This window comes from Bufo gargarizans, chromosome 11, assembly GCF_014858855.1.
Source record: "Bufo gargarizans isolate SCDJY-AF-19 chromosome 11, ASM1485885v1, whole genome shotgun sequence".
Classification (NCBI taxonomy): domain Eukaryota; kingdom Metazoa; phylum Chordata; class Amphibia; order Anura; family Bufonidae; genus Bufo; species Bufo gargarizans.
Window position 1 is genome coordinate 86,460,857 of NC_058090.1, and position 72,089 is coordinate 86,532,945.

General features: G+C 46.0%; 1 protein-coding gene across 2 annotated transcripts; it reads left to right on the top strand.

Moving 5' to 3' along the window:
* Nucleotides 1-6,551: 6,551 nt before the first annotated feature.
* BMF (Bcl2 modifying factor) lies at nucleotides 6,552-52,866 on the top strand. 2 transcript variants are annotated; one of them, XM_044272188.1, is made up of 4 exons: nucleotides 6,552-6,691; nucleotides 25,629-25,924; nucleotides 28,840-28,994; nucleotides 45,951-52,866. In XM_044272188.1, the coding sequence occupies exons 1-4, from the start codon at nucleotides 6,651-6,653 to the stop codon at nucleotides 46,047-46,049; spliced, it is 591 nt and encodes a 196-aa protein (XP_044128123.1). In that variant the 5' UTR covers nucleotides 6,552-6,650; the 3' UTR covers nucleotides 46,050-52,866. The 2 variants fall into 2 exon arrangements, with proteins under 2 accessions (XP_044128123.1, XP_044128124.1); XM_044272189.1 differs by having other exon boundaries at nucleotides 25,632-25,924.
* Nucleotides 52,867-72,089: the final 19,223 nt, after the last annotated feature.

The following is a 72,089-nucleotide window of genomic DNA, read 5'->3' on the forward strand; positions in this document are numbered from 1 at the left end:
TATCTTCAGGATCTTCCCAAGTTTTTATTTAACTTGGACAACCCGTCTAAGTGTGAGACAGAGATTTTTTAAAACAATTTGAAAAACCCTAACTTGTCCAATGAGAAAATTACATTTCTGTTATCAGTATTGGAGATGATGATTTTGGAAAAATGATTTTAGATTTGGGTCAGATTTTTACTTGCCGCAACAGATGACTTCAGTGGGGTTCTGTAGCTCCAACTTCTGCAAATATATTCATGTCCTCACTTCAGGAAAAAATATGTCAAAACCTTTGCTTCAATATTAGAACCCTTAGGACAATAAGAACATGTAGTACAGAAATCGTAAAAAATGAATAATAAATTTGCCAATCACGGGTATAAAAAATAAATTAAATAATAAATATCAAAACCCGGTTATGAGTTATAAAAAAACAAGACTAGAAATGACGCTGGGATTACTAAAGGTAATACCAGTGATAACCGATGTCATGATGCCATCTCAAAATGTTAGGACCCCCTGAAAAAGGAGCCTAAATATGGTCCTATTTTTTTTTTTTTTGTGACTCTCCAAGGTTTATACACCATAAAGGGAGATTGTTGGTTAATGAACTAATGTGGGCCGATTTAAAGGGGCTGTCCATCCAAGGAGCCAAGAACCCCAATGGTCGGAAGGTGTGCACCATTTAAAAAAAATCCCCCAAAAATTCCTGAAGCATGATCGAGCGTCCTATGAAATACTGTATATACCTATGGGGCAATGATGATATCTGGGAGATCATTGTGCTGTTGATATTACTGATGCTGGATCAGTTTGCATGTTTTACTGTCATCATCTATATGTACATTCGTTTTTTGGCTGGTTGTTATCTCTGAGAGTTGTCCCCATCGCGGCCTGCTATTCGCTGCTCCTCCCGATGTTTTGATCTGAGCGACGGGGTGATGCAGCGGCGGCCGTGCAGGGATCCAAAGCGACGAGTAGGTAAGTACAATCCATACAAGGGGCTGGGCATTGTGGGGGATATTTTAGATATCAGATAACCCAGGGGCGTACATAGAAATCACTGGGCCCCAAAGCAAAAATCTGAATTGGGCCCCTTAACCCCGCCCACTACCTGTCATGGCCCCTCCCACTTCCTGACCTGGCTCCTCCCATGCCACACCCCCATTAAATAAATTTATACATGACCTACTGAAACTGTTAGGGATAAACATTTTTATTTTATTATTAACCAACTTTGTTGCAGCAACGTATAAAATGTACATGTATTTTCCAATAAGGATTTGTTCTGTTTGTTTGCGTTTTGATAGTGAAAAAAAATTCTAAATTGAGAAAAAAAAAATCTGTTTAACTTTTTTGTCGTCATATTTGGACCCCTATAATTTTTTGGTAATTATGTATACGGAATTATATGGGGCGGAGATTGCGCAAGAAGAGTTGGCTGAGCTTGAGAAGAAAAGCAGCCGCATAGCCGCATGTCATGAGTGGGCAGGGCCAAATAGTGTGGGCGGGGCCTTCTCTGCGCTCCGGGCCCCCCAGTGCCGTGGGCCCAATAGCAATGGCGTGGTCTGCCTCTATGGGCGGTACGCCACTGGGATAACCCCTTCAACCCCTTTTACACTGGCCAATTATTTAGCCGATACTCGCTAACGAACATTCTGATTTTAAGCATGTTTAAAAGTCAGCGCTTGCCGGCGGCAGATTGTCGCCGGCAAACTAATGTACAGCATGGCAAAGCGTGGTGGCATAGCGATCGTTTCTCCCCATCCTGCAGAGGACATCACTGCGTGTAATAGTAGCGGTCTCCTCCACTAGCGAGCAGGCGATTGCCGGGAGGGAAGACAATCGTCTACCGCAACAGCCTTTCTAATACAGGCTTTTACGCCTAAGATATCTGTGTCTGTAATGCTCTGCTCTGACATACTGTAGTTTTGAAATCTTTTTTAAATTTTTTTCTGTAGTTGGAATTTACTATTCATTATTAACTGCTTTATTACTTTTATTGGATTTTTGGTAGGTATACCTAAAATACTAAAATATGCACAACAGCATGTTTGCCAAATTGTAACATAGTACATAAGGCCGAAAAAAGACATTTGTCCATCCAGTTCGGCCTGTCATCCTGCAAGTTGATCCAGAGGAAGGCAAAAAAAAACCTGTGAGGTAGAAGCCAATTTTCCCCACTTAAGGGGGAAAAAATTCCTTCCCGACTCCAATCAGGCAATCAGAATAACTCCCTGGATCAGCTAGTAGCTATAGCCTGTAATATTATTACACTCCAGAAATACATCCAGGCCCCGCTAGAATTCCTATATTGTACACACCATCACCACCTCCTCAGGCAGAGAGCTCCATAGTCTCACTGCTCTTACCGTAAAGAATCCTCTTCTATGTTTGTGTACAAACCTTCTTTCCTCCAGACGCAGAGGATGTCCCCTCGTCACCGTCCTGGGGATAAATAGATGATGGGAGAGATCTCTGTACTGACCCCTGATATATTTATACATAGTAATTAGATCTCCCCTCAGTCGTCTTTTTTCTAACGTGAATAACCCTAATGCTGATAATCTTTCAGGGTACTGTAGTTGCCCCATTCCAGTTATTACTTTAGTTGCCCTCCTCTGGACCCTCTCCAGCTCTGCTATGTCTGCCTTGTTCACAGGAGCCCAGAACTGTACACAGTACTCCATGTGTGGTCTGACCAGTGATTTGTAAAGTGGCAGGACTATGTTCTTATCACAGGGCATCTATGCCCCTTCTGATGCAACCCATTATCTTATTGACCTTTACAGCAGCTGCCTGACACTGTTTTTTGCAGCTTAGTTTGCTGTTTCTTAAAATTCCTAAGTCCTTTTCCATGTCAGTGTTACTTAGTGTTTTACCATTTAGTATGTACGGGTGACTTGCATTATTCCTTCCCATGTGCATAACCTTACATTTGTCAGTGTTAAACCTCATCTGCCACTTCTCTGCCCAAGCCTCCAATCTATCCAGATCCCTCTGTAGTAGTATACTGTCCTCATCAGTGTAAATTACTTTACACAGTTTAGTGTCATCTGCGAAAATTGATACTTTACTATGCAAGCCTTCTACAAGATCATTAATAAATATATTGAAGAGAATAGGGCCCAATACTGACCCCTGAGGTACCCCACTAGTGACTGTGACCCAATCTGAGTGTGTACCGTTAATAACCACCCTCTGTTTTCTATCCCTCAGCCAGTTACCTACCCACATACAGACATTTTCTCCCAGTCCGAGCATTCTCATTTTATATACTAACCTTTTATGTGGTACAGTGTCAAATGCTTTGGAGAAGTCCAGATATACGACATCCATTGATTCGCTGCTGTCAAGTCTAGAAAATACTGCCTCATAGAAAGTGATTAAATTAGTTGGACATGATCGATCCCTCATGAAGCCATGCTGATATGGCGTTATTTGCTTATTTTTATTAAGATACTCGAAGATATCATCTCTTAGAAAACCTTCAAACAGTTTACCCACAACAGATGTTAAACTTACTGGCCTATAGTTTCCAGGCTCTGTTTTTGGACCCTTTTTGAATATTGGCACCACATTTGCCATGCGCCAATCCTGTGGGACATTTCCTGTCAGTATAGAGTCCGCAAATATCAGAAATAAGGGTCTGGCTATGACATTACTTAATTCCCTTAGGATACGGGGGTGTATGCCATCTGGTCCTGGTGATTTGTCTATTTTAATCTTTTTAAGTCGCTGATGTACTTCTTCCTGGGTCAGGCAGGACACTTTTAATGTGGAATTTATTTTTACATTCTGCATTTCATCTGAAAAAAATAATAGCTTTGCTTTCTCCTCGTTGCTCTCTGCGACTCCCCCCTCATTACTCTATAAAGGGCCGACACCTTCAGATTTATACTTTTTACCATTTATATAATTGAAGAACATTTTAGGGTTAGTTTTGCTCTCTTTGGCAATCAATCTCTCGGTCTGTAGTTTGGCGGCTTTTATTTATTTAAGTTTTTATTGAACACACCATGTAAACATTCACAGTGCAGGTGGAAAAAGTATGTGAACCCTTGGATTTAATAACTGGTTGAACCTCCTTTGGCAGCAATAACTTCAACCAAACGTTTCCTGTAGTTGCAGATCAGACGTGCACAACGGTCGGGAGTAATTCTTGACCATTCCTCTTTACAGAACTGTTTCAGTTCAGCAATATTCTTGGGATGTCTGGTGTGAATCGCTTTCTTGAGGTCATGCCACAGCATCTCAATCGGGTTGAGGTCCGGACTCTGACTGGGCCACTCCAGAAGGTGTATTGTCTTCTGTTTAAGCCATTTTGTTGTTGATTTATTTCTATGCTTTGGGTCGTTGTCCTGTTGCAACACCCATCTTCTGTTGAGCTTCAGCTGGTGGACAGATGGCCTTTTCTCCTGCAAAATGTCTTGATAAACTTGGGAATTCATTTTTCCTTCGATGATAGCAATCCGTCCAGGCCCTGACGCAGCAAAGCAGCCCCAAACCATGATGCCCCCACCACCATACTTCACAGTTGGGATGAGGTTTTGATGTTGGTGTGCTGTGCCTCTTTTTCTCCACACTTTAGTGTTGTGTGTTTCTTCCAAACAACTCAACTTTGGTTTCATCTGTCCACAGAATATTTTGCCAGTACTGCTGTGGAACATCCAGGTGCTCTTGTGCAAACTGTAAACGTACAGCAATGTTTTTTTGGACAGCAGTGGCTTCCTCTGTGGTATCCTCCCATGAAATCCATTCTTGTTTAGTGTTTTACGTATCGTAGATTCGCTAACAGGGATGTCAGCATATGCCAGAGACTTTTGTAAGTCTTTAGCTGACACTCTAGGATTCTTCTTCACCTCATTGAGCAGTCTGCGCTGTGCTCTTGCAGTCATCTTTACAGGACAGGCCACTCCTAGGGAGAGTAGCAGCAGTGCTGAACTTTCTCCATTTATAGACAGTTTGTCTTACCATGGACTGATGAACAGCAAGGCTTTTGGAGATACTTTTATAACCTTTTCCAGCTTCATGCAAGTCAACAATTCTTAATCGTAGGTCTTCTGAGAGCTCTTTTGTGCGAGGCATCATTCACATCAGGCAATGCTTCTTGTGAAAAGCAAACCCAGAACTGGTGTGTGTTTTTTATAGGGCAGGGCAGCTGTAACCAACACCTCCAATCTCATCTCATTGATTGGACTCCAGTTGGCTGACACTTCACTCCAATTAGGCTCTTGGAGATGTCATTAGTCTAGGGGTTCACATACTTTTTCCACCTGCACTGTGAATGTTTACATGTGTGTTCAATAAAAACATGGTAACATGTAATTCTTTGTGTGTTATTAGTTTAGGCAGACTGTGATTGTCTATTGTTGTGACTTAGATGAAGATCAGATCACATTTTATGACCAATTTGTGCAGAAATCCATATAATTCCAAAGGGTTCACATACTTTTTCTTGCAATTGTATATACACCCTGATCCCATGTAATAGAAGCTCAGGAGTAGAGATGAGCGAAGTTATCAAAAATTCAATTCGGCTGCTTCGCTGAACTTCGACAAGAAATTCAATTTGCAATGATCACGCCGCCCCCAGTCATTGAACCCTTCAGATGCCGCATTCATCGCTGATCACGGCATCTGACACTAACATTGAGGCCTTTCAGGGGTTAATCAGAGGTAAAAAAAAACAACAAAACAAAAAACATACTGACCTCAACCGTCACAGCCATCTTGATTGAAGAAACCATGTGAAATCTTGCGCGGTAACGTGATGACGTGGTGACCGCGCTCGGTGGGAGCGGTGACGTCATGAACACTACAGTACCCAATACGTAAGTTTTGCTCAAACCCAATAATTTCAGAGGCACTGCCCAACCCTCCTATCTGTATGGGATTGTCCCGACTTCTTCTGTGCGGATGGGGTTGAAGGATTGGGCATGTTGATTGTCTGCGACCAGAGATATCCTGCAGCAGCTCGCTCTCCACATGTATACCCAGCCAAGCATGCATGTGTATAGGTGAGTCTATAGGAAAAGCTGCCGGCCAAACACTGGCGGCTGACAGCTAGCTGGCTTAAATCGAGCCTGGGCATTGCGCCAGTCTAACTGTGCTACTGATAGCCGTCCGCTTTGCAGGTTAACCCTTCAGTTGCTGGATGTTTGCCCCTGGACTGTCAGGTTATGACATGGGTGGACCTGTTGCTTCTTCACACTGCTGTCCCCGATGAAGTCCTGAGATTGATAAAGCGGAGCTGGCTCTGATTGTAAGCGAACCGATGTAGCAGAGCTGACATTGCCGTGAGTTAACGTATAGCTTCAGGCAAACCATCTCATTGTTATGAGTTTACAAACCCCCCCAGCTCTGCTACATCTGCCTTAACGTCCAGGAGTGAGCGGGAAGGGAAGTGACCCTCTAAGCAGTGACAGGGAGGGTATGGAGGAGGCCAGTATCCTCAGATTACTGCACAGTGGGGAGGACATCAGGGCTGTGAAGCACATTGTTATTGGATAAGGCTGGCTACATACACAATGTACAGGACACAGTGACTGGAGGGAAGGCGGCCAGTATCCAGGACACAGGGGGGGAGAAGTGACTGCTCCTCCTGCCAATCACAGCCTGTCCCTCCCCGGCAGCAGACACCGCTCGGTGCACTTACATGCACTTTAATGAACACAATCCTCAGCCTCCAGGAGGGAGACTCTCAGGAGTGAGTACTCGGGGCAGCTTTTATTCTTTACACCTGTATAGGCATTAAGGGGGGGTGTCCTCTGTGAGGACAGCTGGTAGATGGGGCACGCTCTTCACTATGGCACTGTTGTGACTAGGGTAAGGTGAGAGTATAATGGGATGATGGGGCTGATGGTGGTGTGACCGGTGCTGAGCCCTCGCCTTCTGCTTCTCTATCAGCTCTGTTAGCTTGCTGTGATTTGTAGTGCTCCAGGCTGTTTTATCACTCACAGTTTCTCCAGTAAGGACACTGTCACCAGAGGAGCTTGTTAGAGACGTTGACCACTGGTTGGATTTTACTTACTCTATGGATGGGACCAATGGCTGAGCATGTCTTATTAAATGTGACGCCCCAGAAAATACTCAAATATTCTGCAGCACCCGAATCTGAATACTGTTGTAATTGCATGTAATTAGACATGTAGTATAACCAGTGGGTTATTCCATAAACTCTATCTGTATAGCGACACCTGCTGTTAGCTCTTTACCTTGTTTCTCTGTCCACCTCACAGAGGTGGTCGCACATGCTTAGTTGCATCCTTCAACTGGCACCAGTCCTGTTTACTGTGACTGTGACAGGTATAGGGAGAGATCTGCAGCAGAAAGGAAACGCCTCCCCCCCTGAGCTGTTATAGGGAGAGATCTGCAGCAGAAAGGACATGCCACCCTGAGCTGTTATAGGGAGAGATCTGCAGAAGAAAGGACATGCCCCCCTGAGCTGTTATAGGGGGAGATCTGCAGTAGAAAGGAAACTCCCCCCCTGAGCTGTTATAGGGAGGGATCTGCAGCAGAAAGGACATGCCCCCCTGAGCTGTTATAGGGAGAGACCTGCAGCAGAAAGGACATGCCCCCCTGAGCTGTGATAGGGAGAGAGCTGAGCAGAAAGGATACACTTCCTCAGTTATGAGAGAGCTGCAGCAGAAAGGACTAACCCCTGAGCTGTAAAAGGGAGAGCTGTAGCATAAAGCACACACTCCCTGAGTTGTGATATGGCTGTAGCAAAAAGGAAACATCCCCTGAGCTGTGATAGGGAGAGAGCTGCAGCAGAAAGAACATGCCCCATGAGCTGTGATAGGAAGTTGCAGCACGAAGGACACACTCCCTGAGCTGTGATAGGGAGAGAGCTGCAGCAGAAAGGACACACCCCTGAGAAAAGACACTCCCCTTCAGCTGTCAGATTGATATAAACCTAGCAGAGCAATGATTGGGGAGATCTCTGGATCCATGTGAGGTCCAGGGCTGGTTCTAGCTGTGTTAGAAAGAGACTGTCATGTACTGTATGATGTGTCAGTTTCATTTTTTTTTTTGCAATCATCATGGGATAACCCCTTTAAGTGATGTCATCACCCTGGAAATGATGATGTCATCAGTCCCATGCCAAAGCATTCTCAGTCCCCTCCGCTGGTTTGTCATGCCTGGGTAAGCCACGCTGGTCAAATCTCTTCCAGATAGGAATTACTGTGAGCAATCGTACAATTGTGCCAATAACGGTGAGATATTTCGCAGTCTCGTGTGACGATGTCCTTTGATCTTTGATCAGCTAAACTTTTATAGTTGGGTTTTGATGTGGTCTGTTCAGACAGAGCCTGTTAGATGAAGCATAATATACTGGGTAAGTAGTGTCAGCAGAAGCGACCCGCCGCTTAGGGTTGACTCGGGATAAACAAGCAGCAGATGTCAGGCTTGAATCAGCTGCATCCACTCTGCGTCCGGCAGCTGTTCACCCCACATCTGTTTTACGGCTTCTGGCAGCTGATACGCCGTATACCCAATGCAGGCAGTGACCGGGGATTATATGACCAACCAGCGCGCACAGTAGGCACCTAAAAAGTCATCAGAGCGAGCAGTAAACCTGGTGCTGTACTCTATGGGGTAAGTGCATCTGTCAAGAGATGGCATCAGTGGGGCACTGTCATTCTAAAAAACGTTCAGGACTTTTTTAGTTACAAGGTGGCGCTGCTGGGGCCAAATGTGATAGTCAAGCCAGGGTTCAATGCCAGAAGCTGAATTAAAGGTAGGGTGCTGTGGGACCCAGTCATTTCTAGCTACGCCATTGCTTACCTTGTTAGAGCCGGGCATTTGACAGATGGTTCTTGTTTGGGTGTTGGAAAAGGAGTAAAAACTGCTTTTTAATGGACTAATGGCATTAGAACTTGGTATGTAACATATTAGGTTGGGTATAGTCAAAGAGCCTAAGGATATCAATCTGGAATGTGTAATGCTTCTTTTCACCTGTGGAGGAGCTGCAGGGAAATTAAACACCCTGTGTTCAGCTTACTATGAAGAGAATGTTCCAGTGAGGATATCCTTTTTTTAAAAGTTATTCTTGTTGAACTATGTCCTTGCACTTTGTATTGAGACTGAAACGCCAAGTTTTTTTTTCTTGCAAAGTCGAAGCAAGTGTGAAAGAAGACCAAGTTGACGACCAGCAGTGGAGTTTATCTCCTGTTTTTGTTAGCGATCAGCTGCTCCCACAAGCGTGTTCTGCTCTCAGTTTCCAAACATGACTCAGCAGCGCTAGGCTGACGTGTTGACTCCCACAAAGCCCTCCCACAACTACTTTCACAACATTGTTTAGGTTCTTGGCGAGCATTGTGATCGGGGAGGTAAAGAGGCAAAAATAAAAACATTACGGGAAAAGAGATCTGCAAAATGGAACTAGGAAGTAGATAAAAGACAAAGCAACCACTAAGGGTGTATTCACACAGCTAAATGTGAGGCATAATATGCTTCAAAAACAGCTCCCCGGAAACACAGCGCTGTTCATACTGCGCATATTTTTACGTCATTGTCACAGTTCATGTGCAGAATCGAAAAACACACTAAAAAGACGCTAGTTAACTTCTCTTGTGAATTCAGATTTGTAAACTCGTAGTCTGGCTGAAATATGGATGTATTCTGTGTCCTTAAAGGGGTTGTCCAGGATTGTAATATTATCTTTAAGATAGGCCATCAATATATAATCAGATGGGGTCAGACACCCTGCTACCCACTGATAAACTGTATTAGAGTGGCTCTGGCCCTGGAAGTTGGCATCGGAACTAAACATCTCCATCCATTGTGTAGTGGACGGAGCTGGTAACTGCAGCACTGCCCCCATTCACTCCAGTGGGAACAGTGCTGCAGTTACTGTTCTGTCCACTACACAATGGATGGAGCTGTGTACTTCCGGCATTAAAGGGGTTCTCCGGGCTTAACCTATTTTTGGCTATGAAAAGCTAACCTGTGGAGGAAAGATTATTGCTCACATACCTACCTTCCACAGTGCAGCCGTTCTTGAGATCTGCCTCCCGGTCACGTGGTCCCTCCAGCTGGCTTTTCTGTGCTTCCGGGCAAAGTCTGTCTCCTAGTCTTCCGCTCTTCTCTTCCTGCCTTGAGCAGGAGACGGATCGTCTTCTTCCTACGGCCTCCGTCTTCTTCCCCAACGCAGGCGCAGTATGCACAATTACAGTGCGCATGCGCCGGTATCTCTGCTCCGGCTCCGTACACACATGCACTGCACATGCGGTGGTATCTCCTCCGGCTCGTACTTACAGGTTTAGGCCTCATGCACACGACCGCTGCTTTGGTCGACCGTTGTTTTCGTCCGCAAAAAGGCGGACCCATTCACTTCAATGGGGCCGCAAAAGATGCGGACAGCACTCCGTGTGCTGTCCGCATCTTTTGCTCTGTTCCGTAGCCCCGCAAAAAAATATAACATGTCCTATTCTTGTCCGTTTTGCGGACAAGAATAGGCATTTCTACAATGGGCCGCCCTTTCTGTTCTGCAAATTGCAGAAGGCACATGGGCAGCTTCTGTTTTTTGCGGATCCGAGGTTTGTGGACCGCAAAAAACGGAACGGTCGTGTGCATGTAGCCTTACAGTGAGGGAAGCGTCAGAAACTGCTTCCTATTGGGATTGTCTTACGCTATTCAAATTACTAATATAATTCTAGCAGGATTCCTTTGTGAGTGTAGTAATATGGCCACAGGAGGTATAGTAGGCGCGGTTATTGCAGACAGGGACCGCCTATCACTCATCTCCGTGCAGTGCAGCCAAGCTTGAGTATGAATAAGAGTACTTTCACACTAGTGTTTTTGTTTTCCATCACAGGTTTTATCCTAATACATTCTGAATGGAGAGCAGTCCGTTCAGGATGCATCAGTTCAGTCCCTCTTACGTTTTTTGGACGGAGAAAATACCGCAGCATCCTGCAGTTTTCTCTTCGGCTAAAAATACTGAACACTTGCCGGAACACCGGATCCGGCATTAATTTACATTGAAGTGTATAAGTGCCGGATCCAGCATTAAGTATTCCGGCAAAACGGATCCGGCTTTCCAATCTGCGCATGCGCAGACCTTTAAAAATGTAAAAAAAATAATAATACCGGATCCGTTTTTTCCGGATGGCATCCCGATCCGTCTGACAAATGCCATCGGTTTGCGTCCGGATTGCCGGATCCAGCAGGCAGTTCCGGCGACGGAATCCTCTGCCGCAAGTGTGAAAGTAGCCTAAAGTTAGGAAAGAACTAAGCAGGAAACTGAAGAATGTAAACAGCTCTGCCTCAAAGAAGCCAATACATTCTAGGCCTTACACAGGAGAGTCTGAAGAACAAACAGGGGAAGAAAAGCGCAAAAATGAAAAACAAGTATTGGGGGCATCTGTCTGCATGTAGAGGGGTGTCAGGAGCACAAAAACAGAATTTTGATTTTGGAACCGGACAACACCTTTAAGTGTCAGTGCTAGAGCAACGATCACTCTCGGAACCACTACTGTTTACTTACAGAGAAATCTGGGTCACAAGACAATGAAGGTTTCCATTGAATGACTGCAAGCAGAGATCTTGAAAACCATGTTACACAGACTTTATGAGGAAATGATGTTACTTTTCATGATACAATAATAAAGCTTTGCTTGTTACTTAGTGTATTTGTCAGACAATAACTTTCCATGCTAAGGCCTCATGCACACCACCGTTGTTGTGTTCCGTTCCGCAAAATGGGGTTCCGTTGTTCCGTGATCCGTTTTTGTTTCCGTGTGTCTTCCTTTATTTTTGGAGGACCACCAGACATGAAGAAAAGTAAAAAAAAGTCAAGTTTGCCATGCAAATGATAGGAAAAAAACGGACGCGGACGCGTGGACACGGATGACAATCTTGTGTGCCTCCGCGTTTTTTCACGGTCCCATTGACTTGAATGGATCCGCAAACCGTTTTCCTTGAAAAAAATAGGACAGGTTATATTTTTTGGACGGACTGGAACCATGGATCACGGACGCGGATGACAAACGATGCATCAGCCGAGTTTTCAACGGACCCATTGAAAGTCAATTGGTCCACAGAAAATCATGAAAAACGGAACAACGGACAAGGAATGAAACATCGGTCGTGTGCATGAGGCCTTATTCACACAGTCCGTGTTTTCCATCAGTGATTGTGAGCCAAAACCAGGGGTGGAATAAGGCCTCATGCACACGGCCGTTGTTTTGGTCCGCATCCGAGCCACAGTTTTAGCGGCTCGGAAGCGGACCAATTCACTTCAATGGGGCCGCAAAAGATGCGGAGAGCACTCCGTGTGATGTCCGCATCCGTTGCTCCGTTCCGTGGTCCGCAAAAAAAATATAACCTGTCCCATTCTTGTCCGTGCTTTGCGGACAAGAATAGGCAGTTATATTAAAGGCTGTCCGTGCTTTGCGGACAAGAATAGGCATTTCTACAATGGGCCGCCCTTTCTGTTCTGCAAATTGCAGAAGGCACACGGGCAGCTTCCGTTTTTTGCGGATCCGCGGTTTGTGGACCGCAAAAAACGGAACGGTCGTGTGCATTATTTTGTTTCCGTGTCCGTTCAGTTTTTTTGCGGATTGGATGAGGACCCATTAATTTCAATTGGTCCGCAAAAAAAATGCGGACAGCACACCGTGTGCTGTTTGCATCCGTATGTCCGTTCTGTAGCCCCACAAAAAATGTACAGCATGTCATATTCTTATCCGTTTTACGGACAAGGATAGGCATTGTTACAATGGATCCGCAAAAAAAAAAACTGATGCAGTACATATGCCAAAAGGACGGCATCCGTATTTTTGGTGGATCAGTGTTTTGCGGACCGCAAGCACATATGGTTGTGTAAATGTAGCCTAAGGCCTAAGGTCAGTGTTTGATCAGTGCATTCCATCAAGCTCCAGAAAAACTCCAGCAATCTTCTAAAATAAATCCATCTTTATTTAAATGTTTATATAGGTAACTGTCACAGCTGGTGGCTGTTGAAGTATGGAACTGAGCATGTACGACCACCTCAGCAAGGTGGACAGAGAAGTAAAGAAAAGAAAAAACTGCATTTAGCGCAAATGTTGTGATTGCAATAACTTTTTAATAGTATTCATGTCCAAATGCTGGTGGCAAAAATGTTGAATATTATTTGTGGGACAACCCCTTTAAGTTACGCATCTGCCTTAGTTAATTGAAACAAAGGAGTCTTTAACCCTTCCTACAGACAGGATATACATATATAATGTGGCATTTCCTGGTGACTTCTGTAGAGAAATGAGGGGTTATGGGGCCATCGTTATGGGAAGTTTACTTTAGATGCTCATTAGTACCCTATAAAATACGTTGCCGCTCCTCGGAGCCCTACTGGAGTTCACATGCAGCAATTAAGAAGTACATTAAAGATACAGTAGCTAAGAAATAATATTTCATTAGGTTCCTCTGTATCTGTGTCATAAAAGGTTTATTATAGTGGTATTTACTATGATTACACATCCTTCGTCATCTTTGACTGTCTTATCTCTGTCCTGCCAGGGTTATTGACATGAGTTAGTCACTTCTCAATAACCTTAGGACTGTGATGGCCGACCTCCGGCACTCCAGCTGTGGTAAAACTATGACTCCCAAGATGGACCCTTAGGGCTCTTTCACACTTGCGTTCTTTTCTTCCGGCATAGAGTTCCGTCGTCGGGGCTCTATGCCGGAAGAATCCTGATCAGTTTTATCCTAATGCATTCTGAATGGAGAGAAATCCGTTCAGGATGCATCAGGATGTCTTCAGTTCAGGAACGGAACGTTTTTTGGCCGGAGAAAATACCGCAGCATGCTGCGCTTTTTGCTCCGGCCAAAAATCCTGAAGACTTGCCGCAAGGCCGGATCCGGAATTAATGCCCATTGAAAGGCATTGATCCGGATCCGGCCTTAAGCTAAACGTCGTTTCGGCGCATTGCCGGATCCGACGTTTAGCTTTTTCTGAATGGTTACCATGGCTGCCGGGACGCTAAAGTCCTGGCAGCCATGGTAAAGTGTAGTGGGGAGCGGGGGAGCAGTATACTTACCGTCCGTGCGGCTCCCGGGGCGCTCCAGAGTGATGTCAGGGCGCCCCAGGCGTATGGATGACGTGATCACATGGCACATCATCCATGCGCATGGGGCGCTCTGACGTCATTCTGGAGCGCCCGGGGAGCCGCACGGACTGTAAGTATACTGCTCCCCACTACTACTATGGCAACCAGGACTTTAATCGCGTCCTGGCTGCCATAGTAACACTGAAAGCATTTTGAAGACGGATCCGTCTTCAAATGCTTTCAGTTCACTTGCGTTTTTCCAGATCTGGCGTAATTCCGGCAAGTGGAGTACACACCGGATCCGGACATCGCAAGTGTGAAAGAGGCCTAACTTGGCTGTTCTCAGAACTCCATAGAAATGAATGGAGCATGCTGGGAGTCGTAGTTTTACTACAGCTGGAGTGCCTAAAGCCACTGATTCTGGAGGGAGTGGCTGACCATCTAACGTTGTATGATGGTGTCCTGACATTCCACCGGCAACAGATGTTGGCGGAGATAAGGATTGGGCAGCTGGATTTCAACATGTCTGATCCTTATCTTCTCATCAGAAGACATAACCTGCCGTCAGAGGTGTCTGACAGGGGCGTAGTCTAGTAATATAAATTAGATAGATTTTGGACCATTTTACTGACTTCAGTGAGGCATCCTGACTCTTCCACAACAGCAGATGCCAAGGGGAGATAAGGATTGGGCAGCTGGATTTCAACATGTCTTATCCTTATGTTCTTAGAAGAGATAACCTGCCGTCAGAGGTGTCTGACAGGGGCGTAGTCTAGTAATATAAATTAGATAAATGTTGGACCATTTTACTGACTTCAGTGATTCTTCCACAACAGCAGATGCTGGGGGGAGATAAGGATTGGGCAGCTGGATTTCAACATGTCTGATCCTTATGTTCTTAGAAGAGATAACCTGCCGTCAGAGGTGTCTGACAGGGGCGTAGTCTAGTAATATGTTGGGGAAGATAAGGATTGGGCAGTTGGATTTCAGCTGGCTGATCCTTTCGTTCTTGGGGAGATAAGACTTTTTTTTTTGGGGGGGGGGGGGGGGTTCAGGAGTAGTGATTGCTGTCTGTTTGCTGACCAGCCCTAGAGTGTTGGCCAGTCACAGTTCCCCCATAATAGAATTCACATACTAAAATACTTTGATATTGATGCCATACTTCCAGCAACAGTGCCCCCTTATCAGTGTCATGCAATAGTGCCCAATGAGTACCAGCTCCATGCAGGGGCGGATTAAGTGCATGATAGGCCCGGGGCTGTCTACCAAACTTGGCCCCCCCCCCCCCCCCCCCTTCTCCTCCATTTTAGTTTTTTGGTTTTTTTTGTATGAAGAGGCTGCGGTGCATTATGGGCGCCACAGTCTCTTCTTAGGCCATATGACATCTTCAGACTAAAAAAAAATACCCCAAATTGGGTCGTAAACTGAAAAATGTAGTCACCGAATTTAAAATACATATAATTGTAATAAAAAAGACATGGAGGAGAATACAGCACCACATACCTCTTACATCCAGTGACATCTCCTGTCATGTAGACCTTCTCTTTCCTCTTCTCCTCCATTTGACCCAGACCGCCATGGCAAATTCTTTCAGCCACATCTCATCTCTACAGTTTGTAACACAGACACATTAGATTTCTCAATTTTTCCATCAACCTCCTCATCCTGGTGTCCCCACAGCGTCATCCTGCCACCCCCAATACTGTGCCCGTTGTGCTTCCCAATGCCCCAGGAACTATACTGCTGAAAAAATATTGACCCTTATAGACATAATTGGGGTAATTTATCAAACTGGTGTAAAGTAGAACTGGATTTCCAAAAGAGCCGTCAAATATGAAAGGTGGAATAGCAACACCCCCATATAGTAATTTCCACCACACTGCCCCCACATAGTAATCCCCCCATAGTAATTTGCCCCCACACAGTAATTTCCCCCAAACTGCCCCCATATAGTAGTTTGCCCCCCACACAGTACTTTGCTCTACACTGCCCCACATAGTAATTTCCACCACACTGCCCCCACATAGTAATTTGCCCCCACACAATAGTTTTCCCCACATAGTAATTTGCCCCCACATAGAAATTACCCCACACTGTCCCCACATAGTAATTTGCCCCCACACTGCCCCATATCGTAATTTGTCCCCACACTGCCCCCACATAGTAATTTGCCCCCACACTGCCCCATATAGTAATTTTTCCCCACATAGCAATTTCCCCACACACGATAGTTTCCCCCACACTACCCCCATATAGAAATTTGCCCCCACACCGCCCCCACATAGCAATTTGCCCCCACATAGCAATTTGCCCCCACACTGCCCCACATAGCAATTTGCCCCCACACAGCCCCCACATAGCAATTTGCCCCACATAGCAATTTCCCCCCACTGCCCCCACATAGCAATTTTCCCCCACACAGCCCCCACATAGCAATTTGCCCCCACACTGCCCCCACATAGCAATTTGCCCCCACACTGCCCCCACATAGCAATTTGCCCCCACACTGCCCCCACATAGCAATTTGCCCCCACACTGCCCCCACATAGCAATTTGCCCCCACACTGCCCCCACATAGCAATTTGCCCCCACACTGCCCCCACATAGCAATTTGCCCCCACACTGCCCCCACATAGCAATTTGCCCCCACACTGCCCCCACATAGCAATTTGCCCCCACACTGCCCCCACATAGCAATTTGCCCCCACACTGCCCCCACATAGCAATTTGCCCCCACACTGCCCCCACATAGCAATTTGCCCCCACACTGCCCCCACATAGCAATTTGCCCCCACACTGCCCCCATATAGAAATTTGCCCCCACACTGCCCCCATATAGAAATTTGCCCCCACACCGCCCCCACATAGCAATTTGCCCCCACATAGCAATTTGCCCCCACACTGCCCCACATAGCAATTTGCCCCCACACAGCCCCCACATAGCAATTTGCCCCACATAGCAATTTCCCCCACACTGCCCCCACATAGCAATTTGCCCCCACACTGCCCCCACATAGCAATTTGCCCCCACACTGCCCCCACATAGCAATTTGCCCCCACACTGCCCCCACATAGCAATTTGCCCCCACACTGCCCCCACATAGCAATTTGCCCCCACACTGCCCCCACATAGCAATTTGCCCCCACACTGCCCCCACATAGCAATTTGCCCCCACACAGCAATTTGCCCCCACACTGCCCCCACATAGCAATTTGCCCCCACACTGCCCCCACATAGCAATTTGCCCCCACACAGCAATTTGCCCCCACACTGCCCCCACATAGCAATTTGCCCCCACACTGCCCCCACATAGCAATTTGCCCCCACACTGCCCCCACATAGCAATTTGCCCCCACACTGCCCCCACATAGCAATTTGCCCCCACACTGCCCCCACATAGCAATTTGCCCCCACACTGCCCCCACATAGCAATTTGCCCCCACACAGCAATTTGCCCCCACACTGCCCCCACATAGCAATTTGCCCCCACACTGTCCCCACATAGCAATTTGCCCCCACACTGCCCCCACATAGCAATTTGCCCCCACACTGCCCCCACATAGCAATTTGCCCCCACACAGCAATTTGCCCCCACACTGCCCCCACATAGCAATTTGCCCCCACACTGCCCCCACATAGCAATTTGCCCCCACACTGCCCCCACATAGCAATTTGCCCCCACACTGCCCCCACATAGCAATTTGCCCCCACACTGCCCCCACATAGCAATTTGCCCCCACACTGCCCCCACATAGCAATTTGCCCCCACACAGCAATTTGCCCCCACACTGCCCCCACATAGCAATTTGCCCCCACACTGTCCCCACATAGCAATTTGCCCCCACACTGCCCCCACATAGCAATTTGCCCCCACACTGCCCCCACATTGCAATTTGCCCCCACATAGTAATTAGCCCCCACATAGTATTCCCTCCCATAATAATTTGGCCCCATACAGCCCCCACATTCCCCCCCCCCCCCCAATGTACTCGATTTTACTTCCCTAATATGTCCTCCTGTGTGGCCCCCCCCCCCCCAAAGTAGGCACATGAAATAAAAAATTAAAAAAATGAACAAAAAAAATGAAAAGATAAATACTCACCTACTGTATGTCCAGGGCCAGGCGCTTGCTCGCAGAGTCAGGCGCGTCACAGTGCTGCGTCCCGGCACAGGCGCGCGATGACGTCATCACGCACGCCTGCGCCGGGATTTCTCTACCGCATAGGCCTCAGGCCTTCAAGGCCTGAAGCCTATGGCGGTGATCGCGGACGGGACAGGGAGCTATGCGCTCCCGTGCCCCGCAGCAGTATGTGGGCGTTCGGGTCAGCGTTGGGCCCCCCAGCGGTGCTGGGCCCGGGGCTGCCGACCCGAACGTCCCTATTGTAATCCGCCACTGGCTCCATGGTATCTCAGTGCCAACCACAATACCCGTAGACTACCAGTTCCAGTGCCTCAGTCATAGACACACATTTATGTTTCTACCACCTTTGTATATACAATTACCCAATGGGGCAAATGTATCAGCTTTGTTGCCCTAAACAACGTTGGTGACCTACTATTAGGTTATCATACCCTAACCTCTTCTTTATGAAAAGAAAAACACCAAGCCCCACACATGCTTCCTAAAAACAAGCCTATTACCTTACCATATAAATATGAAACAACCTACATATTATATTCCCTGTCAAATTGCTACTATTAGTGCCCCAATTTTACACGTTGCCTTCTTCACTGGTTCCAACATTCATAAGTAAGTCACAGAAGCTCCCATAATAGTATTTGCCAGCTGCATGTGTGCCCTCTTAGAGGGGCAGTAATCTTAAAAATAAATGATAAAAGTACGTTTTTCAGTCTGCAGAATTTTTTTGCTGCTCCTTGGGGGTGGAGCTTAGTATTTCTGCTGTCTTATTGGGGAAGGGCAGTGGAGGAAGGCTCCTTCTGTATAGCCAACCTATATTGAAACATAGGAAGGAAAATGTCTGATCTCCTGGGACCCATATGTGGGACTTCTCAGTATACAGTCACAGTTTTCAAGATATATAGATAAAGTTGTTTTTTTTGTGTATGTTTCTGTATGTTTTCTACAGTTACTGTTACTTTAAGGGCTTTAACCACAAATGTTCCATAAATGGCTCAGTTGCTCTTCTGAAAGCAACCAGATCCTGAATATGGTGAGAAGAATGGAAACACAAAGAACATTAGAAAGTTGCAGAATTTTCCATTGCACAATTTGTAGGCTTCACAGAATGTACACATAACTGGAAAAACCCTATTGTACTTTTCTCAGGTAAACCCCCTCCAATGATAAGGATGCCAGAGGTTATGTTCAGGTTATAGCGCTTATCTATTCAGTGTTGGACGTTCAAGTCAATAAGCTTCTATAAATTAGTAATTAGATTTTTCTTATCTACGGGTATTTTATTCTTTATTGTTAAATGACCGGTTCCAGACATTTCTATTGATCCAGGCACAAAGAACAAGGTATGGACATGCATCATAGGGTCTACAGTATTATAATTTTCCTCATGCACTCGGTCCCACATAAGCTACACACTCCAATTACATTGCCAGGTGTGCACCAGATAGTCTGAGAAGTGGTGTGGCCATCTTGGATTGCAGAAGAGGAGCCTGAGAATTAAAGGGGTTGTCTCATCTGAGACAATGGGGGCATATATAAGGATATATACCACCACTGGATCCGCACCTATATCGAGAACGGAGCAGGCAAAGCAGTGGTTGGAGGACTCCGGTCCGGCCACCACCAAGTGCTCTCCCCATAGAAGTAAATGGGACCACACCGTGCGTGTCCGGCCACCGCTCGGTTATTTTCGGCGGACCCATATAAATGAATGGAGGGCGGCTGCGCATGACATGTACTGCTGTGCAAACGGATATAAAATATATAAAATTAGCTGACAACTGACAAGTGGCTGAAGCGGGAGCCTCCCTACTCTATCCTATCTGCAGTAAATCAAACTGATTATTAAATGGTAACTGTTGTTTCAATAAACATTGTACAAATCAAAAGAACAGGAGAATATAAGAAACTTTGTAATATATCCTATCATGGTCTCCAATTATCAGCATTTTTCTTCCCCTCTCCATGGACATCTATAGGCAGCATGTATGCTCCAGTCTTTTTAAATAAACTCATTTTCGCCTCTGTCTCTCTTACTGCATCTCACATTCTCACTCCTTCTCATCTTCCCCTCTCCATAGATTTCTGCGGGTTGGATATCATCTGATCCTTCAGTGAGGTTGTCTCCAAGATGGACTTTAGGAAGGGGAGGGAGAAAAAAGGCATTTTCTCTGATAAGATATATTACAATGTTTCTTCTATTCAGCTGTACTATTGCTAGTTTGTCGAAGCAACAGTGACCATTTAAGTCCCTCTCCCCTTGGCAATGCCAAAGATGGAGCCATCTCTGTGTTCTCTGCAGGAATTCTTCATGAATGTTTTTGTCAGGATCCTGCAGAAAGTGCGCAAACGGTGGGGGTAACTATATTTCTTGTTAATTTTTAGTATTCATTACTAGGTTTAGTGCTCCTTTAAGAAAGAGACCAATTCTGTTCCGATTTTTATTTTATGATGTTAAGAAATATTCATCATATACAAGCGACTGTCTGAACCCGCATGCTCCGGCAGACAGTGAGTCACGTGGCTCAGCCAGTCGCCCGCCTGATATTGCACAGAGCTGGCACATTTGGCTCCAGCTACAATAAATTACTCCACACCTTTCACAATCTGACATAAACTTCTACAAACTTCAGTATTTGATAACTTCCCTTCCTAGAAAAAAAACAGCCCTCGGAGTATGGAGTATAGGCAAAATTCAGTTTTTACCCAGAATAAGGGTAACTTTGCAGATACTTTACAACTCCAGTTACAACTGGAGTTTTCCTTTAAATAGACCATATTTCATGACATGTATAATAGGAACCTGCATGAAAAGCCATTGCTTGCTAGTTTTTGAAAAATTCAGATCAGTGGAGCACCTCCACCGATCAGCTGTTTCGGGCAGCCGCTATGGATCTGTAAGCAGAGTGCTCCATACACAGTGTAGTGGCCGTGCAGGGTACTGCAGCTCAGCTCCCATTATGGTGGCAGAAACTACACAGTAGGAGCCTTCTGATTTTGCTCTGTAAACTGGACAGTTGCCCAAACAAGCTAATTGGTGGAGGTGCTGGGTGTCAGACCCCGATTGATCTGATATTGATTAGCCATCCTGAGAATAGGTCTTCAATATCTGTAGCCCTGAGAACCCCTTGGTCCTATATAAGAGCAGTATACAACCGCTATAGGTAGCCCAAAAAGTACAAAAACTATTATGAAAACTAGAAGAATACGCTGGCTGCTGTATGTGTAGCCTGTCAATCACTGTCCTGAGGGGCGGCGGAAAAGCTTTCCTTATGAATACATCCTAGTGGCGTACCGGTGATAGAGGCAGACCTTGTCACTGCTATGAGGCCTGGGGGGAGGGTGGGCCCACTGTGAACTGCTCCTTCCATTCACTGTAAATTCACTGCATTGCCCCCACTACGATGAGCTCAGTGAGATTCTACAGCTTTCACTGGTTTCACTAGTAACTGTATACATTCCTATGCAGTGAGCTCCCCCTAGTGGTGGCTGCAGGGAGTCAGTTTTATAATATACTGTGTGAAAGAAAGCAGATATATCTATGACTTTATGCGTGTTGTGTGGTATAAATGCATTGAGAAATATGGTGTTCATAATAAGCGCCATATTTATGAAAGTGGGATAAAGTGGGTGAGTTTTTTAATTAAATTTTTTACAAAAAATGTCTTCCTCTATAAAAAAGAAACTATAAGTTCTTCATAAATCTGTTGAGATGCACTTTATGTTCCACGTCAAGGGGCCCATACTACATTTTGCTATGGAGTCCTATGTGATATGTCCTCTCTCCTGTCAGACTCATAACTAGGTGTCCAGTGTATTTTTTGGTGCCATTTTGGCTACCGGTAGTATGGGCCTGTAGTTGTAATTCTACAAATCATATCTACATCCCAATATTTCTCCATTTCAGTGGCAAATCCGAATGAAAACAAAGTGCCAAAAAGAATTCTCACCTTTCAGAAGTACCATGTGTGATCTCTTTTTGACATAAAGCTCAGAAAGAAGTAAAGGCAGATTACAATCTAGAGTTCACTTCCTCTTGTTACTGATGTAAATGTACAGGGCCGGTCATGTGAGGAAGAACACCGGCCTGCAGCAAGATAAGCATCCGAGTTTCGGCACGTTACAATCATACTGGATTACTAGGTACTGTATGCGTGGGTAGTATTAAATCTAAATATACCCAGGACTGTTTGTTTGGAGCATTGTAGACTTTATTGAAGCTGAATGCGTGGAGATAGTAATATGATGAGGCTGACTCTGCAGTCTTTGTATACAGTAAGTGATAATACTCCCTAATTTTCCAGTAAAAAAATATGTAGTTATTATAGACGTTGGGATCCGTGTGTGAACAGGGTTCGGTGATGACAGATTTCACTTTTTGAGCCCCTTTCTCTGTTCAGCCTTGAGATTCTCTAGCAGCAGGCACAACCCATCAGTAGTATGTCAGAGCCATTTGGGCTCTGTGCAGTGAGACCCTGAGGAGCCAGTGCAGAGGATAGGCCTGATGAGATGATGTGTCATGGTGTACGCCCTCAGGCTGTTGCTCCCTTGGCATAGGTGCAGTGAAAAGGAGGTATAAGGAATCAGGCCAGAATTAGTAAATAAAATTCTCTCTTTTTCTCTCTAGTTGTATACAGTGCCAATTATCTCCCCAGATGATGCCCGGCAAAGTAACTGCCACAGCACCTCTGGTATGCTATCTCGCTGATCTCTCTCCCCTGAATTTATGGCTAACAGAAATAAGCTGGCACTTGTGGCTGTAGGTGTCCGCTGTGAAATGCAGGCTTTTGGAGTTTGCCTGAACTGAACTATGGTGATGGGTGTCTTAACATGTTTCCCCTCACCTACAACTGGGGTTGCTGGTCACTCTGCTGACTGTAAATGCTGTAGCTTTGAAGAATATCTAACCCTAAACCTTGCAGTCTCCCTAGAGTAGTGTTCCTCACAGATGGAGCTGGATCTCTGGTCCCTGAGACCCTATGGAGCAGATGGTCATGCTCCATCACTCCTCACTTGCTATTATAGCGCTGCCCTTTCTTGACAGGAAGTAGGACCAGCCCACTCCTACCAAGAGGGGAGGAATGGGATGGTTAACCCCATCCCTACTGTCAACCATACCTCACCTGCTGGTGTACAGTGCAAACATTGCACAGGATGGCAAAACGTAACATAACATTGCATTAAAACACGGTACTGGGGTACTGCATTTGTACGTCCCATCCACCATCTTGAAAATCATTTTGATGGATACTTGGGTAATTACTTAAAGGAGCTGTCCGGCCAATTCAATATTTTTAAAAATAAGGTCAAAACGGTGGAAAATAATGAAGCGAATCATAATCACCTTACCGATGCCCTGCTTCTCCCATTCCAGTGCTTCCTGACCCAGCTGCTTTCTACTTCCCGGCCCCTCTTGACATGCAAAAATTGCCCGATTCCGCCAGTTGTAGCTAACACAAGTCACTGCTGTGGTCATCGATCGGCTGAGCAGTCTTTTCTTATGTGTCAAGGGGTCTAGAAAGCAGAGACTGGTGGGCACTGTCTTTGCAGGTCAATAATGGGACCATTGTGCAGGTACCATGGGATGATTAATAGCAGTGAGCCTGAGGCTTTTTGGATTTCTTTTCCTGTTCCCCCGATAGCATTTCCACATATGTTCCCCTGAAGGCGATCTTGTTGCTGGAGGAACCAGGTTCTAATCATTGAAACTGTGTTTACACTGGATACATCCCATAAAAACTAGACTCTAATATACACAAATGTCTCAAAGCGCCTTCGTTAATTAATTTGTATGTTAAATGTGAAAACAAATTATATTTTACTTCTGTGCTAAATGACTCTAATGTCCTCCTAACAACACTATCTTCTGTGACATTGGGTGGACCCCAATGACCATCCACATCAATGTGCTCACGTATACACTCATTAATAGCGTCATTCAAGCAGTTAGGATACAGAGCTGGCAACTCTCCCGATTTTGCCCAAAATAGACTGTTAAGGGGGTGGGGCTTAAATGTCCCCAATTTTACCTCTACATGTTGGTAAGTATGAGGGTATAAATACTCATGTCAAACCAACAGAATTCCAAAAATTACATTTTGTTATGTAGACCTTCAGGCCCAAACCTGCTCATAATATCTGGACGAGAGCATAATTTAATGTGTATGGGGGTGTCCGAACTCTCCCCCGACAGCAGATGTCGAAGGAAAGAGGGGTTGGACATGTTAGATTTTAATCTGCACAATCCTTTGATCTTACGGGAGACATGCCTCTCCCATTAAGAACATGTGTGTATGGGTGGGAGAGTCAGAAAGAGTAACTCGGTCAAATGATTGAGGTGTATGGTCATCTTAACACATGGAGATAGTCAGGATTACTCATCAATATCAGATCATTGGGAGTCTGACAACCAACACCCCATCAATAAGATATGTCATAAATGCTTGATAACTGTGGGCTGCACCACTGGGACCCTCAACTACTGGGAGAATGCTGTTTGCTTGATTTTCTTCTGTATCTCTCATAAACCTCTACCCCGTGGCCTACTTTCAATAGAGGCAGATCACGCGACTGCTACAAAGCCCAGGAGCCCAGGACTGAACTAGTTCTTCTCTTCGGAGGTGAAAACACTGTATTTTTAAGCAGCGACCACTAGGGGGAGCTCGATGCAAAGAGATTATTGCAGCTTCGGTGGTAATTGTATACATTCTATGCGCTGAGCTCCCCCTAGGGATGGCTGCAGGCAGCCAGCTTTGTAATAGAGAAGAAGCAGGGGATTTATTAATGTATTTATCCCAATTGTCTATTGTGAATAGGTTAAAGGCAACTTTTTTATATTTAGATTAGAGATCTGGGGCATTACGCTTTGCCTTCTGTACTGTCTGAGAGTGACCCATACTAAGGGCAGGGGGGCCATACTAAGTCTTGCTATGGGGTCCTATGAGAGCTGTGTATGCCTCTACTTCTTATTCGTATATTATCAGGACTGTGGATGTCAGGGTTCCTGAGATCTCCGTTCTCCAGAATGAGAGGTCCCAGTGCTGGGGTTCCATTATTTTAAGGAGTCCCATATACAATACAATTGCCTTGGGAAGATATTTTTCCCAGTTCAGGTCTTATCCACCTGCTTAATTCTGAGGATCAGTGGAGGCTCACTGTTGGGATGAAGTGATCAGAAATGGAAATGCCATCGCTTCTAGTGGTAGACAACCTCTTTACTGTATACAGCCCCATGTGTCCATGGCAGGCCACAGACGTTCTGTAACCCAGTCTGAATATTGTGCAATATTGTGCAACTGAATTTTTATAATGTTTACGCAGATGTTGGTGTCCCGAGGTTATCTAGTGGTGGCAGAGTTCTTGCAATCTTGTTCTTGATCTTGTCCTTCCATTAAATTGTTAGTGTTAATATGCCAATGTTATAGCCTGCTGGTTGAAATAGTAATGTATATATGTTTCATTTCTCCAGCAGGATGGAGCATAGATGGAGTTCAGATGAGCTGGATGATGATGTGTTTTATCCAGATGATTTTGAGTTCTCCAGGGAACCTTTAACGTCATCAACTTCAATGTTCAGTCCGAGCCCTCCGTACAATTGTCTCCTGGGCCGGTTCCATCTCTTCACTGTATCTCACTGCTGTGGTCCAGGATGCAGGATTACAGAGTCCAAAGACAAAGCTACTCAGACCTTAGAGCCGTCTTCTCTTAATGGTGATGTCATGTTACCATGTGGCGTTTCAGAATCTCCACAGAGACTTTTCTATGGTAAGAGACATATCGTCTTGGGTATGTGCCCATCGTGTCAGCGACAAGTTGTACCGTTGTTTAATAGTTTCCTTTTCACTGTACTGGACCTGTTGTATGAGGGTCTAAACATCAACCAATGGACCCATTTGACTTGTAATGGGTTTCCAGGCAAAGTGGATGTGTTTACCAACTATGATGTTCCATTACAAATCCAAAAAGAAGACCACTTCTGCAGTGGGGGCAAAAGCAATCTTAAATTTCTTTGTACTCATGCTTTTTATTGGTTTTACATGAACAATACAATAGAAACTTCTCCACAAAGCAGATTGTCTGATCATGTCTGATCGGTTTACTGATCTTGACACGATCCTTGGAGATTTGGAGATTTGTACGAAAATGGCTTTGACCAATTACGTTCACTGTGGGTCAAAAGTAATAAGAGAGGCCAACCAGTTAGGAGATCAGATATAGAGGAAGCAGATACTTTATAGTAAAATTAATGAACAGGAATGGAGACTTCAAAGGGGTTGTCCACATTGGGGGGCCTTTTCGTCAGACCCTCCCACATCGCTGGACCGGTAGAGGGAAGCACACTTACCTGCTCCTCGCTGCTAGGTTTCGGCTCCTTGGGTCCCACACCACTGCTGCCAGGCTCTGGAACCCGAGGATAAGCTTCATATTTGGCAGGGGTCACGCGCCTGCTGTAGCTAATGACTGGGTGCAGCAGTGATGTGTCTCCCATGCATCACATCACTAGGTCATATGATGCATCATGTCATTGGCTGCAGCAGGCACCTGACCCCATCTGTGCAGGACACGGACAGGCAGGAACTGCAAGTTCTATAAGGACAGCCAATGTGCTGGAACCAGGAGGCAGGGAACAGATACCACTGGGTGGGATAATTAAATAAAAAAAATCCTAGATAACCCCTTTAATCAATATTTATGAGGAGCCATATTGAAAATCTCATACCTCAGGGGTGTTACTTCATACCCAAGGCTTACAGCACAAATTAAACTGAATGCTGTGCTTTTCTTCTGGCTTATGATATCATACAACACTAACCCCAGATTGGACAATCTAATTCTTGTTGTTATCTGAACCCCTTGTCCAGCATTTGAGGGTAAAGAGTAGCTGTATAACCCTCTAGCTGTTTCCCTTCATTATCATGTTGGTCCTCAGGCCCTTAGCAGCTGCTTATCTTCTTCTTTGGCATTTATGCATAAGCCAACACCTCTAACAATTGTAGGCTTTAACATCTCAAGCATAATTGCATGGTAGATACTGCTGTATGGAGATCTATGACAAATCTCGTGTGCAGACGCATTGTTAGGTTGTTTCTTTTTTATAGTGTTCAGATATTAGGTTTTAGAAGAACATTTCCTAAGTATTGTTCATAGGGCTCTGACATTCAAGGTTGATAGCATCCAAAACAGGAAAAGCAGAGATTCCTGATGTCCTCAACCTCTAACCTGATATTAAGCACTAACTGACCTGAGATCCTACTTTCTGGTTTGTGACCATCACAATTTCCTGATAAACAATTGGGGTCTAGATTATTTGTATCTTTGTATTGCATTTTTTTTATTTCTAATGACTGTGTAATGTCTGTGAGTCTATATTTCCGAAACAAGTCTGTAAAATGATCATTGGCACAGGCTGCCCACGTAACGTAGAGATGGAAAATAATCTGGTTCTTATTAAAGACATTGGACTTGTGCCAAGATCAGTGCTAGTTTTGGTTCTCTACTGTGTAGAAAAACTTGTTTCCCATATGTACATCACTTTGTAAGATACAAAGCATATGGAAGCCACTTACTGATAGGTTAATTTTCCCATGCATTAGAGAATAGATAGGACATCCCTGAGTCAATCCATGTCAAAGCACTCATAATGGTCATGGATCTCCTTTCATAGTCTTTCAGCCTTTTTCTGCAGCAAGCTTTGCCTTTGCCTGTAGGAAGCTGATGGTCTCCTATTTCCAACATAAAAAGGGACATTTTAAAGGGGTTTTCAAAATTCTGATATTGATGACCTAGGTCCAACTCCCAGCGCCCCTGTTGATCAGCTGTCATACGAGCACTGCTTCTTCTTCAAGATTACACTGCGCGTTGTCCCACTTGCAGCGGCAGCAACATGGTGTAATTACAAGTGCTTCAGGTGAACAGAACAAGCACTTGCAATTACACTGTGCCGCTGAGACTTCCGCGATGACATGGAGTGTCCTCTTGAAGAGGAAGTAGCCCTCACACAAGTGCTGCCTTCCTCATCAAACAGCTGATCGACGGGGGTGCTGGTAGTTGTACCCCCATCGATCAGATATTAATAGTTCATCAATATGTACTGGCTGCACAACCCCTTTAAACACTCAGACAACCCATTTAATGTTAACAGTAGAGGCACAATATCTTTGAATGCCTGCTATCCAGGCACCCAACATTACAGCAACTTGGCGCTCTCCTCATGGAGAAACTTTGTCCCCTCATACCCATGCCACAGACCTCTCACTCCCCAACTAGTTCCTGCTCTGCACTGATGATGGGCAAAAACCCTGAAACAGTTGGCGGACGGTTTTCTTTTCCATATGGAGAAGATTCTAGGTTGAGCTCATACCTTTAGTAATGTTGAAGGCCTCTTAAAAGGCTAGACATTGACTCACAAGGAAGCTACTCTCAATAGGTGGCACTTGAAAGACAGTTTTCCTTGGTCGTGGAGGAGAGCTATTTTGCAGCTTAAAGAGGTTGTCCAACTCCATATTGTTTTTTGCTTGTTAGATTAGGCAGCCATGGTTTGCTGTAAATTTGTGTGGTTTTACACTGATGAATACCGCTTGGATGTTTGTGTTGCTTATATCTCTGTGCATTTATGGTTAATATAAGCTTATGTCTTTCTTACATAGTTGGACTTTAATAGTGGTGTCTCTGTGTTGTAGGAAATGCAGGATATCTCTTACACCCACCTACAAACTTAACCCTGCGGTTTGGAAGTGAGACAGGTCATCTGAGGCAGGAGCAGAATTCTGAGCGCAGGATTGCTCGAAAGTTACAGTGCATTGGAGATCAGTTCCACAGACTTCATCTACAGAGGGTAAAATCAAATGTTTCTTTAAATTAGTAGTCTTGGCATAGATCGGTGAACATAAAAATACCACTACTAATATTGCATACTGATGAAGGTGAGTTGAACATGCTGTGATGTCACCTCGTAGTTATCTACGATGGCTTCTTGTAAACAGACCTTCCAAAATTTAATCCTAAATTGCAGGAGGTTCAGGTCCCATTTTGTTTGAATATTATATGCACCCTGGTCAATTATGGTTACGATTCGGTAGTGGCTGTAATGATAATTGACCACTGTGTTTGGCCAAGTATGACTGATGTTGCTGCCATAAACATGATTATATCCATAAATGCAGCTTGGATCTTCTGCTTGGACAATGCAGCAGTACCTTGCTTGTCCTGCGGTCGAAGGGGTCTCCACTAGTATTTTGTACATACCTAAAGCAGAAGAAGTAGAGGGAATGGGCTCGAGTAGATTTTACTTGTGCTCATACTGCAAGTGAAGAAGCTCTTGCCATGTAGTTTTTGCAATTCAAATAAAAATGTTCTTTAAGAAAAGTTATAGAACAGGTTTAGCAAAGGCAAAATTGCACAATATTTTACATGGAACATGTTAAAAAAGAAAAACGAAACAATTTTCTGCATCTTCAAACAAGAGAAGAGCAAAGGGCACAGAACTTCCTCTAGAGAATAGATTTTTGCATGTAGATTTATTGATCAGAAAATGTCTAAAGGTCTTAGAAGAACCTCAGATAAGTTCTACCTCTAATGAGAAACAGAGGCCAGACAGGATGAGTTTTTGACATTTTTTGGCAATGTATGCCAACTGGCCATACATTATTGGACAATACTTAAAAAATTAAAGCCCTTATGCCATGATTAATGTACAAAATGAAAATCAGACATCCTATAGTACATGACAATCTCTTTCTAACAAAGCTAGAACCAGCCCTGTACTTCACATGGATCCAGAGATCTCACACTATGGTTATGTGAATGGGGCCTTATTCTATATCTTGATTCATCATTCGTCCTCGCTTCCCTCTAGGCATCTACAGCATTTTATAAAGTCTTGTCCAGGTAAGGACTCACACGTTTAACCACCTAACTGTTTTGCCAGAGTCCAGCTCCAGCAGTGGGAGAAGTAGCTAAGCGGAGGGGAGAGGGCTGCTTTAGATGCTGCTACCTCCTAACATGCACTGGTCTTGTTTGAAAACAGACATTCCAAGCTTTCAGACAATACCAGAATGCGTTCAGTACAGAGGAAGATATCACTGATAGAAATCAGGATGCAGTAAATGCAGCTGAAAGTGCGATTATTCTTGACTTGATTTCTAACAGTGATTTCTCCTTTGTTGCTTGGACTTTAGCTGTCAGCTTTCAAACAAGACCAGTTGCATGTTTCTAGCTGCTACCATTCAGGAGATCACCATCTAAAGCAGCCCTCCCGCTCCAGTTAGCTACTTTTCCCACTGCGGGAGCTGGACTCCGGTAAAACAGTTAGGTGGTTAAAGGGGTTTTCTAGGAATTAAGATGGCCCATCAAAGTCTACCTGTGCAAAACCCCACAATCAAACATTGATGGGCTATGCTGAGGATAGGCTGTCAGTGTTACATGGGTTTTCCAGGACTTTATTATTGGTGATCTATCCTTTGTATAGGTCATCAGTATCAGATCTATTGTTGCCACCGGCCTATCTGGTATTTGTAGCAGGAGGCCGTCAGTATTTTATCCACTTGATCGCGCAGGTATCCTCTTCTTTCTTCAGGACCTGCAATGATGTCACCACGTGGTGAGCGCGGTGACATCATCGCAGGTCCTTTTGCAGGTCCTGAAGAAAGAAGAGGATGCCTGCGCGATAAAGTGGATGAGGTGAGTTTTTTAAATTATTTTCAACCCCTCGTTGGCCATTTTATTTAGCATTCTATCTTAAAGGGATTCTGTCACCTCCCCTAACCCAAAAAACGATTTTAAAGCAGCCATGAAGCACAGCTTACCTTGATTAGGCTGTGCTCTTTTATCTTGTAATCCGTCCAGCAGTTTCTGCAAAAAACTACTTTTATTGATATGCAAATGAGTCCTGAATGTGCCCAGAGGGGCGTTTTGTTCCTCTTACAGTGCCCAGCCCGCCTTCCTTGCACTGTCTAACCGCCCCCAGCCTGCCACAGCCTCTCCTCCCTCTCCTCCCCCTCCCTCACGCCGAACGAACTCTCGCACAGGCGCAGTACCCACTGAGGGCTGCGCCTGTGCGATCATCAGGAGACTGAGGGCAGGAGCTTCATCCTCGTCACTGGGCATGCGCCGAGCCCAGTGACGTCCGATGCTCGCTCTTCCCTCAGTCAGCAGGGAAGAGCGAGCATCGGACGTCACTGGGCTCGGCGCATGCCCAGAGACGTCATGTAACCAATGAACGTGACATCACTGGTCTAGGAAGAGGCCTCATCCACCATCTGATATTTATGGCCTACCCTTGTTTCTATGATAGTGGTGGGTCCCCTCTCCTATGAGACCCCTGTGCATCTGATAGTGATGGGTCCCTTTGCCTATGAGACCCCTGTGCATCTGATAGTGGTGGGTCCCTTTGCCTATGAGACCCCTGTGCAGCTGATGGCGGTGGGTCCCCTGCCTATGAGACCCCTGTGCAGCTGATAGCAGTGGGTCCCCTCGCCTATGAGACCCCTGTGCAGCTGATAGTGGTGGGTCCTCTCGCCTATGAGACCCCTGTGCAGCTGATGGCGGTGGGTCCCCTCGCCTATGAGACCCCTGTGCAGCTGATGGCGGTAGGTCCCCTCGCCTATGGGACCCCTGTGCAGCTGATAGCAGTGGGTCCCCTCGCCTATGAGACCCCTGTGCAGCTGATAGTGGTGGGTCCCCTCGCCTATGAGACCCCTGTGCAGCTGATAGTGGTGGGTCCCCTCGCCTATGAGACCCCTGTGCAGCTGATGGCGGTGGGTCCCCTCGCCTATGAGACTCCTGTGCTGCTAATGGCGGTGGGTCCCCTCGCCTATGGGACCCCTGTGCAGCTGATGGCGGTGGGTCCCCTCGCCTATGAGACCCCTGTGCAGCTGATCGTGGTGGGTCCCCTCGCCTAGGAGACCCCTGGGCAGCTGATGGCGGTGGGTCCCCTCGCCTATGAGACCCCTGAGCAGCTGATAGTGGTGGGTCCCCTCGCCTATGAGACCCCTGTGCAGCTGATGGTGGTGGGTCCCCTCACCTATGAGACCCCTGTTCAGCTGATGGTGGTGGGTCCCCTCGCCTATGAGACCCCTGTGCAGCTGATAGTGGTGGGTCCCCTCGCCTATGAGACCCCTGTGCAGCTGATAGTGGTGGGTCCCCTCGCCTATGTGACCCCTGTGAAGCTGATGGCGGTGGGTCCCCTCGCCTATGTGACCCCTGTGAAGCTGATGGCGGTGGGTCCCCTCGCCTATGAGACCCCTGTGCAGCTGATGGTGGTGGATCCCCTCGCCTATGAGACCCCTGTGCAGCTGATAGCGGTGGGTCCCCTCGCCTATGAGACCCCTGTGCAGCTGATGGCGGTGGGTCCCCTCGCCTATGAGACCCCTGTGCTGTTGATGGTGGTGGGTCCCCTCGCCTATGAGACCCCTGTTCAGCTGATGGTGGTGGGTCCCCTCGCCTATGAGACCCCTGTGCAGCTGATGGTGGTGGGTCCCCTCGCCTATGAGACCCCTGTGCAGCTGATAGTGGTGGGTCCCCTCGCCTATGAGACCCCTGTGCAGCTGATAGTGGTGGGTCCCCTCGCCTATGAGACCCCTGTGCAGCTGATGGTGGTGGGTCCCCTCGCCTATGAGACCCCTGTGCAGCTGATGGCGGTGGGTCCCCTCGCCTATGAGACTCCTGTGCTGCTAATGGCGGTGGGTCCCCTCGCCTATGGGACCCCTGTGCAGCTGATGGCGGTGGGTCCCCTCGCCTATGAGACCCCTGTGCAGCTGATGGTGGTGGGTCCCCTCGCCTAGGAGACCCCTGGGCAGCTGATGGCGGTGGGTCCCCTCGCCTATGAGACCCCTGAGCAGCTGATAGTGGTGGGTCCCCTCGCCTATGAGACCCCTGTGCAGCTGATGGTGGTGGGTCCCCTCACCTATGAGACCCCTGTTCAGCTGATGGTGGTGGGTCCCCTCGCCTATGAGACCCCTGTGCAGCTGATAGTGGTGGGTCCCCTCGCCTATGAGACCCCTGTGCAGCTGATAGTGGTGGGTCCCCTCGCCTATGTGACCCCTGTGAAGCTGATGGCGGTGGGTCCCCTCGCCTATGTGACCCCTGTGAAGCTGATGGCGGTGGGTCCCCTCGCCTATGAGACCCCTGTGCAGCTGATGGTGGTGGATCCCCTCGCCTATGAGACCCCTGTGCAGCTGATGGTGGTGGGTCCCCTCACCTATGAGACCCCTGTTCAGCTGATAGTGGTGGGTCCCCTCGCCTATGAGACCCCTGTGCAGCTGATAGTGGTGGGTCCCCTCGCCTATGAGACCCCTGTGCAGCTGATAGTGGTGGGTCCCCTCGCCTATGAGACCCCTGTGCAGCTGATGGCGGTGGGTCCCCTCGCCTATGAGACTCCTGTGCTGCTAATGGCGGTGGGTCCCCTCGCCTATGGGACCCCTGTGCAGCTGATGGCGGTGGGTCCCCTCGCCTATGAGACCCCTGTGCAGCTGATGGTGGTGGGTCCCCTCGCCTAGGAGACCCCTGGGCAGCTGATGGCGGTGGGTCCCCTCGCCTATGAGACCCCTGAGCAGCTGATAGTGGTGGGTCCCCTCGCCTATGAGACCCCTGTGCAGCTGATGGTGGTGGGTCCCCTCACCTATGAGACCCCTGTTCAGCTGATGGTGGTGGGTCCCCTCGCCTATGAGACCCCTGTGCAGCTGATAGTGGTGGGTCCCCTCGCCTATGAGACCCCTGTGCAGCTGATAGTGGTGGGTCCCCTCGCCTATGTGACCCCTGTGAAGCTGATGGCGGTGGGTCCCCTCGCCTATGTGACCCCTGTGAAGCTGATGGCGGTGGGTCCCCTCGCCTATGAGACCCCTGTGCAGCTGATGGGGGTGGATCCCCTCGCCTATGAGACCCCTGTGCAGCTGATAGCGGTGGGTCCCCTCGCCTATGAGACCCCTGTGCAGCTGATGGCGGTGGGTCCCCTCGCCTATGAGACCCCTGTGCTGTTGATGGTGGTGGGTCCCCTCGCCTATGAGACCCCTGTTCAGCTGATGGTGGTGGGTCCCCTCGCCTATGAGACCCCTGTGCAGCTGATGGTGGTGGGTCCCCTCGCCTATGAGACCCCTGTGCAGCTGATGGCGGTGGGTCCCCTCGCCTATGAGACCCCTGTTCAGCTGATGGTGGTGGGTCCCCTCACCTATGAGACCCCTGTGCAGCTGATGGTGGTGGGTCCCCTCGCCTATGAGACCCCTGTGCAGCTGATGGCGGTGGGTCCCCTCGCCTATGAGACCCCTGTGCAGCTGATGGCGGTGGGTCCCCTCGCCTATGAGACCCCTGTGCAGCTGATGGCGGTGGGTCCCCTCGCCTATGAGACCCCTGTGCAGCTGATGGCGGTGGGTCCCCTCGCCTATGAGACCCCTGTGCAGCTGATGGCGGTGGGTCCCCTGCCTATGAGACCCCTGTGCAGCTGATGGTGGTGGGTCCCCTCACCTATAGGACCCCTGTGCAGCTGATGGCGGTGGGTCCCCTCGCCTATGAGACCCCTGTGCAGCTGATGGCGGTGGGTCCCCTCGCCTAGGAGACCCCTGTGCATCTGATAGTGGTGGGTCCCCTCGCCTATGAGACCCCTGTGCAGCTGATAGTGGTGGGTCCCCTCGCCTATGAGACCCCTGTGCAGCTGATGGCGGTGGGTCCCCTCGCCTATGAGACCCCTGTGCAGCTGATGGCGGTGGGTCCCCTCGCCTATGAGACCCCTGTGTAGCTGATAGTGGTGGGTCCCCTCGCCTATGAGACCCCTTTGCAGATGATGGCGGTGGGTCTCCTGGCCTATGAGACCCCTGTGCAGCTGATGGCGGTGGGTCCCCTCGCCTATGAGACCCCTGTGCAGCTGATGGCGGTGGGTCCCCTCGCCTATGAGACCCCTGTGCAGCTGATGGCGGTGGGTCCCCTCGCCTATGAGACCCCTGTGCAGCTGATGGCGGTGGGTCCCCTCGCCTATGAGACCCCTGTGCAGCTGATGGCGGTGGGTCCCCTCGCCTATGAGACCCCTGTGCAGCTGATGGTGGTGGGTCCCCTCGCCTATGAGACCCCTGTGCAGCTGATGACGGTGGGTCCCCTTGCCTATGGGACCCCTGTGCAGCTGATGGTGGTGGGTCCCCTCGCCTATGAGACCCCTGTGCAGCTGATGGCGGTGGGTCCCCTCGCCTATGAGACCCCTGTGTAGCTGATAGTGGTGGGTCCCCTCGCCTATGAGACCCCTGTGCAGCTGATGGCGGTGGGTCCCCTCGCCTATGAGACCCCTGTGCAGCTGATGGCGGTGGGTCCCCTCACCTATAGGACCCCTGTGCAGCTGATGACGGTGGGTCCTCTCGCCTATGAGACCCCTGTGCAGCTGATGGCGGTGGGTCCCCTCGCCTATGAGACCCCTGTGCAGCTGATGGTGGTGGGTCCCCTCGCCTATGAGACCCCTGTGCAGCTGATGGTGGTGGGTCCCCTCGCCTATGAGACCCCTGTGCAGCTGATAGTGGTGGGTCCCCTCGCCTATAGGACCCCTGTGCAGCTGATGACGGTGGGTCCCCTTGCCTATGGGACCCATGTGCAGCTGGTGGTGGTGGGTCCCCTCGCCTATGAGACCCCTGTGCAGCTGATGGCGGTGGGTCCCCTCGCCTATGAGACCCCTGTGTAGCTGATAGTGGTGGGTCCCCTCGCCTATGAGACCCCTTTGCAGATGATGGCGGTGGGTCCCCTGGCCTATGAGACCCCTGTGCAGCTGATGGCGGTGGGTCCCCTCGCCTATGAGACCCCTGTGCAGCTGATGGCGGTGGGTCCCCTCGCCTATGAGACCCCTGTGCAGCTGATGGCGGTGGGTCCCCTCGCCTATGAGACCCCTGTGCAGCTGATGGCGGTGGGTCCCCTCGCCTATGAGACCCCTGTGCAGCTGATGGCGGTGGGTCCCCTCGCCTATGAGACCCCTGTGCAGCTGATGGCGGTGGGTCCCCTCGCCTATGAGACCCCTGTGCAGCTGATGGTGGTGGGTCCCCTCGCCTATGAGACCCCTGTGCAGCTGATGGTGGTGGGTCCCCTCGCCTATCAGAAGACCCCTGTGCAGCTGATAGTGGTGGGTCCCCTCGCCTATGAGACCCCTGTGCAGCTGATGGCGGTGGGTCCCCTCGCCTATGAGACCCCTGTGCAGCTGATGGCGGTGGGTCCGCTCGCCTATGAGACCCCTGTGCAGCTGATGGCGGTGGGTCCCCTCACCTATAGGACCCCTGTGCAGCTGATGACGGTGGGTCCTCTCGCCTATGAGACCCCTGTGCAGCTGATGGTGGTGGGTCCCCTCGCCTATGAGACCCCTGTGCAGCTGATGGTGGTGGGTCCCCTCGCCTATGAGACCCCTGTGCAGCTGATGGTGGTGGGTCCCCTCGCCTATGAGACCCCTGTGCAGCTGATAGTGGTGGGTCCCCTCGCCTATGAGACCCCTGTGCAGCTGATGGCGGTGGGTCCCCTCGCCTATGAGACCCCTATGCAGCTGATGGCGGTGGGTCCCCTCACCTATAGGACCCCTGTGCAGCTGATGACGGTGGGTCCCCTCGCCTATGAGACCCCTGTGCAGCTGATGGCGGTGGGTCCCCTCGCCTAGGAGACCCCTGTGCATCTGATAGCAGTGGGTCCCCTCGCCTATGAGACCCCTGTGCAGCTGATAGCGGTGGGTCCCCTCGCCTATGAGACCCCTGTGCAGCTGATGGCGGTGGGTCCCCTCGCCTATGAGACCCCTGTGCAGCTGATAGTGGTGGGTCCCCTCGCCTATGAGACCCCTGTGCAGCTGATGGCGGTGGGTCCCCTCACCTATAGGACCCCTGTGCAGCTGATGGCGGTGGGTCCCCTCACCTATAGGACCCCTGTGCAGCTGATGACGGTGGGTCCCCTCGCCTATGAGACCCCTGTGCAGCTGATGGTGGTGGGTTCCCTCGCCTATGAGACCCCTGTGCAGCTGATGGTGGTGGGTCCCCTCGCCTATGGGACCCCTGTGCAGCTGATGGCGGTGGGTCCCCTCGCCTATGAGACCCCTGTGCAGCTGATGGCGGTGGGTCCCCTCACCTATAGGACCCCTGTGCAGCTGATGGCGGTGGGTCCCCTCGCCTATGAGACCCCTGTGCAGCTGATGGCGGTGGGTCCCCTCGCCTATGGGACCCCTGTGCAGCTGATGACGGTGGGTCCTCTCGCCTATGAGACCCCTGTGCAGCTGATGGTGGTGGGTCCCCTCGCCTATGAGACCCCTGTGCAGCTGATGGTGGTGGGTCCCCTCGCCTATGAGACCCCTGTGCAGCTGATGGTGGTGGGTCCCCTCGCCTATGAGACCCCTGTGCAGCTGATAGTGGTGGGTCCCCTCGCCTATGAGACCCCTGTGCAGCTGATGGCGGTGGGTCCCCTCGCCTATGAGACCCCTATGCAGCTGATGGCGGTGGGTCCCCTCACCTATAGGACCCCTGTGCAGCTGATGACGGTGGGTCCCCTCGCCTATGAGACCCCTGTGCAGCTGATGGCGGTGGGTCCCCTCGCCTAGGAGACCCCTGTGCATCTGATAGCAGTGGGTCCCCTCGCCTATGAGACCCCTGTGCAGCTGATAGCGGTGGGTCCCCTCGCCTATGAGACCCCTGTGCAGCTGATGGCGGTGGGTCCCCTCGCCTATGAGACCCCTGTGCAGCTGATAGTGGTGGGTCCCCTCGCCTATGAGACCCCTGTGCAGCTGATGGCGGTGGGTCCCCTCACCTATAGGACCCCTGTGCAGCTGATGGCGGTGGGTCCCCTCACCTATAGGACCCCTGTGCAGCTGATGACGGTGGGTCCCCTCGCCTATGAGACCCCTGTGCAGCTGATGGTGGTGGGTTCCCTCGCCTATGAGACCCCTGTGCAGCTGATGGTGGTGGGTCCCCTCGCCTATGGGACCCCTGTGCAGCTGATGGCGGTGGGTCCCCTCGCCTATGAGACCCCTGTGCAGCTGATGGCGGTGGGTCCCCTCACCTATAGGACCCCTGTGCAGCTGATGGCGGTGGGTCCCCTCGCCTATGAGACCCCTGTGCAGCTGATGGCGGTGGGTCCCCTCACCTATAGGACCCCTGTGCAGCTGATGACGGTGGGTCCCCTCGCCTATGGGACCCCTGTGCAGCTGATGGTGGTGGGTCCCCTCGCCTATGAGACCCCTGTGCAGCTGATGACGGTGGGTCCCCTCGCCTATGAGACCCCTGTGCAGCTGATGACGGTGGGTCCCCTCGCCTATGAGACCCCTGTGCAGCTGATGACGGTGGGTCCCCTCGCCTATGAGACCCCTGTGCAGCTGATGACAGTGGGTCCCCTCGCCTATGAGACCCCTGTGCAGCTGATGACAGTGGGTCCCCTCACCTATAGGACCCCTGTGTAGCGGCACCTATGGTATTCTCACTCTTGGTCTGAGTGTTACCTACACTAACACAGATACATTCACTATACTTGTAGACTTTTTTTGCACAAGATCCTGCCGGTCACATATGTTTAGGTGATTCGCCATCTTCCACTCTTTAGAGGGTCTGTAGTGAGTGGTGGGGGGAGGAGGAGGCGCTGCGTGAGGGAGACAGCGGACAGCAGGGCTGTGTGTGTCTTCTGGCTGCCGTCCCCTCCCTGTTTATATCGCTTTCTATATTTAGCTTCTGAGTCATGAGATATGTCACTACCCACAATGCACCTCCAGCACCCGACTTCTGACTTTTTATGCATTTCCAGCAGGCTTAGCCTAAGGGCATTGAATTGGTTTCATTGCCTCCTTTGTTTGGTTGAACATTTTGTGCTCGGTCTCTTGTGTAAACGCTCGCAGCACGTCAAGAAAAGGAGGACCCAGGATCTCAGCTGTGAATCCAACACTTAAAGGGGTTCTCCAGTCTTATATATATTTTTTTTTTTTAAAAGGTAGTCTTAATGTTTCCAAGGTTTCTGCTCGCCATCAGTGAACAGAAAGAGTCTGCTTTATATTCTGAGATTGGAAACGGCTTTAGTCTTCTTGGGGTCCTTTTGGGCTTTAATGAGACCCGACCAACGATAAGACCAGTCCATGCTGGCAGTCAGTGAACGGAAAGTATCTTGTTTATATTTGGAGACTGAAATCCTATGCTGTCTTAGTACTTCTTAGGCTGGTTTCACACGGGCGTTGCGGGAAAAGATGCGGGTGCGTTGCGAGAAAATGCGAAATTTTATGTAATGCGTTTTGCACGCGCGTGAGAAAAATCGGCATGTTTGGTACCCAAACCCGAACTTCTTCACAGAAGTTCGGGTTTGGGTTAGGTGTTCTGTAGATTGTATTATTTTCCCTTATAAAATGGTTATAAGGGAAAATAATAGCATTCTTAATACAGAATGCATAGTACAATAGCGCTGGAGGGGTTAAAAAATAATTATAATAATTTAACTCACCTTAATCCTTTTATTCGTGCAGCCCGGCTTCTCTTCTGGTAAAGGACCTGTGGTGACGTCACTGCGCTCATCACATGGTCCATCACATGATCTTTTTTTACCATGGTGATGGATCATGTGACGGGCCATGTGATGAACGAAGTGACGTCATCAAAGGTCCTATTACTCACAGAACAAGACAGAAGAGATGCCGGGCTGCGCGAACAAGTGGATTAAGGTGAGTTAAATTATTATTTATTTATTTTTTAACCCCTCCAGCGCTATTGTACTATGCATTCTGTATTCAGAATGCTATTATTTTCCCTTATAACCATGTTATAAGGGAAAATAATAAAGATCAGGTCCCTATCCCGATCCTCTCCTAACAACCGTGCGTGAAAATCGCACCGCATCCGCACTTGCTTGCGAACCTTTGCGATTTTCACGCAGCCCCATTCACTTCTATGGGGCCTGCGTTGCGTGAAAAACGCACATTATAGAGCATGCTGCGATTTTCATGCAACGCACAAGAGATGCATGAAAATTACCGCTCATGTGAACAGCCCCATAGAAATGAATGGGTCCGGATTCAGTTCGGGAGCAATGCGTTCAACTCACGCATCGCACCCGCGCGGGAAAACTCGCCGGTGTGAAAGGGGCCTTAAAAGGATTGGCCACTTTAAAAGAATCCAGGCTAAATGGGCAAGGCTGTGCTCCAGTAATGAGAGATATACCTTTCAGCCCACCAGGACTGCTTGTCACAAGTTCCCCGGCGACCTGTCCGCCATCTCCATGGAAATCAAAACAGCAGCTGACGTAGTTCAATCATATGATTAGACCACGCAGCTGCCACTATTTTGGTTCCCATGTACATGGCAGACACAGAGGCGGGATGTTTACTTAGCACCGGGGCACCGGGGACAAGCCGTTAGGCAGACTTCACATCAACGTTATTTTTTTTTGATCTGTCAAAAGGAGTCTGTCTGCTCCCCAGATGGCGGAAAAGACAAAAAATCTACAGGCAGCTAGTAGAGTATGTCAGCTCTGTACACAAAGGAGGCGTGCTGGGCTTGAAATTAAGGCGGGCTGGGCACTGCAGGGGGGGCGTTACTGGGCTCTAGAGGAGAGGAATAATGCCCCTCTGGGCACCTTGAAGGTTCATTAGCATAACCCCCCAAAAAATCTATTTTCTATGTAAATGACAACATGAAAAAAACAAAGAAGACACTTGCTGGAATGAAGGTACTTTATTGAACATTGCAATGGTAACAACTTAATATGCTAAAACCTGATGACAGATTCCCTTTAATTACATGTTCAGGAGCTGTCAGGAGTTCAGAAATAAGACCTATAAATCAATCAGTCAGATGTGAGCCAAAAAGCAGCCTGCAGATGCACTGAAAGCGAAAGCTGTAGAGGAAAAGCTGTTGAACATTTTTAATAAAAACCGATTAAAAAAATGATTTTTACTCCAAAATGAGTAAAATTCATTTGATTATGATGATATCGTTTTCTGTTTACAGGGAAAATACTAAATCTCGTGTGTGTTTTCGGTGCATAATGACAAGTCTAAAGGTCTTATCTGATAACCGGTGGATTTCCTGTATGGTGTGAACATGACGAAGCAGATTTATGTTTTGACCTTTGACTATTTCCTAATACTTCTCCCAACAACTAGTGGTTTACATAAGAGCGCAGGAGTACATAGGGTATACAAACATACTGAGAGTACTACAATCTCATATATAGTTATTGTATTACATTGTTATGTATTGTTTGCTTCTGGACGTAGTTCCCAGCAAGGAAGGTATGGCAAAGGCTGGCAAGGAGCAGGGTTGACCACTCTGTTCCTCTCCTTTTGGTAGGAGTGGGCTGGTCCTGCTTCTTGCCAGAGAGAGGAAGCACACTGCAGAGCTCCTGATTCTCCAGAGGAAACTACTGCAGTTGTTCCTCAGGTCAATGTCACAACCAGACAGCTGAGAAGCTCTGACAGAAGCCTTTCAGAACCTCCTCCTTGAGTTTCTTTGTTGTGATGTTCAGTTCCTCATCTCGTTAGCCTCTCTCAGCTGTCATGTGGTTGGACTGATTGCATCCCTTTAAATTCCGCCCCATAATGCATTACTGGGCGGCTTATACTACTTCCTGGAGTGTGTGTGCATGCTGATCTTGTTTTCCAGTCTGCTACAAAGTTAAGTGCTGAACATTTATCTGGTTTTTTCTGTTTGCTGGATCCCAGGTGACCCTGACTCCCTCCGTGTCTGGTGTAGGGAGCCGGTGGTCGTGTCCCCTCACTATTGTAGGGTGTTCGGGGGTTATATAGTCGAGGTACCTGGATATGCAACCATCCACCTCTGGGATCGTTGCATAGGCTGAGCAGCCAGGGAAAGTCTCAGGTCTTGTGCAGGGGTCTCTCTTATGGTTCCTTAGCTTTGGATCCAGTGAGTCATATATGCATGTTGCTTTGTCTTGTTTCCTGTACACCGTCCGTGACAGTCAAGTCTTGAGACACTAGACAGCAGAGTGAACCGCTACCACCAGGGTAGGTTAGATGGCCACTACCAGCTAAGCACAAAAATTGTCACCATCCAACCTGCCTCCATAGTCCCACTGGTGCCAGAGAAAAAAAGCACTTGTTAACTGCTGCTAATGAATGTATGTGTAGTTCTACGTTGCACTTAGTAAAGAGACTTTTATACGTTGACTTCTGGACTCATTCTTCATTATTGCATTTCCCCAAGGAGCAACTGCCTGAGGGAGTACACAACACTTCATCGGGGCCACCACCACTCCCATCCTCTGCACCGGCTCCTCAGGGGCTCGCTGCACATTATAGGCTTGTCTGAATATATCACTTTAAAGGGTTTTCCAGGAATTTTATACTGATGACTTATCCTCTCGATAGGTCATCAGAATCTGATCGGAAGGGGACCCCCGCCAATCAGCTGTTTTGAGAAGGCAGAAGCGCTCCTGTGAGTGTTGCAGCCTTCTCTTAGCTGTCCAAGCACAGCGCCGTACATTGTATAGTGGTTGTGCTTGGTATTGTACTCTTCTATGGCGCTAGGTCACGTGACACAAGAACATGTTGTTACTCGGCCTAGGGAAAGCAGAGAGAAGGCCACAGCGCTCACAGGAGCCTTCTCAAACAGCTGATCGCCAGGGGTCCCGGGTGTCGTACCCCCACTGATCAGATATTAAAAACTCGGAAAAGTATTAAAAACTCATTATAGGTCGCAGGGAGTGTTTGTTAAAGGGGTTGCCTCATCTGAGATATTGGTGGCATCTCTAGGATATGCCACCAATGGCAGATAGGTCCAGGTCCCAGTGGTGGTTCCAAAAGGGACCCCTGGAGCAAGCGGAGAGCAGCCGCGCATGCTTAGCCAGACTCGATTCATCCAAGCTTGGGTATGTAATCTTAGATATGTGTTTCCATCCATTGATTACAGCGGAGACTTTATTTTTGTGTACAACGCTGGTATATAAAAAGTCTGTGTCCATATCCCGCATGGACTGTCAGAATATATAAAGGCATTGTATTATGAGGGTGACGCCGGTGTCAGGGGGAGGGGGACGGTTATGTTTTCATACTGTGGAAAACCCGGTTTTGCTGGCTCAGCAGTGCGGTTTGAGTTAAAGATTAACCCCGTGACCCGCAGAGTGTAAAATCACTTACAGATGGATCACAGCTCAGCCTCCAGCCTGCGACTTTCAGAAAGGTCTGCAGCTGCACATCCCAGATAGTCACTGATTTATCTCATAAAAGGGTCTAGTACTTGGCACAACGTTAAATAGGCGAGGAAGGTAAAAGCTTTTTCAATGAGCTGCTGATGGTTTCCTTTCCTTAACATGTATTTGGGGCACATTTTAACTCTCTGAGGCCTCTTTTCACACGGCGGACCTATAGGGAGTATGGTTACACAAGGAGTCCCTATATCAGCATACTATGGGACCATAAGAATTTACCGCTATATGGTGCCTTCATATGACACTGTATTACAGTGCTTCTAGGGGACTGCATATTAAGACATCCAATTGTATGTGGCAGGATTTTCTTTCTGCTGGTCTTATGGAACTGCATACGCTGTAAAGGGGTTGTCCCATGAAAAATACTATACATTTTAAACCAACACCTGGCTCTGAATACTTTTATAATTGCATGTAATAAAAATTTAGTAAAACCAATGAGGTATTCAATAAAATGTATTTGTATGGCGCCACCTGCTGTTTGCTCTTTTCTTTATTTCTCTGTCCACCTCAATAACATCTCTAAGGTGGTCGCACATGCTCACTTCAATCCTTCTACTGTATTACGCTGCAGTTATTCTGTAGGTGGCCTAACAGGGACAGAACTGCAGCAGAAAGAAGATGGCCACCGAGTCGTGATAGGGAGAGAGCTGCAGCAGAAAGGGCATATCCCCTGAGCTGCTAGCTTGAAATAAATCTAGCACAGCTATTGGAGCAATGAATGGAGAGATCGCTGCATCCATGTGAGGTACAGTCCTGGTCCTAGCTTTGTTAGAAAGAGATCATCATGCACTATATGATGTCTGATTTTCATTTTTTAAATTAAAGCCACGAAGCTGACAAACACTATGGTCCTAAATTGTGCTGGTGAACAACATAAACACCACTCACCTGTCCATGATCCTCTCTTATGTTCCTGTCCGCTTCTGGTCCCTGCAGGACCAGGACGTGGCTTGGTCCCGTTATCTCTGCGGCCAATCACAGGCCTCAGCGGTTGCATCGGCTTGAAGGATATATCACAGCTGTAACACGTGCACATTGAGGCCACAGCAGAAGGCGGCCTGGGAGAGTGAGGTGTGCTCTGCAGAAACTGAAGGAGCTACCCAGCAGAGAAAGCCTGGACCTGGATGTGGACTGAGATAGCCATTAAGTGTCCGGGCTCCGGAAACACATCAGTCGTTACCACCTCATGTTGACTTATGTTCAAGCCCTGTTACCTCTCCGACAGATAATGGAGAAGTGTGTTGAGGTCTGCTGACCAGTAATGTTGAGATCTTTGGTTTCCTCCATTTTCCGCAAATCCTGAACTTCCACAAGAGTCAGCATTGCTGAGCCTGCCTAGTCACAACCTCAGAAATGGAGCCCTATGGATTTAACATATACCCAGAGATAGTTTTTTTGATGCCACATATAATGTAAACAGGGCTCAGACACAATGTGCACAGAGCCTAATACAGTTGTATACATGAGACCTATGGCTATGTTCATATTGGGTTTCTCCTTTTGATTCTCCTAAGCATAATTACCATTTTCCAATGAGCTGGACTCTTCCATAATCCTTCCAGAATAAACTTCACATTGAATGATCTTATTATAAATAAAACAGAGACCACTACATAAAATTCACAGATTCTATGGTGGTTCATCAATGTGGAAAATGCTCACACAGAAATTATAAAGCTTTAATTCATGTATGGAATATCTTTTAGAATTAAGCATTTGCTAGTCAGCAGTAGAGTGAGACTGTAATGGTCATTATTAAGAAAAAAAAGATTATTTTCGACTACATAAACAAGACAAAAATTGGCTTTGGATCCATGATACAATTTCCGAAACTCACAGAGATTTCCTGCCATGGATCTGTAGAGCGAGACATTTCTGGTCAAGCAAGTTGCAGAATTTTAAGTCTGATGACATAAGTTATAGTACCCATACAGATTAATCTAAATTGACAGATGTTCAAGCTGACTATACATGGTCTATACACCAGACGATGGTCAACAGGTCTTTCTGGAAACGTTCTTTCAAACAAAGATCTTCCTTGAATGAATAATATTTCATCCTACTGTTATATCAGTGGCCTGTGCCGCCATCATTCTGCTTCCTGCCATGCTGCCTACCCTTCTACTGCCACTGATGTCATGGCGGTCTAGACCCGTTGGCCCTCTTCTGCCCACCAGCAGAGGGTCCAGCTGCTGGAATCCCATGGCAGAGTCAAAATCCAGGGAAGGGGTGAAAAGCAGAGGGATACTGCAAAGGTCACAAATCCAGAGGGCAAAGCAGAATGCTAAATTCTTGAAGGCCAACTTGGTCAAATCCAGATAGTAATGGAGTAAGCAAAAGGTTAGAGGAATTTTAATGAAGGGCAACTGATCCTCAGGCAACTGTCAGGAGATACTACCCTTTTTATATAGACAAGATCTGGTAGAGCGGCATTGAAGTGAGGAGAGGTGTATAACAGGTGTGCACTGATTGCAAATCAAGAGCTTACGGCGTATAGTTCAGACCTATATGAATTACATGTTCTTTATATTTAGTAGAAAATGTCATAAAGTTGAGCTTCAAAGTGCCCATTTCTGCAGGATGGTTTCTATACAAGATTTTAACTTTCTATAACTTTTTTTCTACGGTTTAACTGATCGCTCTTCTCTTTCACCTTGTACAGATTCAACAAAACAGAAACCAAATCTGGTTCCAGTTATTGGTCTTTTTTCGTAACTTGGTCATCCATCGTGAGAGGAACAGAGGTGGCTTCCAGAGGTGAACATCACCTACGAGTCAAAATCTACTCTGCTCTGGTATCACTGGACAATTCTGTGTTGGATACAGAAGAGGATGTTCCAGCATCATCAGGGATTTCTGGTCAAACACTGTTGGGACAACAACTTGTGTTGATATCTGTGGAATTGAACAGCATTATGGGTAATTGAACCAGGCTGACATGTTTTGTTTCTGCAGGTGAGCCTTGAAGGTTTTACACAACCAAACCTAAATCTAGTAGAAGAGAAGATGTGCTTTTATTCAGCAGGTACAAGAGACAAGGAAAGATCAGGACCTACCTCCAAATATAATAAACTTACCCTCTTTGGCCATCATCAAATCTTCTCACGAGTGGAACGCAGGTAGAGCCAAAAAACATGTCCGTTATCAAATATCTGATGTTTTTATGGAGGAAAGAGAACAAAAACTGATGAAGAAGTGCATACATATAATTGTCTTTATATCTTATACATCTTCCTGCAGTATCTCACATAGAAGATATTCTTTCTGGGTAACAGTTTAAAGCATCTTAAGAGGCTGATCCGTGATGTGATATTCACATACAACCAGATAAAACCGTGTAAAAATCATTTATTAGATGTCAAGAGTATTACACAACAACCCATTACAAAATGGAGGTCCAGCTTAGGTTTGGATAATCCTTCATTCCTCTGGGCTATGTGATTGTTCACAAGAGGACAGAGAGTCATACCACCATTGGATCGTGGTGGAGAAGAACAGAAAGTTCCAGGTGATGAGGCATGAATCCGTAACAGTGAGGCGCCCTATTTTGATTTTTGCTATGGGGCTCCATACGCTATATGAAGAGCCCTGGAACGTGTGTATGTGGTTTTCACCTTATTAGTACAAGATATTTTATGTCAGTTGACTTTTATTGTGTGTCATGCTTTAAAGGGGACGTCCAGCCCCATGATATTTTTTTTCGAAAGAGCTCACAATGCTATAAAACAACATAAGAAGTAATACTCACCTTATTGATACCCTGTTACCCATGTTATGGCTTTCCAATTCTTAGTTCACGGGATAACATGACACAACGTGTGATCGCTGCAGCCAATCCTTAGCTGTAGCACTGACGGGTTGACACCCTTGAGATCAGTGCTGAGGCCGGTGGTTGGCTACAGTGGTCATCACTGGAACTGAGTGAGCAGAAACTGGTGGGAAGTATCGGCAATGGAGCTGCAGGTGATTGGGAAAGTGAGTATTGCTCCTTTTGTAACATTACAATCTCTTTGTAAAAAGATTTATGGACAACCTCATTGATTGACATTAAAAGCAAAGAGAGCAATACTGTTGACCTCATGAAAGGGTATGTCCACTTTTATAAGGTTTCTACACATATCTTAACTTGAGTTGCCGGTCTGAGGTCAAGACGGTAACCGAAAGTACTTTGTTTCTACAGCTCCAATATTGCTGTGGAAATACATGGCTAAGCTTTGAATTTCTGCTGCAGAAATGTGGTTTTAATGCCAAGGATTTAACTGCATATTGGCCCCATTTAATGGAGCTTGTCCATGTGTTGGTACCCATCATGTTTCTGCGTGATTTCAGTGCAATGTCGCTTCTTGAGATAGTTTCTAAATCCACAAGGAACAATCCACAGCAAAGTGGATTCCTAATGAGGAACATTGAGTGGCGGCATAGACATGGTGGATGTATCCTAAAATAAAATTCTACTGGTTGCCACTGGAAAGAGACAGCGGTTTATCTCCAGTGTCAGACATTTGAATTCTTAGCTAGGTCCTAGCTGTGTAATTGTCATGTAAACTCCTACAATGTCAACGCTGTCTGGTAGCAAGGAGCCAGCAGAATACTGAATTTCACCTTCCCCTATCAATTAAAGAGGTGTTCCGATCTGGGAGTTTTATGACATATTCATAAGATATGCCATAAATGTCTGATAGAAGTGGGTCCAACTGGTGGGATCGGCTCCTATCACAAGAAAGAATGGAGAGCAAGTCCCACGCATGACCACAATCCTTCCACCTCAATGGGGCATGTAACTTCCAAAAATGGCCAAGTGTGCTGGCTCGCCCAGAGTGGTTGAATGGACAAGACACCATGCATGAACCTCATTCTTGAGATAGGAGCAGATTGACCTGTCGGAGAATCATGGCATATCCTATCACTATGCCATAAAAGTCCCATATGGGAATACCCCTTTAATTCATAAGGGACGGCACTTTCTTACACAGTGCTCTGTGAGAAGATTTTGCTACCTTGATAATAGGTTGCATGTATAAACCCACTTATCATACAGCTTCATGGTTGTATACTAGTGTATTTACATGTGCCTGTTTTATGGTATTTTTTGCTGTAATTTTGTGATAATCCAAGCAAAAAAAATGTCAAGAAGCCGATACATGAAATACACCCTCTGGTTTTAGAACCACTGGGTAAGTTCTTATGAAGACCACTTCCAGAGGGCAATTGATAAGCCCATATGGACGGTGTATTTGTAATATATTACTTGTACTTTATTGTGTTGAATGAGAGAATTAGGAGAATATTCTCCTGAGTCAAAGGGGTTTTCCAGGACCTAAGGATAGGTTATCGGCATCAGATCAGTGGGGGTCTGACTCTCAGCAACCCCATTGATTAGCTTTCCTCACAAGCTCTGGTGTCTCAACCAGACACTGGAACTACACAGCTCTGCACGCTGCGTAGTGGCTGCACTTGGTGACAACAGTACTTCTCCCATTCTAGTGAATGCCCCCCCTATCCTAAAGAGAGGTCATCAATAAGTTAGTCCTGGAAAATCCCTTTAATCTGTCCACAATCATTATGTCTATGGTACCAACTGATCAGGTACGATTAATCAAAGCCAATCTATTCAAATGTGTGTTATCTGCTCTTTTTTAGACATTTCCTTAAAGAGATTGTTTCATAACTGTCCTTGATGGTATCTCAGTAGAATATTTCCACTCATGAGATCCAGGTGCTAGCAGAAAATAGCAGCAGCACTAGACCAGCACCATCCACTTCATCTCCTGTCACGTGGATGGCCATTGACCATAACACTTTCTTACCACCATTTTCTAGCAACTCACTCCTGGTTTTGGCTTCGAAAACTTCATCAGGAAATCTGACCTCAACCATTAAATTTGATAAGATAATGTTGGCTTATAATAAGTATGTGGTTTGGAATATTCAGAGCAATTTTAAAAAAAAAGTGTAAAAAAGGTGTTCAATCAATGGTCTTTCTAGTGAGCAAATGTAAAACCTAACATCTCTGTGAAGCTCTATGTTCTGGCTCATAGATGGGGTTATCAAGCATGGAGACTCCCTCTCTATGACGTCCATATAATCTACTAGGGCATAGGAACAGAGGTTGTCCTCATGGGGCAACCATTTTAATGTGTGTCAATCATTCTTATTTTATTGTGTTTTTTGTATAAGCCAGTAGCACGTGTGAAAACATGAATCTTTTATATATTAGTGGAAACTGGCATCTTCGTCACCTTTTAGCAGCCTGTAGTTCATCATTCCCTGCCTGGCAGCTCTCTGTAAATGCTCAAAAACCATCTCAGTCATCAAAAAATCCATCTAGTGTCAAATAGTAAGTAGATGGTGAAGGTTCCTGCTCACTGTTTTAGAAAAGGAGCATGAGGGAGAGTGATGGTAGCACGTGGGAGACTTCTGACTAGCTCGAAGTACAAAAAAGCTTGCCTATTCAGAACGCATGGCAAGAAAAAAAAACAGGAAGAAAAAATACCCAAAATACATTAAATAACAGCATTAACGGCTGCACTACATGCAACATCTAGAAAAGCCTACGGTAGAGAAGGAATGGAAGGTTGGCTACTCATGCTTGGGTCTCTCCATTCTTGTTTATGGGAGTTATGGAAACCGTCATTAAGGGATTCCCATTCTTGATATATTCTTGATATGAAGTCCCAGAGGTGGGACCCACATCTGTGTCTGAGATGGGATTACCCCTTTAACCAATTTTTTTTTTTTTTTCACAACAAAACAAACTAAAAATAAGTTCAAATTGTATAAAGGCAATGTTAATCAGCTTATTCAATCCCGTTCAACGAAATATTGCCTCTTATGTAATTAATAAGGTCTATGGCCATACCGTCATTGAAATCAATGGGTCCGCACAGTGATTTGTAGTGCACACGGCCGGCATCCGTGTTTTACTGATGTGTAAAAATAAAAACAGCTACAGTCATGTGAATGCCCCCTAAGGGTGAGCGGTTTGAATATTTTTTTCCCCCTGATTTTAATTTCTATGTTTGGATGGCTGGGTACTTTATAGGTGGACATTTGGGACTGAAAATGTAGTGTATTTTATCCCAGCTCAGATGGATTCATACATTTTGAACCCTTTCATTATGGGTGGTTGTATCATATGATCCCCAGTCTGACCACCAGTCCAGACCTAGCTATTCTGTGTAGGCAGGAGATCAGTCTCTCCTGTGTCGCTGACTTCCTGTAGGCAACAGAATTCCATCATCTTCAAATTCCTCCTGGAAGCTCTTAGATCTCTCCTCTCCCCATCTCTGCCCTCCAAATTTCTCTGTATGTCCCTCCATGTATAGAGTGCCTCTGAAGATATCATTTCTGCCTTAACTAAGGCACCAGATGTGCAGTAACCTAGTAACACGGCTTGTAAGGCTGAAAAAAGACGTCCATCCAGTTCAGTCTGTTATCTGGCAAAGTTAATCCTGAGGAAAGCAAAAACCCCGACTCCAATCAGGCAATCAGAATAAATCCCTGGATCAACGACCCCTCTCTAGTAGCTATAGCCTGTAATATTATTACACTCCAGAAATACATCCAGGCCCCTCTTGAATTCCTTTATTGTACTCACCATCACCACCTCCTCAGGCAGAGAGCTCCATAGTCTCACTGCTCGGGCAAGCATTGCAGTCTTTGGTTCTGTCATCACGTTCATTGTTCACACGGCCGTTCTGCAAATTCCCGTTTAAAGGCACTCTTCCATTACTTTTTTAACCACATATTAACAACCTTTATGTGAATATTCAAGGTGGACTGGTTTTCTGGATATAATTTTTGGAAATCACTACATACTGTATATTCTACTTATTGTCCTGGCTCTTCGACTTCCTCCTTCCTCTTTTAGGACTTTCTCAGTCAGACCATTCACTGCGACCAGAGAGGGAAGGGGATGAGTGACTCAATTACAGCATCACAAAATACACTGAAACGTGCAATAATCTTCTGTGAACATCTTTATCTAGGCTTATGAATAGAGCTGTTATGTTGTTATCCCAATCCTTCTGACTTACTATTATACTAACAGATAGCATTTTCCTCCTCACAGCAGCAGTAAACTAAACAATGGGATCCCTAGCTATGTAGGAGTTTTATTTCTCTGTGCTGACTGCTAAAGAAGGACAATGTTTTGTATTTCATTTACAATAGTAAAGTGCTGTTGAAATGAAAAACAGCCAAAAATTATTTTAAAACAATGTTTTCTATGATATTCAGATGAAAAAATTAACCCTTTCTGACGTAAGTGTCTGTTTAAGTGAATTAGATTACAATGCAATACCAGGTATAGCCACAATGCAATGTATGGCGCTATGCCTGGTATACAGCGAAGAGTGCCTTCCCGCCAGCTGATTTGCATGGGTGCTGGGAGTCAGACCCCGGCTGATCTGATATTGATAGCCTATCCTAAAGATAGATCATCGATATTGAAGCCCCCTAAATATCCACCCCTAAACATTTTCGTTTCTAAAGCTAAATAGGTCAAAATTTTGGCACAGATTCATTCTTAAAGGGGTTGGCCACTATCTCAGTACTTTACACAACATTGTTGGAGGCAGGGTAATATAATATCCCCCCCCCCCTGTGGGCTCCAGCCCCCATTGTGCCCCCCTAATTTCAGGATGGCCGGCGGCAGCGCTGCTGATCCCCCTTCCGCCCTGATCTGTTTCAGGATGGTCGAGCGGTTAGCAGAGTGTCAGCTATAATATACAGCTCACACTCTGCTTGAAACGTCCGACATTGGTGTTGGCACCGATGTCGGCCCTTTAACCCCTTCCATGCTGCAGTCCATGGGGACCGCTGTATGGAAGGGGTTAAGAGATGGAGGGAGCTCCCTCTCCCATCGGGCTGCTGCTGTTCTGTGGCAGCGGCCCGATGCTTGATGGGTTAACAGAGGGAGGGAGCTCCCTCCCCCATTGGGCGTTGCTGTGGCAGCATCCCGGTGGATACAATGGCAACCGGACGCCTTCACAGGCATCTGGCTTGCCTTGGTATAGCTGATCAGGCTCCTACTAAAGGCACTACTGTGAGTGACAATGCACTGCAGTACACTATACAGTGTACTGCAGTGTATTGTAAACCATCAGACCCACTGAATCTTCAGGAACCAAGTGGGTCTGGGTAAAAAAAAAATGAAAAAAAAGTTAAAAAAACAAACCGTCACCTCATCCCGGAAATAAATGACCCCCTACATGAGACAAATCGCCCATAAAATGAAAAAAAATATGGCCTTCAGAAAATGGAGACACATTTTCTAAAATGCTTTTCATTGTGTAAAGCCAAAATAAATAGACAAATTAGGTATTGCTGCGTCCGTAACGACCTGCTCTTTAAAAATATCACACACTCTTCCAGCAAAAGGTAAATGGCGTAAATAATAAAATAAAAAGTGTGCCAAAACAACCAATTTTATTGGTCTATTTGCCCAATAAAGTGTAATGATCAAAAAAATATATGTACCCCAAATTTTGACCAATGAAAATGTCAACTCTTTGCACAAAAAATGAGCCCCTGCACAAGACAATCGGCAGAAAAATTTAAAAAATATGTCCTTCAGAAAATTGAGACACAAAAACATGATTTTTTTTCAAAAATGCTTTATTATGTAAAACTGAAACAAACAAAGAAAGTAGACATATTTGATATCATCATGTCCGTAACAACCTGCTCTATAAAGATAGCATATGAGCTGACACTGTAAAAAACAAAAAATAAAAACAGCCATTTTTGGTTACCTTGCCTAACAAAAAGCATAATATAAAATGATCAAAAAGTCATATGTACCCCAAAATAGTACCAATAAAACCATCATCTCATCCTGCAAAAAATGAGCCCCTACATAAGACAATCACCCCCCAAAAAATAAAAAAATATGTCTTTCAGAAAAAGAATACACTAAAACATGACATTTTTTTCCCAAAATGCTTTCATTTGCTAGCCCGTCAGGTGAATGGCGTAAAACAATAAAATAAAAACTGTGTCAAAACAATCATTTTTTTTGGTCACCTTGACCCATAAAAAGTAATATTGAATGATCCAAAAATCATATGTACCCAAAAATGGTACCAATAAAAACATCAACTCTTCCCGCCAAAAAATGACCCCCATGCACAAGATGATTGGCAAAAAAAAAAAAAAAAGTATAGCTTTCAGAAAATGGTGACACATAAAAAATAAGATTTGTTCTGTTTGGCCAGGGATGTCATGTGACCACTCCTCTGAAGAGGCTTGCTGTGATGCATGCTGGGATTTTTACTTTCACTTTGAAGTTGCTCCGCCCACACAGCCTCTCATCAATGGGAGCATGCTATGCTGAACACATTAGAAAAATAATATGTACACAGTATATCTTTAATGATATAAATACCTCGTGGCTTTAGTTATTATCTGGGACCCTTTATTTTTTTTAACCCTTTAATATATTTTAAAATGGTTGGAGCTTAGTTTTTTTTAATTTTATCCTCAAACCTTCACATGATTTACTTTGGCTGTTGGTGAGTCCCTCTTAATGTACACATAAGGCCTCATGCACACGACCGTATGTCTTTTGTGGTCTGCACATTACCATTCGTGTTGCATGGGCCCATTGAATTCGAAGCGTCCATGGTCCACATGTTGTGGTCAAGTAAAGGACATGTTCTATCCTTTTGCAAATCGGATAAGGTCATGGTCATCAGGTATAAGACTGTGTCTCCATTGTAGAGTTTGTCACGTTTTACAGAAAATATAGCAAAGTTTTTTTCCCATCAAGATGATGGACACCTCAGCAACTTCTTCTTTGTACCAAAATTGATAGATAATACATTAACTTTTTATTTTTATTTTTTACCATACTGACTCCTGTACATAAATGCTGTATATAGACCCTGCCGCCATGTCCATATAATGTATATATCGCTAATGACTAATGGTAGCCAGGTTTGTTGAATTCATATAAAGATTACAATATTACTATTGATAGTTCAGCACATATTCCCTGTTTTCCGCGCCAAGCTAGATGCATTTCAATCAGAGCATGGGGCGTATCCCTTCTGTGAAACAAACAAAGAAAGTAGACATATTTGAAAAAAAAAATGTTTGCAGAATGGCTGTGCTTCTTTGTACAATCATAATTGTGAAGGAGCAGATCTTTTTTGGCGTCTTCAATGTTTCTTTCAGCCACATTATTCCCCTGTTCGCTGCACAGCTAAGCATTCACTCAGAAGCATGGGGCGTATCCCTTCTGTGAAACAAACAAGAAAGTAGACATATTGGAAAAAAAAAAGTTTGCAGAATGCTGTGCTTCTTTGTACAATCATAATTGTGAAGGAGCAGATCTTTTTTGGCGTCTTCAATGTTTCTTTCAGCCACATTATTCCCTGTTTCAGCTGCACAGCTAGATGCATTTCACTCAGAAGCATGGGGCGTATCCCTTCTGTGAAATCTCCCAGCACTGTAGTACTATGACATCTTTTACCTTACTTCCCAGTAAAAAAAAAATCAGCTCCAGAGCTCACAGAACAGATAAGGAGAGAGATCACACTTCCAGACACATAGGGGTAGACCGTCCGTTATTAGAGATGGATCTAGCCTGACAAAAAGCAGTTGACTGCAAATTAGGTGGAAGTGAGACTCCTAGTCTTTCCAAAAAATTTCAGGTGGATGTAAGCATATTTTTTAAATGACATGATTTAGAAATTTGCTAGTTACACCATTCTCTGTCAAATGGAATGAAATTTTGTGAAAGTACAGTGTCTCTTCAAGGGGGGTCTCTCTTAGTGTGTGGCTGCCCATGTATTAGTGTCAGGGGTGGATTGTACCACTACACAAACCAAGATCATGCTTGGGGCCTCAGAGATCAGGAGGCCCCCTTCTGGCCGGCCCAGAAGGAGGGGGCCCTTCCCAGCTGTACAACAGTAGCGGAAGTGTCCAAATTGCACAGCTGAGTCAAGAGTGAGGCTTAGTGGGCTGACGGAGGTGGAGTTTAGCTATGTGATGGGGCCGGGCTTAATGGGGGTGGAGTTTAATGGTGCAATAGGGCGGAGCATAGCAGTGCAACATGGGCCCCAGACATGCCAAAATGCTTGGGGCCCCAGAAATGCCACTTCCCGGGTAACCCAGTTGTTGCGCTGCTCCATAGCGATGTGTTGTACAAGTAGCCCCCAGCACAGTGGTGGCCGGGACCATCGCCGTTCAGCTAAATCAGTGATGGAGCCACAGAACTAAACTAGAACTGTGGAACCTTCAATCAGAGGATTTGCGCTGAATTTCAGAGCGGATTTTTGTGCAGAAAATCCACAACATAAGGCCTCATGCACACGACCGTTGTGTGCATCCGCGGCCGTTGTTCCGTTTTCCGTTTTTTTCCGCGGACCCATCGACTTTCAATGGGTCCGTGGAAAAATCGGAAAATGCTCCGTTTGGCATCCGCGTCCGTGATCCGTGTTTCCAGTCCGTGAAAAAAATATGACCTGTCCTATTTTTTTCACGGACAACGGTTCACGGACCCATTCAAGTCAATGGGTCCGTGAAAAATCACGGCTGCACACAAGATTGTCATCCGCGTCCGTGATCCGTGTCCGTGATCCGTGTCTGTTTTTTCCTATCATTTCAAAGGCAAACTTGACTTAGATTTTTTTTTTTGCATTTTTCATGTCCGTGGATCCTCCAAAAATCAAGGAAGACCCACGGAAGAAAAAACGGACACGGACCGCAAAAAAAAAGTCTGTGTGCATGAGGCCTAATACAGTACCAGATTATCTCATCTACACAGTGCGGAGATTTTCCATGCTGAAATGAACCGGCGTGGAGGATTTTGGAAATCCACAGCATGTCAATGGTTTGTGTGGATTTTCAGTGCGGATTTAACCCTTTGCAATGCAGTGGGTGAGATCTTGGCCAAACCCTGCGTCAAAATCTGCGAGCAGATTTTGTGCCGAAACTCCGCGTACCTGTTTCCTGCAGCAGCAAAATCCACCATACATGGTGCAGATTTTGCTGGATAAATTCCCATGCACACAACCATATCTGTTTTGTGGTCTGCCAATCGCGCATCTGCAAAATACGGATGCAGTCGGTGTGGCATCTGCATTTTTTGCAGAGCCATGCACACGAACGTATTTTCATTGCGTGTCCGTCCTGTTTTTTTTTTTTTGCAGACCGTATGTGGAACCATTCAATTCAATGGGTCCGCAAAAAATGAATTTACTCCGTGTGCATTCCGTTTCCGTAAAAAAATAGAACATGTCCTATTATTGTCCGCATTACAAACAAGAATAGTACTGTTCTACTAGGGGCCAGCTGTTCCATTCCGCTAACATACGGAATGCACACAGACATCATTAGTATTTTTTGCGGATCCGTTTTTTGTGGACCTGCAAAATACATACGGTCGTGTGCATAAGCTCTATGGGACATGTTCTATATTTTTGCAGAACGGATCATCTGTGTGCTTTCTGCAGCCATATGTGTGTTCTGCAAAAAAGAGAATATGTATGCAAAATGCGGACCGCAGATTAATTTGCTGCAGAAATGTTGTGCAGCGTGTGGGTCAGATTTAGTAAACTTCTGCATTAGGGCTCATGCACACGGTCTGCAAACAGTGCATCCGCAATATACGGGCACCGGCCGTTTGTGTACTGCATACTGCGGACCCATTCAATCTGGAAGGCACGGAACCCCACGGAAGCACCCCAAAACAGTAGTGCATGCACTTGCGGTGCGGACCGCCGGGTGCGTATCGGGGACCTCATTCAAGTGAATGGGTCCTGCCACTGCATATGGCGACCCCACGGTAGGTGCCCGTCCAGCACACGTTTATATGCATGAGTCTTCACGCTGTGGATTTTACTCCGTGGACAATTCGCAATGTATCCGCCCTGTGCGTCCATAGCAATTTATGCAATCATAATACATGTGGATGGGGTTTTAGAAATTTCTGCAAGTCAATTCTGTTGTGAATTTTCACTGCGGATTTAAAGGGAACCTGTCACCGGGATTTTGTGTATAGAGCTGAGGACATGGGTTGCTAGATGGCCGCTAGCACATCCGCAATACCCAGTCCCCATAGCTCTGTGTGCTTTAATTGTGGGACAAAAAACAATTTGATCCATATGCAAATTACCCCGAGATGTGTCCTGTATCCGGAGATGAGTCCAGCGTGAAGGAGCGCAGCACCGCCCCGCATCCTCAGAATCTCCTCCTTGCTCCCCTGACGTCAGCCAGCCAGAGCGCCGTAATCTCGCGATGCGCGAGCTAGCGCATGCACTGTTCCTTCCCTGAGGCTGATGCCAGCACAGGGAAGGAACACGATGAGGACACTGCGCATGCGCTAGCCCGCGCATTGCGAGATTACGGCGCTCCTTCACGCTGGACTCATCTCACGTACAGGACACATCTCGGGGTAATTTGCATATGGATCACACACAAAAGCACACAGAGCTCTGGGGACTGGGTATTGCGGATGTGCTAGTGGCCATCTAGCAACCCATGTCCTCAGCTCTATACACAAAATCCCGGTGACAGGTTCCCTTTAATGTGAAATCTACATCTAAATCCGCACGTAACGCAAGCAGATAATGGTGTGAAACCCACAGTAGGTAAAGATCATGAGCCGCCCCTCGAATAGATGCAGGCCGTGTAATAAACCGCTCTAGAGGGGTGGCTTCTTGGTGGCTCGGAAAGTGACATTTGTTATGCACGGCCATATTGGCACCATAGAAGTAAAGCACTTAGACAGGCAGAAGTCTCTTCATAGCTACAAGCAGTTAGAATTTTTGGAGCCTTGACGAAGTCCAACATGATCCTTGACTGAGCCTTAATTTGGGTCTGTATAATTACTGCGGCCCAGTGCACACTATGCATTGTGATACTGGTTTCTGATGCAACTGGGACTAGAGCCACCTAAATGGGTATCATATTTTCCCAGGTAAAAATAAAAATGACACAAAAACTTACATCAAAACTTACGTCAACTGGTATTTTTCAGACAGTAAATTTACAACCATGTATAAATGTAATTTTGCACAGCAATATTCATGGACCATTTCACCAGTAGACGTGACTAGTAGGTCTAAATCTTGTCACAGGGTAATAAGAACCTAATGTATCTGGTCTTGCACATACTATTTTAAGATGATGTCTGAGATCAGAAAAAAATGCCTTTTATTCCCCCACAAACACAACCGCAAACGTCCAAGGACTGTGCCTGGTATTGCAGCTCAGATCCATTTCCTTGCAATACCGCAGGCTGCCCACAGACAAGAGTGGTGCTGTTCCCGACCTTGGACAACCCCTAGATAGCTTGAGAACAGAATTACGTAGTTAATCCTGTGTGACCTCAGGGCTTGCAGTGTATATTTTTTCTATGTTTCATATGTATGTTATTTTCATTCACACTCTCTTATTTTTGATATTTGTTACTGATGCAATTTTTAATAAAAAAAATACAAATTTGGTGTTTACTGTCTTGTTTTTAGTGTGTTCATTGGGGGGGGGGGGAATATGTCATTATAATACATACAAAACTTGCAAATTTCCGTTTGGTAATCTTCACCACTTGTGAGCAGATGGGGGTGGGCCTCAGGTAGGCCTCAGGTGGGCCTCAGGTGGGACACTTATCATCTACATCAGCTTCCTGTTGGAGTATATTTCCTTTTCTGGCGCATGGGACTTCCGGAGATGTGCAAGAACTATATTACCTTATTACCAGTGGGGTTTGTCATTAAGACTGGTGTGAATAGATATAAAATACTGTCCTGATTTATTTCTATATATATTATTAACTGGAGCTCATTTGTGCTGATATAGAGCCCCAAATCCACTGCCTACGGTACACTTCTGAATGCCTTCTGCCACCACTAGAGGGAGCATGGGAACTTACCGCATACTGTCTAAGGCCTTTTTCATACAGTCAGCGTTTGGTCATTGATTGCGAGCCAAAGAACAGGAGCAAATATTTCCATTCCATCGCTATGTAGGTTCCACTCCTGGTTTTGACTGACCATAACTGATGGAAATCTCAGACCAAACATTAAATGTGTGAACTAGCCCTAAGGCTACATGCACACGACAGTAAAAAAAAAAAAGGCCATGAAAAACGGACACACAAAACGGTCAGTTTTTCATGGCTATTTTTCTACCATTTTTGCATCCATTTGCTGTCCGTCTGTCCATTCTTAATGGACGTTTTGCATCCGTTTTTCATAGGCTTTAAAAATTGATGAATTTCATTGGCTCTTTTTTTTAATAAAATCCCAACCCCTGCAGTATACACAATGTCCCCCATAGTGGCCCATTATGTCCCCCAGCTGTAATATTCTCCCACAAAGTGGCCCCTAGCGGTAATAATGTCCCCCATAGTTGGCCACAGCAGTAATAATGTCCCCCATTGTTGGCCAGAGCAGTAATAATGTCCCCCATAGTGGCCCATTATGTCCCTCATAGTGGCCCCCAGCTGTAATATTGTCCCCCATAGTGGCCCCCAGTGGTAATAATATCCCCTACAGTGGCTCCCAGCACTAATATTGTGCCCCATAGAGGCCTCCAACAGTAATAATGTCCCCGATAGTGGCCCTTAGCTGTAATAATGTCCCCGATAGTGGCCCTTAGCTGTAATAATGTCCCCCATAGTGACCCCCAGCAGTAATAATGTCCCCCATAGTGACCCCCAGCAGTAATAATGTCCCCCATAGTGGCCCCCAATGTCCCCCATAGTGATTCTGAACTGTAATAACATTTTTTAAGCCCAAATTTTTTTAATCAATCACCTCATCCACTTGCACACGCAGTCACTCATGTCTTGATTCTGAAAGACCTGACGAAGGACTTGCGCGCCGCGTGATGACCTCACCACGCTCCCTCAGTATGATTGTGTGGTCATCACGCTTGAGCGTAGGTCCTTCAGAAGAGAGGAGCGACTGCCTCTATATGTGAAAGTGGATAAGGTGAGTAATAGTTTTTTTTGTTTTTATTTAACTTAAAAGGGCTTAGGACTTCTCTGACCTGATGTGAGGTGGGTGCTAGACGTATCCGATCATCATTTCATCTGATGAGAGTTTTAGTTTTAGCTGGTGACACTGAGGAGACAGCAGATGGCCCTGGGCTGGTGGCACAGGGGGGAGCCTGATGGCACTAGGATGGCAGCTGGTGGCACTGGGGGGGGCAGCTGGTGGCACTGGGGGGGAAGCTGGTGGCACTGGGGGGGGGGAACTGGTGGCACAGGGGGATAGTGGAACTAATGGCAATGGGGAGAACTGATGCACCTGGGCTGATGGCAGGGGGTATGATAAGTTTTAATCTAGTCTATTAATTAATTTTTTCTTATTAGATTACTCGATTAATCGTAAAAATAATCGGTAGAATACTCGATTACTAAAATAATCATTTACTTCCCTAATTGGCAGAATATAGGCTGGCTAGGTTAGAGGCCCAACACAGACACCAATCCTCAACAATGAAATTGCAACTCCAAGAAGACAAGCTATAAGGGTATGGGCACAGTCAGATTTCTGCACCTGGTAGCCAAAGCAAGGAGTTTCTCTCCTTTTATGATCCACTCCTAATTTTGGCTTCTAAAACTTCATCAGGAAACCTGATCGTGTGGCCATACCCTAAGGTTAGGCAAATCAAGGACATAACAGGTGTCGCTAAGATCTGCAGATGATCAAATTTTCAAGCACCTAGCTCCAATCTATGGCATGTGGGAGGGACATAAAAGCCAAATTCAAAGTTTTTTAGCCACATGACTCCTCAATAATTGGATAAAGTCATGTAGGATGATTGTGCGATGCCTCATGTTCATTGATGTGCCAGTTATCACTACTTGTCACAAACTGAGAGGGACAGAATCCTTGAACTGAAAGACATTGGTTTATCACTCTGTAAGATCGCTACGTGCCTAAGCCAAGATGTCAGCAATATATATTTTATATATTTACAACGCATTTGGGGCCTTGTGGTAAAAAAAGTTTATGTTTTTCCCCCATCAATCTGCACTCAATACCCCATAATGACAAAGTGAAAACAGAAGGTTGAAAAGCTTGCATTGTCATAAATATTCAGATCCTTTTTTTCAAGACTTAGTTGAAGCACCTTTGGCAGTGATTACAACCTCCAGTCTTCTTGGGTATGATGCCACCAGGTTTGAACACCTGGATCTGGGTATTTTCTGCCATTCTTCACCGCAGATCCTTTCAAGCTCTGTGAGGTTGGATGGGGACCGTCGGTGAACAGCCATTTTCAGGTCTCTCCAGAGATGTTTGATTGGCCAGGGCTCTGGCTGGGCGACTCAAGAACATTCACAGAGTTGTCCCTAGGCCACTCCTGTGTTGTCTTGGCTGTGTGCTTAGGGTCATTGTCTCTTTGGAAAGTAAGCCTTCAGCCCAGTCTGAGGTCCAGAGTACTCTGGATCAGGTTTTCATTAAGAATATCTGTATACTCTACTCCATTCAGTTTTTCCTCAACCCTGACCAGTCTCTCTGTACCAGCCACAGAAAAACGCCCCCATTGCATGATGCTGCCACCACCATGCTTCACTGTAGGGATGGTATTAGGCAGTGCCTGGTTTCCTCCAGACATAACACTTAGAATTGGGACCAAAAAGTGAAATCTTGGTTTCATCAGAACAGAGAATCTGGTTTCTCACACAGTTCTTTGGGTGCTTTTTTTTTTTTTACAAACTTTCAAGTGTATTTTACTGAGGAGAGGCTTCTTTCTGGCCACTCTCTGCCATAAAACCCAGATTGGCGGAGTGCTGCAGTGATGGTTGACCTTCTGGAAGTTTCTCCCATCTTGCACACGTGATCTTTGATGCTCAGTCAGAGTGACAAATGGGTTCTTGGCCACCTCCTTTACCAAGGCCCTTCTCCATCCATTACTTATTCTTGTTCCATTTAGGAATTATGGAGACCACTGTACTCTTGGGAACATTCAATGCAGCAGAATTTGTTTGAACCCTTCTCCAGATCTGTGCCTTCACACAATCCTGTGTCTGAACTCAACAGGCAGTTCTTTCCTCTTCATGGCTTGGTTTTTGCTCTGATATGCATTGTCAGCTGTGAGAACTTATATATACAGGGCTGTCTCTTTCCAAATCAAGTCCAATCAACTGAATTTACCACAGATGACTCCAATGAAAGTGTAGAAACATCTGAAAGCTGATCAAGATAAATGCCAGGCCCCCAAGGCTAAAATTTCCGGTGTCTATAGCACATAGAATACTTATGTCAATGTGAAATTTAAATTTTTCTTTTATAATAAATTTGCAAACATTTCTAAAATTCTGTTTTCCTTTTGCCATTGAGGGGGATCAAGTGCAGATTGATGGGGAAACCTGTTTTTTGTGAAAAAAAAGTTAAAGGGTCTGAAGACTTTCTGAATGCAATATATATATATATATATATATATATATATATATATAGTCTTTGCGTTTACCACTATATTATGCAACATGAAGCCATCTGTGTTTGCATTCTGTGTCTGGTATCGTTGTGTGCGCTCTCCTCCACACAGTCACGTAACAGACCTCTGGTTCACCCTTTGTGGTTTGAGCTGACCTTGTTATTGTCTACAGCAAGAGTCATAATAGCAACTGTAGTGAAGACTCCCTGAGACACCGCAACACGTGTGCATGAACCCTCCTCAGATATCACAGTCAGGCACCATGATCCCATAAGATGTTTAGAGGTTCTGCTGCCAATCTATGCACCAAGGATACATAATCAGAGACAACCGTGGCTTCAATTTCACTAACTAGAAGCAAGTGAGCTTAATCCAAAGCTTTGAGATCTAGTTACACAATAACATGGGCAGCACTCCTAAAATGGACGCATCACTTCAGTTATTGTATAATCAGAGCATTAAAGGGGTTGTCTCACCTTAGACATTGGTGGCTTATCACTAGGATATGCCACCAATGTCAGACAGGTGCGAGTCCCACCTCTGAACCCGCTCCTGGATACAGAAGGGACCCCAAAGTGAACGGAGGGCAGATCCGCATGTGCAGCCTCCCTCTATTTATTACTATGGGAGTTCTGACCGAGCACTAGCTTGGCTATTTTTGGCAAACTACGCTTTCGGCTGTGGCCACACTTTCTCCATTTATTTCTATGGCACCCCTGAAAATAGTCGAGCTTACTCGCTAGGCTATTTTCAGAACTTCCATTCAAATTAATGGAGAGCATGCCACACATTCACTTTTGGGGACCCATTCTAGAGATAGGTGTGGTACATACTATATAATGTCGGATTTCTAGTTTTTACATCAAAGGGGTATTCCCATTTGAGACAATAGGGGCATATCGCTAGGATATGTCCCCATTGTCTGACCCGCACCTATATCATGAACGGGAAGGGGAAAGTGGTGGCTGGAGAACCACAGGTTTCTCAGGGTCCGGCCACCACTAAGCGATCTCCCTATATAAGTGTATGGGAGCGCAAACTCATAGAAATGCATGGAGGGTGGCTGCGCATGCACAGTGCGCCCTCCACCACTTTCATGGCTTACGGTACATTCAAGTGACTGGGAGAAAAGCTGCAGTACCCAAAAACGACCACTACATAGTGTAAGGAGCTAAGCTGTGTAGACAAAACATAGGTTGAAAATGAACCAGGAACGGGAGAAGAGTCTGGGCACAAGGAGAGAAGTCAGCTGTCACCCTTTTTGCATATAGGAAGAACCCTCACAATCAAGCCAAACATGGCAGAGAGAAGCCACATAGTGGACTCTTCTCCCTGTGCTCGGCTCCTTTTAAAGCCTCCGTTTCTCTGAACACTGTAGCCTTCACTTTTGCTGTTCAAATATTTCACACTATCTACTGAAAGCTGTCTTTGACCCAACTTTTGCTATTTCATATGGCATATTCCTCCAATGATTTTAAAGGGGGAAAGACAAGACATATAAACCTAATGTAGTGTTTCACGGAAGCATTTTAAGTGTGATATTAATGAACAATCCTTGGGGTGGTCTTTAGATACTGTAGTGGTGTGGCTTCAGGCCACACCACTATCACCACATATGATCCCAGCCTTACTGCCAGGAGTCAGGATAATAGAGGAGAAGAGAGAAACAGGAGAAACATTTGTCTCATAGCTTGAGGATTTTTTTTCATAAACCTTTATATTTCAGTTTTTCTTGGCACTATTAATAAATGGTTTTCAAAAGTATCACGAGGATGATAAATTTGTGGAGAATGATTTTATGTCAAAAAGATAAAGCGTTTTAGGGCCCAGCTTTTAGCTTTCTCCTTTATCAGTGAAAACAGAATGTTCAAAATCTTTGCTAATTTATTGAAAAGGAAAACTAAAATCTTGCATTGACATAATTACTCAGACCATTTATTCAGGGCTTAGTTGAAACACCTTTTGCAGCGATTAGAGCCTCCAGTTTTCATGGTCATGATGCCACCAAGTTTGCACTCATGGATTTAAAGATTTTATGCCATTCTTCTCTGCAAATCCTCTCAAGCTCTGTCAGGTCAGATGGAGACCATCATGGACAGCCATTTCCTCTACAGAGAAGTTCAGTTGGGTTCAATTCAGGTCTCTGGTTTGATGAAGCATGATGCTGCCACCACCATGCTTCACTGTAGGGTTGGTACTGGGCAGGTGATGAGCAGTACCTGGTTTCCTTCAGACGTGACGTTTAGAATTGAAGCCAAAAGTTCAATCTTGGTTTCATCAGACCAAAGAATCTTATTTCTAACAGTGTGAGAGTCCTTCAGGTGCTTTTTTTTTGCAAACTCCACATGATTCAGCCCGCACCACAAAAACAACTGAACATGTTCTAATTTTTTTTGGTGCAGAGGAATTGACAGGAATCCCAAAGAAGTGCTCCATAGTGCTTCTGCTCTGTGCCTCCTCTCCGTATCTTGCGGATTGCAGACCCACTCAAGTGAATGAGTCTGCATCCATTATCCCATGCCCCAACCCAAAATGCTGAGCTCAACTTCTGCTGAAGCCCTGCAAACCACATTGCTTCTCTTGTTTTTCTTTAGTAGTCAGAGGCACCTCTAGCAGATGCACATCTAATAAACACAGTGGGATAATAATTTTTTATTTTTTATGAAAGATAGACACTGGCCTATCTAGTGGGAGCTATAATTATCAATATGTGTAGTGGCAGATTGGGTGGTCATGGGCCTATTGGGAGCCTTGGGTCTCAGAAGCCACTCAAAATGGAAAATATTGTAATCCGCCATTGGTACGACCCATACTACTACCAATGTTTGTCTACAGAGATGGCTATGTGCTCGATTTTATGCAATGCATCTGGCTGAGATACCTCAATCCAATAATTAGGAGGGGTATCCACATACTTTTGCTCATAGACTGTAGTTGCAAGGAGGATATGGCAGCAGAAAGTAATCATATGGTCGCTATGTTCGGTGGAGTCCCATATCATTATGTTTAAGAGCCATAATCAGACTAGGAAAATCAATAAAGCAAGAGAGCCAAAGTCCCAGTGGATCCACATGTGAGGAGTAATCAAAATGTAGAGGTATTGAGGTACAGGTATAGCAGAGGAAGATGAAAATTCCTATGGGATCAAAATGCAAAGGCTGTTGGGTGGCAGTCTCCTAGGAGTATTCCAGGTGAAGCCAGTTGCATACCTTCCATGGAGGCAGGCAACGCGACTGCTACAGAACCGAAGGGAAAGGGGCCTAGTGCTGAACTTTTTCTGTTCCTGACATACCAGACGATAAAGAAGAAAGGTCCGCGCTCTCCTGGGGTAGGGAAGGTACGTGAGGCACAGATGAACGTACATGTATCTTTTGTTGGGATATCAATAACACGTTTCGGAGCAGAACAGGCTCCTTCTTCAGATCACATCCTAACTGTTCCTGACATGAAAACTCTGCATTTTCATGCACCTGACACTAGGGGGGAGCACAGTGCACAGAGATTTTTACAGCTTCCATTACAGTCAATGGCAACCGGTCTAAACTCCTGTGCACTGAGCTCCCCTTAGTGGTAGCTTTATCCAGACAGTTTTATAATACACTGTGTGAGGGGTATATTTCTATCAGTTGTCTGGTGTAAATACATTGAGAAATATGGTTTTGAGAATGAGCGCCATATTTTCGAAGTACCTGTTTTATGTTTTCTTAATAGAGGTTGAATAAAATGGGTGATGCAGAGGGTGACCTCTAATTTTTTTATTTGTAAATTTGTCAGAAATTGCGTTCCACGTCACCTGGGAGTGTTTGACATGTGTATACTGGGCAACTGGATTGGGGAGCCATACTAAGTTTTGCTTTAGGGCCCTATGAAATATGTGTACACCCCTGGGCAAAGTGATGCCTCAGCAACAGTTTCATGGATAGACCTGCAGGTTACCCCAAAGTGGTGTGGGCAATAGCCAATTCCTGCAATGGCAGTTTTTTTGGGCATGGACATAAAGCCAGGATCATCCAGAAGTCATGCTGGGATCTTACTGTAGACTTACTTCAAAAAGACAAAAGCCTTGTAGGTACGAATAGGATACATGTGGTGCATGGTTGAAATGGTCAGTAGTAGATGACACCTGGTAGACATAGCGTATGGAGCTAAGGGTGTAGAGGAGATCCGGCAAAAGTCTTAAAGAAAAGGCAGCATTTTTCTGTGGAAGCCAAGAGGGAAACTAATCTGAGTCCAAGCCTTAAGGGCCACACCCCATGTATCTAGCTTTTTTAATTAAAGCATAAAAATAAGGACACGAATATAATGAAACCACCCATCAAAATCAAATGAAATGAGATCCAATGGAAAATCTATGATAACATTGCACATTGATATCTACATATTTGTCATGTGCTTAGAATAATCCTTGTAATCCGAGAAACATCTGTGCCAAAATAATGGGGCTGCGGCCAATAACCTGAAGTTGAGTATTAATTTTTGCTTGCTGTTCTTTAAGATCTCAGTTTTCTTTTATCCAGCATGAGATGATAAAATCTTAAGGAAATACATTCTGCAAATTGTGTAAGAAAAATACAGAACATTCAAAAATAGTAAGATATTCAAAGGAGTTACATACAAGACAAGATTATATTAGGAATTACGGGCTCTTACTACCCTTTTAAGTTCTGTTCACATTGGCATCATTGGTCGAGTTGTTATAGAATCCATTACATATGATTAATACATTGTGATTCAAAATGGTTCAGTAGAAAGCTGATGTAATGGAGGCAACAGACCTGATCCTAAGGCTGGCCATACACTAAGATATCTGTTGGCCAAACGCTCCTTCATCTGACAGCTATTGTCCCCCCCATATACATTACTGTGCGGCCGTGCAAGTGCAGCATTATGCTACAAAATAATGCATTTCTGTGTAGAAACATGTATTTATTATATGTAGGGTGCACATGGTATTTAATAAGCCATAACATCCACCACTAGACAACAGGTGGAGTTGTTTCCTCTCCCCATAAAGGAGAAGGTTTCAAACATTCTAGAGTTGTCTAGCCTAGCTTGGGAGAGGAAGCTCCTGTTTTGGAGCTGTCACTCAGTCTTGGAGAAGGATCCGGCCAGCACAGGGTTAGAGAAAACAATTACCAAAGCAAGCAATATGGAGGAGGAGGAGGTGTAGAGAAAGTCCAGTATAGATAACTTGTTTGACAAGGATTTATTGACTCTATGGCTTCCATGTTCAAGAGTTGCCTCTAGTGCCTGGGCATACCAAACCACAGTTTGGCCCATTGTGAGAATCTCCACATCCCAAGGTGGATTCTGTGGAAGTGTACTGTGAGTTCAAAAGGCCTCTGGCAGGGGTTTGTCTCCACGAGAATAGAAGGACAGATCTTTTAAATCCAACTTGCCCAATTCATCTGCCAATGGGGGACAGTCAGGGACCCTGCACAAGATCCTGACTAAGGCCTAGTTCACACGACCGTATGGCTTTTTCAGTGTTTTGCAGTCCGTTTTTCACGGATCCGTTGTTCCGTTTTTTGTTTCCGTTGTGTTTTCGTTTCTGATACGTTTTTCCGTATGCCATGTACAGTATACAGTAATTACATAGAAAAAATTGGGCTGGGCATAACATTTTCAATAGATGGCTCAGAAAAAAACGGAACGGATACGGAAGACATACGGATGCATTTCCGTATGTGTTCCGTTTTTTTTTGCGGACCCATTGACTTGAATGGAGCCACGGAACGTGATTTGCCGGCAATAATAGGACATGTTCTATCTTTCAATGGAACGGAAAAACGGAAATACGGAAACGGAATGCATACGGAGTACATTCAGTATTGATGACCTTGATGACTTCTCTAAGCAATGACTTGCATTTGTAGAGTTTGCAGGAAAGACATTGTTGGCTCCTCACTTCTAGCATCCATCTTATCTTTCTCCAACCTACATAATGTTATAATCCCATACTGCTGATAATCCCAATTCTGTCTGTTGCTGCCCCATCTTACTGTACATACTGTGTTGTACAATTCCCCAAAAATTTTTACTTTAGAACTATAACTATAATTACTACTCCTGTAAAAACTGCTGCAAAGACAGTGTCCCAAAAATAATAGTCCTGGACACACAGTGCCCCATAAGGTTAAAGTGTAACCCAGAGTAATAGTCATTTTCTTACTACCACAAACCCATCACATTATGCACAGATGCCCCAAAAAATTAATGCCAGCCATAGATAGCCCCAAAATATTATGCCAGCTATAGATGGACCCAATATAATATGGCAGCCACAGATACCACCAAAATAATGCGTCAGCCACAGATGTCGTCAAAATAATGTGCCAGCCACAGATACCACCAAAATAATATGCCAGCCACAGATACCACCAAAATAATGTCAGCCACAGATGCCACCAAACTAATATGCCAGCTATAGTTTCCCAGAAAATAATATGCCAGTCATAGATACTCCTAAAGTAATATGGCAGCCATAGATGCCACTATCAGTGTCAGACTGAAGTCCCTTGGGCCCACCAGAGGGCTACCCTCCTGCGAATATAAGACCGTAAGTGCCTGCTTTTATTAGGGGTCCATTATTGTCAGAGCTTGGGCCCATCGGAGGATCCTTTGGTACTCTGGTGGGCCAGTCCGACCCTGCCCACAGTAGTTGTATTCACCTCACCACGATCCTCTGACGAGATGAGCGACTGCACGGCAATGCAAGTCGGTGACATCATTACGCTTACATCAGCTGCTCGGTCCCGGCCTGCTTGCCAAGGCAGGGAGCATATAGCTCCTGATGGACACCACCTCACCTGCACCCCTGATTGATTCAAAGCAGAATCAATCGCACTCACATAGGACAAGAGGTGGCTCAGTTGCCTATACTGCAGGTAACGGGATCTGAATGTCCATGCCCAGGCCCATACCTGTGGTGGGGTTTTCGTAAGTTGTGGTTCCATAACAGATTCTCTACAGTTCCTACACCCTAAATAAAGTAACAAATAAAGTGTCTCAGTTTCAGCATCTACCTTGTTATACTACAGTATATAAGATCTGCCGAGCTGTTGTGCTAGCAAGTTCTTAGTGAAGTTTTACGCTGACTCTGTCACCTCCTTTACAGCTGAGGGCTCTACATGCCAAGTCTGTCTTGGCTCTGTCTGCTAATAATTGTTTGTGGCTCGGAGCCAGGGACTGACGCCAGGTTCTGTCTCACTTGACTGAATGTGAGACGCAGAGTTTATTAATTCGCCGTGAGCCCTATTGTCTGGGCCCCTGCCTGCATGTTTATTTACTTCTGCAGGCCCTCTATTGACTCAGGCACAGCCGGGCGCATTGTTTAACTCCAGGCTGACCTCATGTAAACTCATAAAAATCTACTAAATGTGCACAAAACAATCCGAGCTATAGTACTTTTTTATTTAAGTTTTATTTTAGTTTTGCAGAGTATTACCAAAAACTAGTGAATGGAGTCCGTCCGTACTTTACGAAGAGTCATTTTACACAGTGATGATAAAGTAAGTCTGCCGGTGCTGTGTTGCTGGTGTTGTGCTCGCCATGTGGTGCCGCACCAGATTAGTGTAGGGACCCATCCGAATGAGACGACGGTGAGTGGGTTTATGCATTTCGATCAAAAGGTATACAAAGAGCCTTGTGCTCATGTTTATGAATTAAACTTACCAGCAATAGAGTAATGCACAACATAAGGACTGTTGATAAAATAAGCCATTGGAAACTACTTCGGGGATGAGTGATCATTACTACGATCATTCATCTCCCATACACTGTACATTATGTTGACAGCACATCCCCTGTTTACACGAGGAGATATGCTGCCAACTAACTAGTATTTTTACGATTGCATGAAAGACCCAACTGAATGACCGAATCAGCTGACAAATGCTCACTTCCGCCCAATCATTGGCCTGTGTAAAATAAAGTAAGTACAAATGTCAGTGAAGGTCATTTTGTACAAGAAAGTGAATGTCCAACCTTAAATAACACTTAAAAAGAAGGTAGGTCCACAATTCTATGCTGGTTCTAAGCTATTCTAAGCCCGTAATATTATTACGCTCCAGAAATACATCCAGGCCCCTCTTGAATCCCTTTATTGTACTCACCATCACCACCTCCTCAGGCAGAGAGTTCCATAGTCTCACTGCTCTTACCGTAAAGAATCCTCTTCTATGTTTGTGTACAAACCTTCTTTCCTCCAGATGCAGAGGATGTCCCCTCGTCACAGTCCTGAGATCTCTGTACTGACCCCTGATATCTTTATACATATTAAGTAGATCTCCCCTCAGTCGTCTTTTTTCTAAAGTGAATAACCCTAATTTTGATTATCTTTCAGGGTACTGTAGTACCCATTCCAGTTATTACTTTAGTTGCCCTCCTCTGGACCCTCTCCAGCTCTGCTATGTCTGCCTTGTTCACAGGAGCCCAGAACTGTACACAGTACTCCATGTGTGGTCTGACTAGCGATTTGTAAAGTGGTAGGACTATGTTCTTATCACGGGCATCTATGCCCCTTCTGATGCAACCCATTATCTTGTTGGCCTTGGCAGCAGCTGCCTGACACTGGTTTTTGCAGCTTAGTTTGCTGTTTATTAAAATTACTAGATCCTTTTCCATGTCAGTGTTACCGAGTGTTTTACCATTTAGTATGTACGGGTGACTTGCATTATTCCTTCCTATGTGCATAACTTTACATTTGTCAGTGTTAAACCTCATCTGCCACTTATCTGCCCAAGCCTCCAATCTATCCAGATCCCTCTGTAGTAGTATACTGTCCTCTTCAGTGTTAATTACTTTACACAGTTTAGTGTCATCTGCAAAATTTTTTATTTTACTGTGCAAGCCTTCTACAAGATCATTAATAAATATATTGAAGAGAATAGGGCCCAATACTGACCCCTGAGGTACCCCACTAGTGACAGTCACCCAATCTGAGTGTGTACCGTTAATAACCACCCTTTGTTTTCTATCACTGAGCCAGTTACTTACCCACATACAGATGTTTTCTCCCAGTCCGAGCATTCTCATTTTATATACTAACCTTTTATGTGGTACAGTGTCAAATGCTTTGGAGAAGTCCAGATACACGACATCCATTGATTCGCCGCTGTCAAGTCTAGAACTTACCTCCTCATAGAAACTGATTAAATTAGTTGGACATGACCGACCCCTCATAAAGCCATGCTGATATGGCGTTATTTGCTTATTTCCGTTGAGATGCTCTAAGATAGCATCTCTCAGAAAACCTTCAAACAGTTTACCCACAACAGATGTTACACTTACCGGCCTATAGTTTCCAGGCTCTGTTTTTGGACCCTTTTTGAATATTGGCACCACATATGCCATGCGCCAATCCTGTGGGACATTCCCTGTCAGTATAGAGTCCGCAAATATC

Coding starts and splice junctions, on each gene's coding strand:
- BMF (XM_044272188.1), top strand. CDS start 6,651: ATGAACACAATCCTCAGCCTCCAGGAGGGAGACTCTCAGGA. Junction 6,692..25,628: donor CAGGAGGGAGACTCTCAGGA/GTGAGTACTCGG, acceptor TCATTTCTCCAG/CAGGATGGAGCATAGATGGA. Junction 28,995..45,950: donor ACAGACTTCATCTACAGAGG/GTAAAATCAAAT, acceptor CACCTTGTACAG/ATTCAACAAAACAGAAACCA.